Consider the following 72089-nt stretch of genomic DNA (forward strand, 5'->3'; position numbering starts at 1 on the left):
GAGAGATAGAGAGCACGAGAGGGAAGAGGGTCAGAGGGAGAAGCAGACTCCCCGCTGAGCAGGGAGCCTGATGCGAGACTCGATCCCGGGACTCCTGGATCATGACCTGAGCCGAAGGCAGTCGCTTAACCAACTGAGCCACCCAGGCACCCTGACTCTGGAGTTCTTAAGACTTTGGTTAAAATCTCAAGTTTTAGTTTTAAAAATCTCATTTATTTTTTAGCTGCAGGATTTTGAGGAAGTTCCTTAGTAAGACTTTACTGATCTGTAATGGGGTTAGAGAGAACAAAGTTATGAGCAAAAAGACATAGAAATATCAACCAGTCTCCTGCACATGGTAGACAGTCAATATACTAGTTATCTTGGATAAAAAAGCCCTAGGAAAAAACTCCTTTTCCAGCCCAGAAGTTCTCAACCAATGCTGCACATCAAAATCACATGAGGAACTTCAAAAAATATTGATGCCTGGTCCCCACATAATTTAATTGGTCTGGGGTGAGGCCTGGATATGCTTTTATTTTTTATAAACTCTCCCAGTGATTTTAACATGAACGCAAAGTTGAAAACTGCTCATCTAGCTAGGGAAGGCTTTTTCATCTCTCTGAAATCAAGGTGTGTGTGTACGTGTGTACATTGTGTGTGTGTGTGTGTGTGTCTAGCACACAAAGCAAAATGTGAAAACATGAGATCTATTAAGAGAAAAACAACTGCAGGCCATAACTGACACTGAGGAGTGCTGGCAACACATTTGGCTGACTTTCTTGGAGTCTATTTTTAATGTCAAATCCACACTGGTTATATAACATTGGGGCTAAAGGTTTTATATAACAAATCCCTTTGAATCTGTAAAACCCAGGTTGTTGATTTTATAAAAATCTTTATTTCATGTCTTTAAAAATTAGTTCTATAGTGATTTCTTTTTATAAGGGGAAGCTGCAGTTTCTTTACAAGATGGCTTTTTTTTTAAAGCAGTTTATTTTAAATCTTTTTTTTTAAATCCCCCATTCATTTTGAGATTCACTCACTCCTATAAAGAACTCTTTAAGAAAATTAATATTAACAAAATTAAATTTTGTTAGTAATAACAAAATAAGGCTAACACTATGATGGTATGTGACAGTTTGGTAAATGCTTAAGAATGTATATATGGAGCAACTTATATTTTAGATTTATTTTTTAAGCTTCCTTGAGACAATTTTTAATTTAAATTTGCTAGCTGTTGCACTTTAAGCTCTCATATTACATTATCTAAGGTTTAGCCTTACTCCCTCAGATGACGTTACTGAGTTGTTAATAGAAGTCAGTTAACACTTATGTTTTTATAAAATGTAAATAACTTATCCTTCTTTACTTCAGCAATAGTTTTAGAAATCTAAACTCATTAGAAAAAAGCAGAGGATGAAAGGATATAGAAAGTATAGCATTCATATGATAAAGATACTATACATAAATGTACGGTATTATTTCCTCTGAACCAGTCACTTAAAAAGCTCTCTTTGTATTGAGTATATTATGTGAAGTGCACAATCACAGGAAAAAGATATACTGGGAATTAAGAACTGGAACAAAGTACACAACATCAAAATGGTGATTTCCATTATCATCTGTGTACTGGACAGACTATGCCAATTTTTTCTTCAACTGCGTTGCACACACAAGAAGCATTCAACCTCTTCTTATAGGAGGGTAGCAAAAGTTTTTAAAGAGGTAGTATATGAAAAGACAACTACTTTTGTAAATAACATTATCATAAAGAGAGTAGAACTAATTGAGAAGGAATATTACAGATTTCAGCTTTAAAACTAAGTTTTAAAATATTTTTTGGTCTTTCTAGATTTAATAGTAGTCTTTTTTGAATCTGTTATAAGGATCCCCAATACCGCTAGACATCATGAGGAATCTTTATTTCTACATCCAAAGGATTCTTCTGGAGTCTTAAGGTATGGAGACAAAAATCAGGGATCTTAAGCCCAATGCTGCTCTTTCTCTTGATTCTTCAGCTGGTAGAGAGGTGGTGGGAAGAAGCTTGAACAAAGATTGAATTAGATTCCGTTCTCCAACTTGAGCTATGTAAATGTCATTAGTCAGAGTTGCATAGGCACCTGCTTGTGAATGGATTATAAGGGCTTGCATGACTGACCACATTATATATATTTTCTTCTTTGCATATCTCTCTGAAGAAAAATTCTATTTTTATCAATGTGTCAATAAAGATCTTTGAAAGGAACAGACTTAGATTTCCAATTTTTCATTTTTGTTGGTGGTGGGGCCTAATGTGCTCTTTTGAGGAGCACTGAGCAGCTTCATTTGAACTGATTACCTTGGAATGAACTAAAGAGAAGCAGCAATAGTACCCTAGCAGAGTCAGACCTTACAAAATTTGCAAGAGGAAAAACCTCTCTATAAGAGGTTAGGAATGTGAGAAATGGAGCCTCTGGTTATTCTAGTTTCAAGTTTCAAGTTCATTTATATCGATATAAATACTTTAAATTCAGCAAATGATTAATGTTATTATAGTTTTAATCTGAAAAGGAAGTCTTTAAGTCTTTGCTACTGTATGAAATTATTATCTGAATAGTTCCAGTATTATTCTATAACTAGAATTCCATCTTTTTATCATTTTGAAAATTCAGTATGTATTACTTTGACAGATAAAAATCCTTGAATGATTTGGTATTCATAGATAAACCCATGTGTAGGTCTGTCTTTAACAAAGTTCCCAGGAACACCTGAGCCCAATATTAATGTACCAGGTATTAAATGACTTTACCAATTTCAATAAATGCTAACACTGATATAATCTGATGATAAATCATTAATTAGCCAGTGGATAACTGAATACCTAGAGTAGCTTAGCAATACACTATTAAGACAAGAGGAAGCACACAGGAAAGACAATGTGATAAAAATTTCTGTTTCATTCATTTATAGAAAAGACAAGTCTCAATCAATTCTGCAAGGAATTTCCAGTTTTAATCCAATCAGTTTTCCTAATCTTCCCGGTGACTGGAAACGAGTTAGGAGTGGGACACAGTGGAATGAAGATGAGGAGTTCTGTTTTTAACTATGACTGTTAAAAGCTTGGGAAAAAGATAAACTCCAAATCACCAGAGAACACTCTTTCCTTAAAATGTTTTCAAAATAAATATGAGACCAATTTCAGAACAATGTACAACCATGGATAAGTTAAAACTTTCAGGAAAAGGGACAACTGGGATAATAACTCCTAGAACACGTATAATCAAGACCCGGGAGAACTGACTTGTTTCCCACTCCCTGGTAAAAGAAAATGCAGGATGGCAGGGTCTGACATTTCACCATTTTATCTGAAACTATGAAATAGAAACAACTGTGCAAAGCACAAGATTCAAATTAAAAAAAAAACAAATGTCCAACTCTAAAAATATGCAATTGATGTTTAATAATCTGAGGATTAAGTAACAAACTCAAAAAAGATTTTTTACTTGCCTAGGCTCATTTCCTCTGAATTCTTCTATGATTTAAAAATAATCTATCACACTTATTGATTTAGAACCATTGGATTTTACTTCAGGAAAATCTAATATCTTTCAAAAAGTTATAATTTTAATGTTAGCACAAAAAAATTACTTCCTAACATTTCATTTTTAAAAAACTTTTCCGCAGCCAAAGATTCCTATTTTTGAATTACAGTACTGCAAGGCACATACAGAACTCACCTTCAAAACACACAGAAGATATACTCCCTGAAATAGAATTTAAAAATCCTTAAACAATTAGAAATACTACAAAGTTAGCAATTTTTTAGGTAAAAATGTTGTTCCTACAGGATCATGCACCTTTCTTAAAATCAGTTCAGCATATATGTATAAATAATCCTTTTTTAAAACATTTGTACTTGAAATGCGGATACAGTGGTGCTGAAGATAGCACTAAACAAAAACCTGAAAAGTACTATAGCCTAATAAATTTTATGTTATTGCCTTCATTAGAGACTGTATTATCTTCAGCATTTTAAAAGATTTGAATTTAATAATGGGGTACTATGCATGAAATAAAGGATTTTTTTCTTTCTTTTTAACCAGTATTTCTATCATTTCTAGCATCAATTCTTTTATAAAAGATGCTAAATGAATTATATTTTTTTGTTTAGTAAACGGAGGACGAGACCATTTAAATGCCTCTGCTAAATTTAATGCAGCTTAATTAGGGACTGGGTACACATTTTCCTCTGAAAATTTTTGGTCAAGCATGTCTAACCATAAAAGCAAATGGAATTTTAAGAGGTAGATTTTTTTCCCATGATGCATTTGCTAATAAATGTACTGTCAAGAAAATAAAAACAAGCACTGAGTGTGTTTTCTTTAAGTACAGGGTCTAATGAAAAGAAAAATAAAAGATAGGTATGATATTTGTTACAGTCTGACATTTTAACAGTCATAGTATTAGATGTTTTGTGACCAGTGCATTTTGGATTCTCTCAGGATCAAAATACGAGTCTGCCAACTGTATTAAATCCTCCTCCACCCCCTCCACCAGTTGGTCCACAGCTTCCTGGCGGGTCATTGTCATCAAATCCATTGGGCCGAAATGAACAGGAGGCAGATGCAGCTTGTAGGGCCCGGGCTCGAGCGTTCAACTCTTGTTCCTAAAATAAAAAAGAATTTTTATAAAATTAAAACCCTAAATGCAATGGATGAGTATATCATCTATATAAATATTTCAAAACTGATTTAATTCTTAATAAGCATCCCTCAAATCTCAGTAATTTAAAAAGTATTGACTACACTAATCCTTACCGAATCTTACTAAAGTACATAATCACAGATGGAACAAGTAATACAGAGAGCAAAATCCTGGTGTAACTCTACAGAATGACAGATCCTAAAGCCCATTCTTTTTCAATACTTCAGTTTGCAGAAGAGAAAATTGAAGTCCCACATCCTAAAATCCTACACAGGAACACTATAGTTCTTGTAAATACTCAACAACACACAGAGGAATAGATTTCCTTTCTAATACACAGAATGTAGAATTTAAAGGTTATGACAATGGGTTATCTACTCTTTATCCAGTGGGGCTATTTTGTATGTGGGTGATACAGTAAAAGGTATAAATAATGAAAGAAGGCTGAATGCTGCCTAGCCTTTCCTTAGAATACTTCTCAATAAATAAAGGTAGGATTTCAGTAACATTGCTAAGGAAAATGGTGCCTATCTCCTTACAGTTATTACTTACAGCGTTTCCTTACCAGATTATCAGAACTTTTATCAGGAACCAGTCATACTGGTATACTTGCCAGACACATATTAGGTGCTCAATAAATATTAATGAGCTCAGATTAGAACACTATTAGCTACTTAGCTTCAGAAGGAGCAAATGTAAAGAAATAATGGCGAATTCATTTGGCAAGGTGTCAAACTGCATTCTAAAACTGGTACAAACTCCTTGGAAGAAAATGTAAAATATTCTGGCACACACCCGTTTTTCTGGGAAAGGTTCTATAACTTTCAAATGACGTGCCAATTAGGTCTAAAAGCTACTCTTAATTTGTTAGGCATAATCATCCTGACGGCTTTAAAACTTTAAAAATACACTTAACAGTAATCATAAAAACTATACTTTTTCCAATTTTCAACTAAAAGCCCAGTTACTTTGCTCCAACTGACAAGGTAGTGTTATTTTATAATTTCTAGCTAAATTTTTCTAGTTAACTATTCTCCCTTCTTCACAAGGTGCCCAATTTTTTATTATGGAATAAAAAGCCAGGCTTACTTGGACATCTATTTCTCACATTATGAATACCTTATTTCTCAGTAACATACAGTGACAGTTGCGCAATTGCTAATACAAAAAAAATGATGAAGAATCACATATTTTTATAGCTGAATGTAACCTTAGATAAGAAATCCTTGTAACAGAATGGCCTAATTAACCAGTCACAGGCAGGTTTAAAACTTAATTTGCAAGATACTTCTCCAAAAACTTCTTAATATACTGTGCTGGTTCCTTTGTATAATGTTTTTTAAGATATAATCTATTTTTTAATCTGTAAAATTAAAGTAAGAATTAAAATAGAACTAAAATTTTTAGTTTTATAGATAGAAAATAAAAGCTATAGGTATGTATATAAGAAATAGACACAAAAATGAGAAACAAAATCCTCATTGCTCTAGCTCTATAACCTATTAAACTATCCAAACAAGCAATGAAAATGACTCTGTATCTAAGACTGGTTTCAGATATAGATCATGTTCCCTAATGAAATAAATAAAACTGAATATGCAAGGTAGAGTTCAAGAAGTTCTGCTACCAAAAGAGATGGCAAATTTTGTTAGAAAGGAACTCCCCCTCAGAAGCAGTGTTAAAGGACACACACAATACAAAATTAAGTCTATTGCTTCTAAGATGCATGAAAGCTACATTGTATTTCAAGACAGCTTCCCAAGAAAGGAATATTCCTTTTTGGCTTTTTATCTACTTATATAAATATATGGCTGACAGAGAAAAATGTATGATATCCTGTTTTCAGAAGACAAGCTTAATGGATTGAAGCAGGGAAAACTGCTTCTCATTTTACTTCTTTTAATACAGATGTATAATGTCAAAAATTATGATTCTCATAGTATATATAATTTATATCCCAATTTTATATCAAGTATTAAAATTAATTCTTATTTCAGTAGTGGACTATAGGCCTGGAGTTACTGTTGCTTTGGGACAAATAACTTGCAAAATATTTAGATCTCTCATTTAAGTAAATATGTTAACATTAAATTAATCCATCTTTTATTTTTCTTTAAACTACATAGATATATTATGTATACTTTTCTGTATGTATGATGAAGAAAAATATTAAGACATTAAACTATCACCTCCTCCAAAGAAACAAAGGAAAGAAACCAAACAAGAAAGGACAGAAGCTCTGTCTGTAGCTGATGTGGGACACGTGGGGACAGGTGCTGATCTTCACAGTGCAGTGCTGGTGCTACTCACACAAACTTTCTCTCTCTGGATCCTACCCAAAGCATAATTTTGGTGTCCAGACACTAAAATAATACAGACATTCCTTATGCAAGTTGGACTGAAGGGAAAGAAAGAAATGAAGAAAAAGCCCTTCCCAAAATTTACCTGAGATCCACAATCTGCACTACTGTCCTATGTGTCAGGCTATGATACACAGCAGAAAATGGTTTGGTCACATGGGATTTTTTGCCCACTTTTCAATATCACTAATCTCACCAGTACCAGAAAGAGCAAGAGTTTCTTTGTAACACATGTCAATCTAGATATGATTTTAGTAAAATTTAAAAATGGAATCCCCAAAACAGCTTTTTAAAATTATACAAGATGAATTTCTAATGTGATTATGAAGAATTAAAAAAGTAGCTACCCTGATATGTACTATGATGGTAAATTCATTTGCAGTACTACTCAAGAGCAAAGGAACTCAAAATGTTCACTCCACATCCTTACTTTTACTAAGACTTGATTAAGTTTTTGCAATTGTTTTATAAATAGGTATAAAGCTATATCTTAAAACTAAAGTTGTATTTTTTTTTTAAGATTTTATTTATTTATTTGACAGAGAGAGACACAGCAAGAGAGGGAACACGAGCAGGGGGAGTGGGAGAGGGAGAAGCAGGCTTCCCACTGAGCAGGGAGCCCGATGCAGGGCTTGATCCCAGGACCCTGGGATCACGACCTGAGCCGAAGGCAGACACTTAACTACTGAGCCACCCAGGTGCCCCTAAAGTTGTATTCTTGACATAGCAATCTATTTTAAAGCATTACTATGAAATGAGCACAAATTTTGAACTATACCTCAAAAATGTAAAAACAAAAACGAAAATAGGAACGAAAACATGTATGTATACATATATGTGTGTGTGTATATATATATATATATATATATATGCTCCATGTATTCAAAACAATATAGTCTCTTAACACAAACTTAAAATACCAGAATGATTCAGTTAAATTGTATGAGAGCCATTACAATTCAAACCTCAACATGAATCAATTACATTATTGTATTTAAAAGTCAATAATACAAAGTATAAATGTACTTAAGTTTTTAAGTAAGAGTTGAGTATTTATTATCATAATTTGCTTCAAAAAGGTAGTTTGGTAATAAGCATTGATTTAATAGCTGGTCTTAATACAGGAACATAAATATGTTATTGTAAAATTTGGCAGTTATCTTTTTTACATTAAATAACTTGCCAATCTGAGACTTCAGGCAGAATTCAGAACTACAAGCACTGAAAAACTGAATTAACAAAGTATATAATGCTTTCCTTTATAGTGACAATGGGCCTTAAAACAATAATGAAAAGAATGGCTTATCACATTCAGATATTGTAAACATTGTAAGGAGGTAAATAGTTAAGAAAGAGAAAATCATTTGGGGAAAGGCTGTAATAAAGTAGTTGTTATGGTTACAAGAGCTTTTGGCAATCCAATCACAGAAATAAAGCAGTTCCTCATCTTTTTAAAACCCATGTCTCTCTCCTTTGATAAATATACTGTTTTACCCAATCACTGATATATAATCTGCATATTTTCACAAGTCAAGATTGTACTAGGCCTTCTTATCTGTATCTTATATCACAGAAGTTTTCTATTTCAACCTAATCCTCTTGCCCTTACTCCTCTTTTCTAATCTTCAAAAATCATGATGATTAATATCTGGTGCGTATTTAATATCTAGCAAGAAGGATATGGTTGAATACATCCTGTTACCTAAATCATAAGCCTTCTGACTGGATGTAAGAATCTTTGGTGGTGAATCTGGTTTAATAAATATTGTTTCTAAATTTTTTTTTCTGAAAAATACATTATTTTTGTGTTACTCTAGAACATTGCCACACTACACTCCTTTAACAATGTATCATGTAGGGGCGCCTGGGTGGCTCAGTCGTTAAGCGTCTGCCTTCCGCTCAGGTGGTGATGCCAGGGTCCTGGGATCGAGCCCCGCATTGGGCTCCCTGCTCCGCAGGAAGCCTGCTTCTCCCTCTGCCACTCTCCCTGCTTGTGTTCCTTCTCTCACTGTGTCTCTCTCTGTCAAATAAATAAATAAAAATCTTTAAAAAAAAAACAACAATGTATCATTATTTGAGTATTTTATAGTATGGTAAATTTGAAAACTTTTGAGAAAATTTCCTTCTAAAAATCAGTACTATAGTGACCCATTTCTTAATCTGTATCTTTCAGCTTTGTGATTTTCAAACACAAAATTTTTAGAACTTACTTATGTAAACTCATAAAGTCACTTGGACTATACAGTTAATACAACTACAATTTCACTGATAATTTAGTGTTGGTTTTTATGCTATTAGCAAGTTGGCAGGTTTCAGAGAAAAATACTTGCAGCAAGATCTAGCTCATATGAAACACCTTTGTTCCATGGCTTTTATTTACTAATTGTTCTATTAGCTTCTTGGTTTTATTGCTCAGTTCCTTAAAGAATACAAATATGTGTTTTTTTTTTAAAGATTTTATTTATTTATTTGAGAGAGAGAGAATGAGAGAGAGAGAAAGCACATGAGAGGGGGGAGGGTCAGAGGGAGAAGCAGTCTCCCTGCCTAGCAGGGAGCTCGAGGCGGGACTCGATCCAGGGACTCCAGGATCATGACCTGAGCCGAAGGCAGTCGCCTAACCAACTGAGCCACCAAGGCACCCACAAATATGCTTTTTTAAATATATTCTACCTTTCAATGTCCTTTATCTTATTCACCTGAATGTTAGTAAGTGCCCTGAAAATATCTGTAAAATAGTCTAGAATGGAATAAACACCAAATTTAGCAGCTGTTTCCCCTGGTAGGTGGGACTAAAGAGAGGGAAGATACTTTCCATTTTACTAAGCTTCCTATATTTCTGTATGGAATGATTTGATAATGATCACATCTTTTGTAATTAAAAACAAGTGAGGTCTTGGGGCGCCTGGGTGGCTCAGTTGGTTAGGTGACTGCCTTCAGCTCAGGTCATGATCCTGGAGTCCCAGGATCGAGTCCCACATCGGGCTCCCTGCTCAGTAGTGAGTCTGCTTCTCCCTTTGACCCTCCCCCCCTCATGCTCTCTCATTCTCTCTCTCAAATAAATAAATAAAATCTAAAACAAAACAAAACAAAAACAAGTGAGGTCTTTTATACTACATCTAATTGCAACTTTTCATAATTAATTCATAACACTAGAAAGTAAGATAATTTATATAGGCTGAACCCATTTCATATAAACCCAGACTCAAATTTCAGAACTGCCACTCTGTAAATTCCTTCAAAATGCAGAAAGTTGGATTTCAAAATTAGGGTATTCATTTAACCATTAAACCAATTGTTTAAATATTTTCCACAAATGATGAAGTTTTTATTTCCAACTTACCTGTAAATATAGTTTATTGTCTTTTGTTATAGCATCCATAAGTTCTTTCTGTAGAGGAGGGTCTCCATTTACCCAGAGTCCACTGGTTGAACTGTTACCACTTAAACTGTTGGTGCTATTCTGTTTTTTATATAAAAGCACATAAGCTGTGTCCTTTGGAAACCTACTCGTAATTTTCTGGACTGACTGAAATGAAGTAAATGTCACTCTGCTGTCATTAAATAAAAACCATTCTTTTGACATTTCCTTATTTTCTAAATCCTGTTCAATAACTGCACCGGGACTATTTCTCCCCAGTAAATGACTCTGGGAGGATGCTAACGCCAGAGTTTCAGACTGATGGCACATCTGGTATGAGGACTCTGTACCTGTGATGTTTCTGGCATAAGAATAGTAATGCCCACTTTCAGAGGATATACCAGAGTGAACGACAACGGAACTTAATAGATATGGCACCAATCTGGAGCAGCAAGTTTCTTCAGTTCCAGAAGGCTTTAATTTTTTAGCTAGGTTCTCACTAATATCAGTGAAGTCAACATCTATAGACCAGCTTTCTGACAATGAAGAGAAAGAAGTAGTTCTTTTAACTGGCAACTCCAAAACCAGTGGCAGTGACACGTTGTCTAAAATTTTTCTTCTCACGTGATACTTTTGATCATATGAAAATCTCAGGAGAGTAAGAATAAGGTACTCAGGCTCCTCCGTGATTTGCATAGTTTTCTCTGCATTCTGCAAAGAGGCACAGTTTTCACAATAATACTGGTTGTCGCCAGTAAGAATCTCTGGAGCCAAAAAATAATTTAGTAAGTCAGTTACTGAAGGTGTGCTTCCACCTCCTGGTTTCTGAGGTACATCTTTGTTAACAAGAATCCTGCTAGATTCACTGGGGACACAGGTGTTTTCAGTACAGCAAAACTCATCAGAAGGACTGCCTAACATTCTTTCATTCATAGCTAAGTCACAAACAAATGCACCTTTTGCTGGATTATAAACTCCTGGTTCTTCTGAAGGACCGGGTTCATCGGCTTGCATTAGACCACCATCTTGTGTATTGGGTGATGATGCTGGATCTTGAAAGGACAAGTTTTCAATAGAAGAGGAAGGACAAAAGGCCAGTGAAAGATCGGTAAAGGCTTCCACTTTTTGTGAGGTACTCCTGCAGTTCAGACAACATATGTGAGTTCGTAGTTTTCCTCCAAACATTTTTTCTATTAAAGTCTTCTCACCATCACTTGTGCAAGGGCTCTCTGTTAGTACAGCTGCCTTACTGGCTACTTCCTGCAAAGAAGTTTCATTGCACCCCAGACTTTCAGAAGGCTTGTGTGAGGACTGAACTTTCAAGATCTTTTCTTCTTCATGTAGCCTGCAGGAGAGTATATATACCATTATATCACTACTTCACTTAAGTTTCAATGTCACTGCTATTTAAAAATACTGGTGGCTTATATAAACAGCCAAATTATTTTTATCAAATATAAGACTTAATTTTAAAAAATCCAGTTTTTCCTCTTTTAAAATAAGAGGAATATCGAACAATTTGAGAATGTAAATTAGAAGTGAGGGGCTATCACGACTCTATAGACTCATTCCTTCTTCATACTGCTATTTTATAGCACTTATTACATGATACTAAGTGATTATCTTATGTCTGCTAATTATCTTATATATCTTTTTATTTTCTCATAGAAAGCCTGGTACAAAGACATCTCATAGAAAGACTGGTACAAAGAAGCTACTCGACATGTCCTTAGCTGATTGCACATGTTAAGTTCAACTAACTTTACTAGTCATCCATGTAAAAGAAGGGAGGCAACGATCTGGAGAAGATACAGGTTTTATTAATTAAGTGGTAAGGACACAGTAAAATATACCAAACTCATCTAATTATGCACTGATCTAAAGGAGCAACTATTAAATTTTTTGGTCTCTGGACCCCGTTATACTCTTTAACAGTAACTGAGGAGGGGGCGGAGCAAGACAGCGGAGGAGTAGGAGACCTGGATTTAGTCTGGTGTCAGGAATTCAGAGGGATAGGGATCAAACCATTCTGAACACCTATGAACTCAACAGGAGATCGAAGAAAAGAATAGCAACAACTCTGAACAGAAAAGCGACCACTTTCTGGAAGGTAAGACCTGCGGAGAAGTGAATCCAAGGCGATATTCGGGAGGATAGACGGCGGGGGAGGGGGCCTCTGTCCGCCGCTTCTGGCAAGTGATAGAGCCGCAGAGCACAAAATCAGAACTTGAGAAGTCTGCTCCGCTGAGGGACGTCGCTCCAATGGCTAAGCGGGGGCTGGAACCCTCACGGGACAGTGTGGTCTCAGGACCCTCGGGGTCACAGAAAGACTGGGGGTACCTGAGTGAGGCAGAGCTCCCAGGTATCGGAGCGGGGAAGCCGGCTACAGAGACAGAGCCGAGGCACGGGCTCTCAGCTCCAGGTTGCCATAAACTGTGATCTGTGGCACAGTCGGGCCACTGCTCCTCCAGCAGGGACCCAACAAGCGGCAGATCCGGGAGACTCCCCTTCCTCCCCTGGGAGGAGCGGCGCGGGAGCGCACCGCAGGGATCTGCTGGGTTTGGGAACTCTACACCGAGTCCGGTGCCAGAGATAGAAATGCTCGGTCACAGGCCGGGTGAGCGTGGAGTGCGGCTGCAGAAAGGGAGACGGGAGCGATTGACTGCTTTTCTCTGGGGGCGCACTGAGGAGCGGGGCCCCGACTTCTCGGCTCCTCCCCGGCGGAGATTAGGAGACCGCCATTTTCACTCTAGTCCTCCAAAGCTGTACTGAAGGCTTGCAGGGAACAAAAGCTCCCGAGAGCAAACCCAAGCAGATTACTTAGCCGGACTGACAAGGGTGGGGCAATTCCACCTCCGGCAAAAACATGTGGGAACCACGGCAACAGGACCCTCCCCCAGAAGATCAGCAAGAACAGCCAGCCAAGACCAAGTTTACCCATCAATGAGAACTGCAGAACTCCAGCACTAGGGAATACTGCACATAGAATTCATGGCTTTTTTACCATGATTCTTTAGTCTTTCAAAGTTAATTTTTTAACTGTTTTTTTTTAATTTTTCTTTTTCCCTTTTTCAACCAACATCTTATCAATCCCTTTTTAAAAAAAACATTTTTATTTTTCATTTTCAGAGTCATATTCTATCCCTTCATAGTAGTTACCCTTATTTTTGGCATATATATATAAGTTGTTCTCTCTTTAAAATTTTGAGATACAGTTTCTTCTAACAGATCAAAATATACCCTAAATCTCTAGTGTATGGCTTTGTTCTAGTCTCCTGCCTGATCACATTCTCTCCCCCCTTTTTTTTCTTTCTTTCTTTTATTTTAATCCTCTTCTTTCTTTTTTCAAATAACTTACCTTATCGGTTCCTTTTATAAAATTTTTTATAATTTTCATCTTTACAGTCATATTCCATCCCTTCATCGTATCAACCCTTATTTTGTACATATATAAGTCTTTCTTTCTTTAAAATTTTGGGAGGCACTTTCTTCTAACAGACCAAAATATACCCAAAATCTAGTGTGTGGCACTGATCTATGCACCAGCCTGATCATTCTTGATCATATTCTGTTTTCTTTGTTTTGTTTTGTTCTGTTTTTGTTTGTTTTTATCTTTTTCTTTTTTTTTTCTCTCTTTCTTTTTCTTTCTTTCCCTTTCTTTTCCCCTGGTTTCAGGTCTTTTCTGATTTGTTTAGAGTATATTTTCTGGGGACGTTGTTACCCTGTTAGCATTTTGTTCTCTCATTCATCTATTCTCCTCTGGACAAAATGACAAGACAGAAAAAAATCACCTCAACAAAAAGAACAAGAGGTAGTACCGTTTGCCAGGGACTTACTCAATATGGACGTTAGTACGATGTCGGACATAGAATTCAGAATCATGATTTTAAATATACTAGCTGGGCTTGAAAAAAGCATGGAAGTTATTAGAGAAACCCTTTCTGGAGAAATAAAAGAACTAAAATCTAACCAAATCGAAATCAAAAAGGCTATTAATGAGGTGCAATAAAAAATGGGGGCACTAACTGCTAGGACAAATGAGGCAGAAGAGAGAATCAGCGATATAGAAGACCAAATGATGGACAATAAAGAAGCTGAGAAAAAGAGAAACAACTACTGGATCACGAGGGCAGAATTCGAGAGATAAGCAATACGATAAGACGAAACAACATTAGAATAATTGGGATCCCAGAAGAAGAAGAAAGAGAGAGAGGGGCAGAAGGTATCTTGCAGCAAATTATAGCAGAGAACTTCCCTAATTTGGGGAAGGAAACAGGCATCAAAATCCAGGAGGCACAGAGAACCCCTCTCAAAATCAATAAAAATAGGTCAACACCCTGACATCTAATAGTAAAACTTATGAGTCTCAGAGACAGAGAAAAATCCTGCAAGCAGCTCGGGAGAAGAGATCTGTAACCTATAATGGTAGAAACATTAGACTGGCAACAGACCTATCCACAGAGACCTGGCAGGCCAGAAAGGACTGGCATGATATATTCAGGGCACTAAACGAGAAAAATATGCAGCCAAGAATACTATATCCAGCTAGGCTGTCATTGAAAATAGGAGAGATAAAAAGCTTCCAGGACAAACAAAAACTAAAGGAATTTGCAAACACGAAACCAGCCGTACAAGAAATATTGAAAGGGGTCCTCTAAGCAAAGAGAGAGCCTAAAAGCAGCATAGATCAGAAAGGAACATAGACAATATACAGTAACAGTCACCTTACAGGCAATACAATGGCACTAAATTCATACCTTTCAATAGTTACCCTAAATGTAAATGGCCTAATGCCCCAATCAAAAGACACAGGCTATCAGATTGGATTAAAAAACAAGACCCATCGATATGCTGTCTGCAAGAGACTCATTTTAGACCCGAAGATACCCCCAGATTGAAAGTGAGGGGGTGGAAAACCATTTACCATGCTAATGGACACCAAAAGAAAGCTGGGGTGGCAATCCTTATATCAGACAAATTAGATTTTAAACCAAAGAGTGTAATAAGAGATAAGGAAGGACACTATATCCTACTTAAAGGGTCGATCCAACAAGAAGATCTAACAATTGTAAATATCTATGCCCCTAACATGGGAGCAGCCAATTATATAAGGCAATTAATAACAAAAACAAAGAAACACACTGACAACAATACAATAATAGTGGGGGACTTTAACACCCCCCTGACTGAAATGGACAGATCATCTAAGCAAAAAATCAACAAAGAAATAAAGACTTTAAATGACACACTGGACCAAATGGACTTCACAGACATATTCAGAACATTCCATCCCACAGCAACAGAATACACATTCTTCTCTAGTGCCCATGGAACATTCTCCAGAATAGATCACATACTAGGTCACAAATCAGGTCTCAACCGGTACCAAAAGACTGGGATTATTCCCTGCATATTTTCAGACCACAGTGCTTTGAAACTAGAACTCAATCACAAGAGGAAAGTTGGAAAGAACTCAAATCCATGGAGGCTAAAGAGCATCCTACTAAAGAATAAATGGGTCAACCAGGAAATTAAAGAAGAATTAAAAAAATTCATGGAAACCAATGAAAATGAAAACACAACTGTTCAAAATCTTTGGGATACAGCAAAGGCAGTCCTGAGAGGAAAGTCTATAGCAATACAAGCCTTTCTCAAGAAACAAGAAAGGTCTCAAATACACAACCTAACCCTACACCTAAAGGAGCTGGAGAAAGAACAGCAAATAAAGCCTAAACCCAGCAAGAGAAAAGAAATAATAAAGATCAGAGCAGAAATCAATGAACTAGAAACCAAAAGAACAGTAGAACAGATCAACGAAACTAGGAGCTGGTTCTTTGAAAGAATGAACAAGATTGATAAACCCCTGTCCAGACTGATCAAAAAGAAAAGAGAAATGACCCAAATCAACAAAATCATGAATGAAAGAGGAGAGATCACAAGCAACACCAAAGAAATACAAACAATTATAAGAACGTATTATGAGCAATTCTATGCCAGCAAATTAGACAATCTGGAAGAAATGGATGCATTCCTAGAGATGTATCAACTACCAAAACTGAACCAGGAAGAAATAGAAAACCTGAACAGACCTATAAACACTAAGGAAATTGAAGCAGTCATCAAAAATCTCCCAACAAACAAAAGCCCAGGGCGAGATGGCTTCCCAGGGGAATTCTACCAAACTTTTAAAGAAGAATTAATACCTATTCTCCTGAAACTGTTCCAAAAAATAGAAATGGAAGGAAAACTTCCAAACTCGTTTTATGAGGCCACCATTACCTTGATCCCAAAACCAGACAAAGACCCCATCAAAAAGGAGAATTACAGACCAATATCCTTGATGAACACGGATGCAAAAATACTCACCAAAATACTAGCCAACAGGATCTAACAGTACATTAAAAGGATTATTCACCAAGACCAAGTGGGATTTATCCCTGGGCTGCAAGGTTGGTTCAACATCCACAAATCAATCAACGTGATACAATACATTAACAAAAGAAAGACCAAGAATCATATGATCCTTTCAATAGATGCAGAAAAAGCATTTGACAAAGTACAGCATCTTTCTTGATCAAAACTCTTCGCAGTATTGGGATAAAGGGTACATACCTCAATATCATAAAAGCCATCTATGAAAAATCTACAGAGAATATCATTCTCAATGGGGAAAATTTTCCCCCTAAGGTCAGGAACGCGTCAGGGATGTCCACTATCACCACTGTATTCAACACAGTATTAGAAGTCCTAGCCACAGCAATCAGACAACAAAAAGAAATCAAAGGCATCCAAATCGGCAAAGAAGAAGTCAAACTCTGTTTACAGATGATATGATACTGTATGTGGAAAACCCAAAAGACTCCACCCCAAAACTGCTAGAACTCACACAGAAATTCAGTAAAGTGGCAGGATATAAAATCAATGCACAGAAATCAGTGGCATTCCTATACACCAACAACAAGACAGAAGAGAGACAAATCAAGGAGTCTATCCCATTTAAAACTGCACACAAAACCATAAGATACCTAGGAATAAATCTAACCAAAGAGGCAAAGGATCTGTACTCAGAAAACTGTAAACTACTCATGAAAGAAACTGAGGAAGACACAAAGAAATGGAAAAACGTTCCATGCTCATGGATTGGAAGAACAAATATTGTGAAGATGTCAATGCTACCTAGAGCAATCTACACATTCAATGCAACCCCCATCAAAATACCATCCCCTTTTTTAAAGAAATGGAACAAATAATCCTAACATTTGTATGGAACCAGAAAAGACCCCGAATAGCCAGAGGAATGTTCAAAAGGAAAGCAAAGCTGGCGGCATCAGAATTCCAGACTTCCAGCTCTATTACAAAGCTGTCATCATCAAGACGGTATGGTACTGGCACAAAAACAGACACACAGAGCAATGGAACAGAATCGAGAGCCCAGAAATGGACCCTCAACTCTATGGTCAACTCATCTTTGACAAAGCAGGAAAGAATGTCCAATGGCAAAAAGACAGTCTCTTCCACAAATGGTGTTGGGAAAATTGGACAGCCACATGCAGAAGAATGAAACTGGACCATTTCCTTACACCACACACAAAAATAGACTCCAAATGGCTGAAAGACCTAAACGTGAGACAGGAGTCCATCAAAATCCTAAAAGAGAACACAGGCAGCAACCTCTTTGATCTCAGCTGCAGCAACTTCTTTCTAGAAACATCGCCAAATGCAAGGGAAGGAAGGGCAAAAATCAACTATTGGGATTTCATCAAGATAAAAAGCTTTTGCACAGCAAAAGAAAGACTCTACAAAACCAAAAGACACCAACCGAATGGGAGAAGATATTTGCAAATGACATATCGATAAAGGGCTAGTATCCAAAATCTATAAAGAACTTATCAAACTCAACACCCAAAGAACAAATAATCCAATCAAGAAATGGGCAGAAGATATGAATAGACATTTTTCCAAAGAAGACATACAATTGGCCAACAGACACATGAAAAAGTGCTCAACATCGCTTGGTATCAGGGAAATCCAAATCAAAACCTCAATGAGATACCACCTCACACCCGTCAGAATGGCTAAAATTAACAAGTCAGGGAACGACAGATGTTGGCGGGGATGTGGAGAAAGGGGAACCCTCCTACACTGTTGGTGGGAATGCAAGCTGGTGCAACCACTTTGGAAAACAGTATGGAGGTTCCTCAAAAAGTTGAAAATAGAGTTGCCATACGATCCAACAATTGCACTGCTGGGTATTTACCCCAAAGATACAAATGTAGGGATCCGAAGCGGTATGTATACCCCAATGTTTATAACTGCAATGTCCACAATAGCCAAACTGTGGAAAGAGCCAAGATGTCCATTGACAGATGAATGGACAAAGAAGATGTGGTATATATATATACAATGGAATATTATGCAGCCATCAAAAGGAATGAGATCTTGCCATTTGCAACAACGTGGATGGAACTGGAGGTTGTTATGCTGAGTGAAATAAGTCAATTGGAGAAAGACATGAGGAATTCTTAATCTCAGGAAACAAACTGAGGGTTGCTGGAGTGGGGGTGGGGTGGGAGGGATGGGGTGGCTGGGTGATAGACATTGGGGAGGGTATGTGCTATGGTGAGTGCTGTGAATTGTGCAAGACTGTTGAATCACAGATCTGTGCCTCTGAAACAAACAATGCAATATATGTTAAGAAAAAAAAAAGAAGAAGATATCAGGAGGAGAAGAATGAAGGGGGGGAAATCGGAGGGGGAGACGAACCATGAGAGATGATGGACTCTGAAAAAGAAACTGAGGGTTCTAGAGGGGAGGGGGGTGGGGGGATGGGTTAGCCTGGTGATGGGTATTGAGGAGGGCACGTTCTGCGTGGAGCACTGGGTGTTGTGCACATACAATGAATCATGGAACACTACATCAAAAACTAATGATGTAATGTATGGTGATTAACATAACAAAAAAATTTAAAGGAAAAAGAATAGAAAACAAAACAAATAGTATAGAGCAGCTCTGAGACTAAAATCTTTGAGAACTGCTGCAATAAACACATAAATTCGATCCTCAGGGCCTGGGCTGCAAATTTGGATCCAATGAAAAATCTGTCAGAAAAAAAAATTGTGATCAAAAAGAATGGAGTGCCTTGTGAAAACAAAAAGAAAAATCGCTCTCATGACGAAGAAACCAGCTAATAAAAAAGACCAGGAAAAGCAAAAGTTCCCTGACGAAAAATAATTCAAGGAACCTGTGAAGCTCCTAGGACTCTAGGTTCTGCCTTCATCTTTGTTTACAGAGTTTGGACCATTACGCATCTACTCAGACAATAACTGGGAGTTTAATGCTTTAAGAAGAGAGTAGATTTAATGCATGATCAAAGGCAGCAAATTGTGTAAGTTATAACTTACAGCAAACTGTCTTCATCTATCTCATGGCCTTTAACTTCTACATAACTTCTTTGAGATCTAGCTTCTTGAAAGAATGAGCTGTGGTTGGTGTTCCACTTCTTTCCCATTTCTTGTCCCTTCACAGTCTGGCTTCCACCCCAACCTAAAACCTTAAGCTTTTAAAGTTGGCAAATGAACTCTACCAATAAAAGATAACTTCTTTCTCAAAAAAAAAAAAAAAAAAGTAACTGAGGAAAATTGAGGAACCCAACAGCTTTCATTCATGTGGTTAGATCCACCCATATTTACTGTATTCAAAAACTGAGAATAAAATAATACATTTGAAAACAATAATAAACCCACTATGTGTTAATATTAATAATATTCATTATGAAAAAGTTATATTTTCTAAAACCAAAAAATTTAGTGAGAAGAATGGCATTGTTTTACATTTTGCAAATATTTCAAGTATCTGGCTTAACAGAAGACAGCTGGATCCTCATAGCTGTTCTCCATTCAATCTATTGTGATATGTTGTTCTGGATGAAGCATATGAAGAAAATCTGGCTTTGATTACATATACACATATAGTTAGAAAAGGGAAGACCCCCGAAAATGTTTTTGGAACTCCTAGGGGGTCTTTGTACCACACTCTGAGAACAGCTGGTCCAAAGTAAGAAAATAAAAAAAAAAGACACCAAATTAAAAACAAAGAACACTTAAATATATACAGTAAATGCAAGGTACTTTAAAGATTAACATTTGAAATATGTTTTTAAAGGCAAAAACAATATGCCACAGTGTTATGAAAGAAAACAATTCAAATCATAACTTTCAAAATACTTTTTACCTGTCTAGCAGAAACCTGAGGTATTCAGAACAGTCTTGCTGTGATCTGGGGGTAAACCATGGAGGTCTAGAAGCCTCAAAGAATACCCGAGGTGCATATGCTTCTCTCTTGATATCAGTAGAGAAAATACAAGGAAGTGATTCTCACACCATGAATCAAATAACTGAAATCTTCATTTACAGTGTTTAGTAAAGATTAATTAAAATTACATTGCACTTAACCCTACTACAGAGTGCCAGAAATGGGGACAGATAAAATTAGAAATAAATTTAGGTAATCTTCAGTCATAACTTCTCATTCTGTAGGTAAGAATTAACATCTAGAGAAACATGTGACTTGCCCGAGGTTAGACAGCTGAAGTAGTGCCAGAGGGAGTCCACATTAGAACCTAGGTCTCTCGAACACTTAATATAATGCTACTGGCATTATCTCTCTATGACAGTCATATGATTGCATCCGTAATATTTTGGAAATTATAAGAAAAAGACAAACTGAAGAATATATATTTTAGATAAAATGATAAGGGGGAGTACTGTATAGGGCCATGCCTATCTACTTTAGGCATGGTACACATTTCATAAATGCACAGAATGTAAGTATATTGTTTAGGGTCCTTGCTGATTTTTTTTTTTGGTGTGGAGGACGCTTAGTGAAGTGGTTGCTCACTGACTTTGAAGCAATCTTGGTTCAAATCCTAGATTTTGCAACAACAAAAAGGAACTGAAAAGGCATCTGAAAAGATGTGATTATAACTTGAAAACTTAGAATTCTCCTGACATTTTGAATATTTTTGGTATATAACAGAGTCCTCAGTTAAGAAAAATATCAAAATAGGGGTGTTGATAGCATTCTGAAGGAAGGAACTTTAACATACCAGTTGAGCATGAGCTCTAGAGTCATTTGGTTCATACCCCAATTTGCCACTTGTTTGCATGACCCTGAAAAGCAGGTAATGTAAACCCAGTTTCTTCATCTGTAAAATGGGGATACTACCTTATTAGTTCATAGATTGTTTTTGAGGATTAAGAAATAATACATGTAAACTACTTAGGATAGAAGCTAGGCAAATTTAAATGCTCAGGAAGTGTTAGCTTTCTCAATTATAAGAAAAGCCTTTTCAATTACATAGGGAAATCTATCTACCTAAAACAATCCTTGTTGGCTTGCTATCAGACAAGGTCTCTACTGTGACATAACTTTCATTAGGTTCTCTTGTGAATTCCTTTCTTCTTTCCTTGGGAGCATGGAACCCTCCTATAGTTTTTTTCTAACAGTTCTGATTCAGTAAGGTAATATAGTATATATAATGTATTTATATCTACATATACACACATAGATACATATACATTTTATACAGTGTATGGTAAATATAGATTAGTGATAAAGCAAGTACAGAAATCAATTTACTAGGAAAATAATGTTTGGCAGTTGGAGGGAAAAGATTTCATCTCCCTTGGTCCTGAGATATTAAATTTAGTTTGTAAACATATTTTCCTCAGAAAGAGAATGATTATCTCTTTTTAATTTATCTTCAGAAAGAGAAAATTATATCTTTGAGTATATTACTACTTATAGGCTATCACTCATATGTTAATTTTTTCCATTTAAGAAGTTATACTTGAGCTATTTCACAGCTTATAGATAGAAACAAGGCATTCTTATCAACTCAATCCCATTAAAGCTATCTTCTCTTCTGACTCTCCCACCTACTCCTTTAGAACTCTGTAAAAGTAAGACAATCAGAGTAAAACCAGAAAATAGTAATATACATTATTTATAAGTGATATTTATATTATTCATATGTACTACTCAAAACTTAAGAGTTCCTTGAGCATAAGAATTCCCTTCCCCTTTGAATGTTTATCAGACTCCATATTGTATCTCTCAATAAATGTCTCTTAAATGAATATTTACTATATATGACTTTCTTGCCAGCAGCACAAATTCATTTTCTTGGATTAATTTGTGGACATAAAAGATCATCATAAAATTTTAAGCCTTAGAACTTAACAGATGAAGTTGTTTATCTATTAAGTTCTAGAGCTTAAAATTTTGGTCACAATGAGAATGAGAGGGCACATATATAAGAAATAGGAGAAAAAAGAAGCCAATGTGCCACAAGATTATTTTATTATTATTGTGAAAAATCTATCAATTTACTATCTATAAGCTATTAAAGATGCACTTATTTATCGGGGGAGAAAATCAGCTTTTATCTATAATAGTTAGAACAAAGGGTCAGCATAATATTCATCTATAAGAATGGAAAACGGGGAAGAAATAAAAACTTAGAGCATATCCTGATTTTAGGCAGGATCTCTTTAAGCATATCTAAATGGATTTGTTGTGCTGCGTCAAATATGTATTATTTAAAAAAGATTCACCAAGTTTGGTATAATGTGAAGTTTAAAGAATATTATCGATGAACTTAACATATACATACTACACACACCTACACTCACCTGTGTATGAGCCAAAAAGGCAAAGAGATGCTGTAATTTTTTCATTAATGAATTGCACCCATTTAGATTTAAAGATAATACTTGTCTCCTGAAACTGAAAGAGAATAAAACAGTGAGTCTTGTATACATGTACATACATACACACAAGCATTTTTTAAAAGCTAAAAGGAAGTTAGTTCAAGAACTTATCTTCAAAGCAAAATGTCACTCACCTGATGGCCCTTTACCTAGCAGAGTTACTACTTACAACGTAGTGAAGAAGGAAGGGAAGAATGATGATAAACAAAACAGTTACTATGGGACCAGGTAATGGCCTATGTGCTGTCACATATTATTCCTATTTTCTGGATTAGCAAACAGAAATGGATTAAGCTATTAATTAATGACTTAAATAAGCAACTTTTAAATTCTTTCACACACCTGCATGAAATAAAAAATATATTGTCAACAAAACATACTATAATGCTAGAGTGATTTAAAGACTATGGTACAAGTACAGGATGGGAAAAGGATAAATTATTCAAACAAGAGAATAGGAACAATTCAGTATCCACTTGGAAAAATATGGAATTAAATAAAATTTTACATTATTACAAATGCCACACAGGAGTAATGAGATAATGTAAAATAGAAAACTACTGAAGTATTTAAAATAAAAAAGAGGGGGGAAATGTCGAGGGGGGAAGCCTTCCTACAATTCAGACACTACAAATGAGAAATAGCAGATTTCACTACATAAAATAAAAAATTACAAATGAAACACTCTACAAATTTGAATCACACTAACAGGAAGAGAGCATGTAATGAAGGATTATCATCCAGAGTATATAAAATCAGTATGAAAAAGAAAAAAACTCAATAGAAAGGTGCACAAAAGAAAGAACAGGTTATTTAGAAAACAAACACAAATGAACAAAGAAAAACATAGACAGAAAACTGTAATGGTCAGCAATATTGCAAATTAAAGCAAAAAGATGTTTTTCCCCCAATTAGAAAAAATTTTCAAGACTGCTAAAGGTATGGGGTCACAGGTACAATTATATATTAGTACACAAGTTCAAATGCTACAGTCTTTCTGGAGAGCAATTTGGCATACCCCTTTCAAAGGAAAACCTCTACATCCGCATAGGGGCAGAGATGTTAATTATGAGCAAAATAACCTAATGTTCATCAACAGGTGTATGGTTAAATAAAATATAGTACATCTATTTATTCAGAATGACAGTTCTGTCACTACCCTATCATGGGAATACTTCCAACATGAATCATTAAAAGATAAAAGCAAGTGCTGGAAAAAAACATATAAATAAGACTATAAATATTTTTTTAAAACAATGTATTTTTTCTTGTTCTAGATAAAATCTTATAACTGTCAAAAAAATGATCTGAAACAAGGCACGCAAAACTGTTAACAAATTACTTTTGTGAATGGGGATGTCTGATTAAAAAAATTTTTTATGTCTGATTTTTATGTCGTATATTTCTAAATTTGTTTTTTTAAACCACAAAGAATTCACATATTACCAAAGAAATAAAATATGCTCTGTGCGTTTTCTTAGATAGGATCGTTGGCTTATTCAATAAGATGACTCTTTGAATTGCTGTTGCTGGATAAAATTGCTTTGGGTCTCTCCTTTCACTATCATCTGGCTGGACTAGATGACATCTGGTGGTGACATACAGATCTGAATTTAGTTTCATGCTTAGTATCACTTGTGTCTAAGTGTACACATTTTTAAAAAAAAATTAAAAATCTCAAATACAAATAAAAAAAAAATAAAACACCGTGCCAAACAAAAAACACCTTAGTGTTGAGAGTATATTCTGGGTCCAGAAAATAAAATAAACCTAACTCTTCATCTTTTAGTTTATGATTCTTCTAGGTAGGCATAAAAACTTACAAAGGCATGGAACTCAATTTGTAAAGACCTTTGGTCAAGTTCCATAAATACTCTACTGGCAATGAAGAGAAAAATCCAACCATGTTGTTGTCCTTAGGAAAAGTTTATCATTATTTTGTACTTTTACAGACAGCAATCACATAGCTAACAACTTCTGATTTTATATTTGCTTGGCTGCAAAAGAAAATGAATTTGAAAGTAAATCTGTAAGAGGACAAAGGAACATATGTTTATAAATTTGTTCAGTGTCTATGACTTGTGGAGGGAAACAGAGCTTAAGCTTCTTTCACAGTAACAAAGAAGTTATCAATCTGATAAACAGCAAAATACCTACAAGCAGAAAAAACTGTAACTCCCTTAAAAGATATATAGGTTAAAAAAAAATACACTGTCTTATAGGATAATAATAAATTAGTATTTGAGGACACTTAAACTCTTTGGAATAAGCCCACTTAATCCTTCTGTTAAACTAATAAATATCCAGCCAGAATAATTCAAGAGTCTCAATGCAATATATAATATAAACATAAAGTAGAATTTATGTAAGTTAACATTTTAATAGTTCCTGAGCACTGAAAGCAATTTCATTTCTAAATAAGGCAATTATATACAAATATTAATATTTCTGCCATTTATAAGAAATAATGTGAAGACAATCCCACCATCTTACATTTCATCAGTATGCATCAATTTCTACAGTTAACAAAAAAGGTTCAATTTTAAACTTACTCTGTAGCCATAAACAATGCTTGTATAACACTGTTCATATAACATGTATTTCCTAGATTAATAAGACCAGTTTTCCCAGTTTCAGATTTTCCAGAAAGTCTAGACAAGCAAGAGGCCAAAGAATTGGATTGAGAAGTCCAGGCACTTTGATTGAGAATCAATTTAATCTTCTCTTCACTGGGCTTAGGAAAATCCTGTAGATCATCAAGAACAGAAATAGCTTAAAAAATTTAAACTATTTTTGTTATTAAATTAATTAACACCATAAAGATTCTTCCACTGACATTTAACTTTTCTTTTCTTCCATTTGGTTTTGAAATCACCCCTAATACTTGACCAGTCATCAGAAAAAGTTACATTATATTACATGGAAAAAATAAATTATCTCCTAAAATTAGTAAGTACATCCTAAAAGTCGAGTTTATCAAGTTAAGAAATATTCAAGAACGAGGAATTCAAGTCACACTTGAACTATTTATGTTTCCAATGTGCCAGGAAAATGTTTCAGAATAAAACTTTGAGGTCATAGAGTATACTGCAGTGCTACTCAAAGGGACTAGAATGAGGACTTAAATTAGCACACAACTGAATAACCTAGATAATTTGCTTTCAAATTCTCTGGTGAAAGTAAGAAAATCTCCTTTTCATTCACTACTACTATTTACTCAATATTAACCCTTAGAAATAAAAGCTCAAAGTAATCAGGGGATGAAAAATGGAAGCACCTAAGCACAATGACCTCTGACTTCGAAAAATAAAACTCAGTCTCATGTTTAACAATATAGAAAATTATTAAAAGATAGAGATTCTTTTATCTGCTCTATGATATTTGAGATACAATTTTATTTTATAATTTATTTTAAAGATTTTATTTATTTATTTGAGAGAGAGAGAGAGAGCAGGCAAAAGCAGGGGGAACGGCAGAGGGAGAGGGAGAAGCAGGCTCCCCAGTGAGCAGGGAGCCTGACGCAGGGCTCGATCCCTGGACTCTGGGATCATGACCTGAACCAAAGGCAGAAGCTTAACGGACTGAACCACCCAGGTGCCCTGAGATATAATTTTAAATCTAAGTGATTTCAAGCATGAATAGAGCAATGGAGAATAATGAAAGTTGGTAACATCATTAAGTCCTTTTTTTGACTGCTACTACTGGTACTTAGACCTCAGAAAATATTTTCTGAAGGAATTTTAATCTCTTAATTTTCTTGATGTTGGCAGCTAATAGAAAAGTGTTGCTCTTGGACTAGGAGTGAGAACCTTGCTTCTTCTGAGCCTATTTCAGTTATCAGAGTTCTCAACATGTAAAGCACTGAAAAACGGCAATTAACAGGAAGAGGTTTCATCTATCTTCACAGAGAGACACCGTAGAAAGAGATTAACATACTATTTCATCTATCTTCACAGAGAGACAGAGATTAACCGTAGAAAGAGATTAACATACTATTTCATCTATCTTCACAGAGAGACACCGTAGAAGGAGATTAACATTACTATTAAGTCCATGATAAAATGCTCCTATACATAAAAACATTTATTTCTGGAGGGTCAAATGTCACACTACTGGAATACATTAATTGCTCAACAGTCTTGTTTTGGGTTCAACCAAAATCAGTTTGATTTAGCTAGCTACATAGTAAAAAGAATAAGCTTTGTATTCATTTCAGATACAGAAGAGGTAATAAAGATAATAAGACTTATCTTGTATTTCAGATCTCAAAAAGGAACACTATTAATAGAATTGATTTCTAATAACTTCTGATTAGGTCTGCCTGAGGCAAATTTTCCAATTCTTTTGCGACACCCTGATTATGCAGTAAATTTAAGAGTGAAGTATGTATATTGTGACCCATTCTTTAAGACAAACAGAATCAGTGCTTTTTAGGTCTACTATCTATACAAAGTTGAAAAACAGGGTAAGTTCACAAAGAACTCAAGTAAAGATTCTATAAAATATGGATCTTCATGAACAGTCCATAGCAAAAATGGAATGGAAACAAAGTCAAATATTTTATTGAATTGCCTTTTCTTGATTCTAAGATGTTTTTAAATATTTTAACACTACTATAGGAGCCTGGGTGGCTCAGTCTGTTAAGCGTCTGCTCAGGTCATGATCCAGGAGTCCCGGGATCAAGCTCCATGTTGGGCTTCCTGCTTAGTGGGGAGTCTGCTGCTCCTTCTCTCTCTCTCTCTCTCTCTAAGATAAATAAATATCTTTAAAGAAAATATTTTAACAATTCTGACATTGTATGTATTCACTTAATGTGGCATTTCTTTTTAAATAAATTTCCCCAACAGCTGTTATAAATTTAAAGATACTGCCTTATAATTGATGGCATTGTAGAACTGAAGAAATATGGTTATTTAGATTAATTATAATAAGAAAGAGATTACTCCCTAAATATTAATGAACCCTGATTCCAATTACATTTTTCAAATAAAAAGCATATTACCATAGAATAGTAAATTAAATAGTTATAGAAATCTTCCACTACATTAATCTATCACATTATGGTCTGCAGCTGTGCAAATATTGGTACAACTACCATCATACCTTTATTGCTTCCAAAATAGGTTCGTAGAGATCTGGAAATCCAGAATAATGATACATCATACAGTGTATCAGTTCTGTTAACTGCACTAAGAAAGCTGTACTGGAAGGCAGACCATCACTTTTGAAGGAGTGAACCAAATTAACTATGTAAGGAATAATCTGAAGAGAAAAAAGACAAACGTTCCTCTATTTATACAAATGGCAACAAATTCCCTAGCCTACAAATGGAATGCAAATGTTACATGATCAGCAAGTACTTTTCTGTACGTTCAGTCACAGTCTTTTTCTAAAAAAGTTATGAAGTTAAAATTTCTAGAATATCAAGGTAAATTGAGTTTCAAAGTCACATATAATTTTAATTCCATATAAGACCCCTCTCCTTACCCTTATACTCCATCTAAAACACAAACTAAGGTACAAAATAGAAGCCTTAGTCACCTCTGCCATTCTGAAAAATGTTAGGATTATTTTATATTTACCAGATTGTTCAGTAGGAACAAACTTTTAAAATATAAACCTAAAATTAGCTTAAGAGCTCCATCTAGTGTGAATTTTAGATTTTTCACTTGAAAGAATTAAACACTGTACATTGCACATTAAAGTCTACTTCAAGAAAGTCACTAAAATTACAGCTCAGGCTCTTCTTTTAGGTAAGTATAGGGAAGATGTCTTATGTTAGCATGGTTATCCTTATTAAAGCCTCCAATTCTCCACCTCCAAAAGGAGATGGTTCTAAAAATAAATGGGATCAGAAATTTCTATTATTTTTAAGAAACTGGAGTTAAAAATAAAAGGGACATTTAAAATGCTCATTGTTCAAAAACATGTAGAAAACTTAGTATTGATAATAAACATAACAGTGTCCTTTCATTATAAAATTAGACTAAAGTCAATACAGAGTCATCACATATTCAAGAGGTTATTAACAAGATAAACTTGGTTTTGCAGAAATGGCTCATTCCATTAGTGCAGTGGTATCGAATTAATTATTAATCACAATCTAATAATACACATTTACACTTCATATGTAAAAGACGTCTAATAATATTATGTTTTATTTGTAGAACGTTTTTTTGGTTGCTAACTTGTGATAAAAGTGAAGTTACGGCTTATTGTCTTATCACCAAATGGCAATGAACAACAATTATAGTAGCATCATAATCGACTCCCTTTCCTTCCTCCTAAAAGGAACAACCATATTCTTAAATTAACAGTGCTATTCTCATTTTGCTCTGATTTTATGCTTGAGGACTTAAAATCACATTTTAACTTTTGCACTACCTTCTTTGATCTTACTTCCATCAAAGGTATTAATTTGACCATGAAACCATCAGTTCCTAATAAGTTCACTCTACTACTCTCATCTCTCATTTCTAAACAAAGCTGAATTATAGTTCTGCTCCATAAAGCCATATCTAGCAGATACTCTTGCTAACGTAGCAGAAATCCAAAGTTATTTTGTTTCCTCACAGGTGAAATGAGAGAGAGAAATGAAAGAGAAGAGAAAATGATTATTTAATTTACAATTCCAAATCTTCCAAAAGCCTTCCTAGTGTAGATCTGGTCTTTGCAATCAGGTAATATAGTTGTCTATTATTATATCCTATATGGTCAGAATTATCACTGACATAGAAATGAGACTAAGTTCTTCACAGGCATATAAATATATGTCCAAGCAGGCTATTACCTTCTAACTGCTTGAAAGTTGATTTTTTTTGAGTGAGCAAATCTAAATATTTGTGGACATTTACTGTAATACTCACTAAACTTAAGTTACTATTTGACAAAATGTGTATAACTTATTAGAAACTTGGATGTTTTCCTTTTGTTTAAAATAAATTTCTTTCCACTTATAAGAAGCATATAAAAAGCAATTTGGTCTATAATAACATATATTATAACATCAATCTTGGTTTGCTCTAAAATGCTATGAGTAACGATGTTGGTGATTCCAGGTTATTGCTCATATTTAACAACTTCTAAACCTGTGTCCTTCACTGAGTTAGAGTTATAGTTGACTTAACTACTACATGACACATCACTAGATGCCCAAGTTCACCTTAGTTGAGTAGCCAGTCAGGCTATGCACAGTATGTAGGCAATAATTAGATCTTAGTTTTTAGAATTTACTGAGCCAGATGACAATTTTCAATTCCAGATCTAACTAATCCTTAAATAAACGGTTTCATATCAATATTGCAATAAGCCAAATATTTCAGAGTCAACCATTTTTATTTTAACTATGTTTTTCAGAAAAAGAAGCAATACAACATATGGAGATATCCTCCATCTTTTAAAAAACTGGGAGCCAAGAAAAAGATTTAGAGTATGGCATAAACGGCTCATCAGAGAGATTAAGAAATGTCCTCAGTGTGAGAGCAATAAACATTAGAATGGATGAGTAAGTTATATTAAGAATCTCCTTCTCAGAAAATCTGAAAATAAACCTTTTCTCAAATGGTCCACACATGATTGTGCCTGAAGACAGACACAAATGATTGATGTTCTATATCTTGTTAGACTTAGCTAGTACACATGCTATCTTAGCTCGAGTTTTGAGTTTTGTTTATGTAACAGATATAAGGTTATTGGTTGATGGTCAAGATCATCAATTATGCAATTAACTGTAGAAATTCTCAGAAAAACCTATTCTAAGTGACAACGTATAATATAACTACTTGTTGATAAGGATTACTTTCTACAAAGACTGCAGATTTTCCTTCAGTAGTAGGGCACTAAGCAGCCTAAGTATGTATATGGTTCTTTGAGGCTAGTTCTACTTCTAGCTAATAATCAACAACTGGAATTCGCACTTCTTCATCAGTCTCCCTTGAATTTGCTTGTACTGGGTCAGCATTCCTAAGGTATTTACCTTGTGGGTGTACTAATAATGAGAGTTTAGTCCTGTAAAACCGGGGATCAGACCCTAGGAGAAGCAAATAACCACATAAAGCACTGCTTTCCTGTGATGCGCTAGATAGATAAATGGACAGGTTCTCAAAATAACATTTTGTCATTTCCACATGTAATGACTGATAATCAAAGAAATGAAGTCAAATCAAATCAGATCAAAACCAGTGATGTAGCTCATTAAAAGTGGTAGGGTTCTGGATATATTTTAAAGGTAGAGTTAATAGCATTTGTACACTATGGGTTGGAAGAGAATGAAGTCTTAATTCTGGGGCAATAAAACAACACCTGAGGTTTTCACATTTCTGAAATTCTAAAGCATTTTTCTTCTACACTGTTCTACGTGCAACAGACAACCATCAGTGACACTGACACGTGACATCTCTCATGTAGAGCAATATTCAACTGCTGATAGTGGTTGCAAGTGCAGCAGTTTTGGTGAGACTCAAAACATTCTGAAAATATATTCTTTGGAGGGAAATCCCACAACCTCAATTTTCTAAGAAATCATAAAGCTACAAGAAAATAGATTCAGGACTAACCTACAATCTTTTTCACTATATACAAATGTGACTCCATATTAAACTAAATTTTAACGCAAAGTTCTTCAGAGCAGAAAGCTTGTGTCCTAACTTACCAGATGGAATGCCTCTGGAGAATGCTGAAAACTGAGCAGCATGTGAGAAAGAACTGCAAGAGCACCAGGTCTCACAAGAGGAAACCAAAGTCGATTAAAAACCTTCAAAAAAGATAAGACATCCACCTTATGAGTTTGTAGGGAAATCATTAACCCAATCAGTGGTTATTATCCTTGGACCAAAAATATTTATGTGACTATTCCCCTTCCTGGAAAGTTCTACCATAACATGTCACTTTGGGAGAGAAAGTTGGGAAATAACAACATGACAGAGATCAAGGGAATACAGTGGCCTAAACAACTCTTAAAACCCCTTGATCAAATACAAATCTGTCAAGCCTTACCCACAAAGTGACTGTTCCTTGGCCCACGCTTCATTTGATTTCATTCAACCAACACTGATTCAGTACCTACTATGGCTTGGCATTGTTCTAGGCACTGAGGATATAACAGTGGATTAAAAAAAATTTCTAATTTGATAGGGCTTACTGTCTCCAGGGTGGGTAGACAATAAAAAGTAACATGGAGATAAGTACTATGAAAATAGGGTATGAAGAACGGGGACTGCTGAGTAGCAAAGGGGTCTGTTATTTTATTAGGGTATTAAAAAAATGTGTCATTTAAAAGGTGACATCTGACTATAAAAAATTGAAGGAAATGAAAGTAAGCCTGCAGATACCTGGGAGAAGAGCATAATAAGCAAGGCAAAGGCCAAGCACTACAAAGGCCCTGAGGTCTCCAGCCTGGTGTACTAGAGACAGAGCAAAGAGAGCAGTGTAAGCAAAGTACAGAGACTGAGGCAATAATAGTGGGAGACTCGAGGAGAGAAGCAGCAGTGGGCAAGATCTTGTAGGTCTTGTGTGACACCTATAGGAGCCCAAGGGCAGGAGCAGGGAGACTACTGCAATCTGTACAGCTAGGGATGATGAGGGCTTTGGACCAAGGTGGTATTGATGAAGCTGGTTAAAAGTGGTAGGATTCCGGACATTTTAAAGGTGGAGTTGATAGGATTTGTAGGATAAGGGTTGAGACAGAATGAAAAGAAAGAATGATAGCTTTCAGGTTTTGTCCTGAGTGGAGTCGCTATTAAGATGGGAAAGACCAGGTCTGGGAGGGAAAAATCAGAAATTAGATCATGGATAAGTTGAATTTGAGATTCAAGTATAGACACTTGGATACATGACTATGGAGTTCATGGGAAAATAATGAACAAGAAATATATACCTGGCAGTCATTAACTTAGAAACATTATTTAAAACCATGGGACACATATGCTGTGAGAATGGACTGAGAAGAAAATGGCTCAAAAATGAAACTCCAAAGCACTCTAAAGTTAGAAAGATCCATTATGGGAGACTGAGGTGCCAGTAAACTAGGACAAAAGCCAAGAGAACTAGGACAAAAACAAAGTGAGGCAAGTGTTTCAAGAGGGAGTGATCAAATGCTGTGTCAAATGCTGCTGATAGGTCAAATGAGAGGAGGCCTGAGAAATAACTCCTGAGGTTAGCAGTACTGGAAAGCACTGGTGTCAAAGATAGTCTTGGTAGACGAATGGTGGTAAAAGCTTGATTAGTTGGGTTTAAGAGATAATGGGAGGAATAGGTTTTCATATTAGACACTTGAAAACAGCAAAATTATTCTGATTACCTATACTTAAATACCATTCTTAATTTCTATTTTAAAATTATGATTCAAAACCAAACCAAAAACAAGAACATATTCAATATTAGATGCTTTATAGGGGACTACCCAAAGATTAAAAGATTGAGACCATTCATTCTAAGAGATTTATATACTCCCACTTACCAGTTCTATTTTCAGTAAAGTAACATCTATCAAAATAGTAAACTTCTGGACAGCTGCCAGTCCTTTTAGGAGTGCAATCACCCATGTATCCACATGCTGAGCCAATGGCCAGGAAAGCCAGTCAATCATTCTGAAGATTCAAAAACAAAACTATCAGTCTTGAAAATATTTTCAATGTCTTTTAGTTGGGAATAACAAGAGTTACAGTAGATAACCCCTTCCTTTGTGACTCAAAATTTACTGAGCTTGCTTGTGAAAAGCACTGTTCAAGATGCAGAAATGAGTATAAAGGTGCTTGTACTCAAGGAGTTTCCAATCTTGTAAGCTGACAGTTTCTTACATATTTCAATAAAAAGAATTTCTGATAAAGCGTCATTTCACATACATGCAGTTTTAAGTTGATTCTACACAGTGCTATCTAGAATTTATTAGGCAAATTTACTCAAAGAAGAACAGTTCAAATGTAGCTATTGGGCTAAGATACATGGAAACAAAATTTCTCCTTTCTGGTGATTGCAGTCCAAATATGAAATGCACTGTTAAAAATGACTATTTTGAATTGTGAAACAGGTCTTTTCATCCCTTTCATTATCCTACTATACCAAGACAAGAAAGGAAGCTTTACATAAATAAAAGGGCACTGAATGTGTAAATACACCAAATGGCCTCATACTGAATTAGTGAGTGTTCTTCTTGAATATCAACTCAGTTTAATGGAAATAAAGACAAAGTAATATGGGATGTGATGGAGACTGTCCTTAATGTTAAATATCAATCACAATGAAGAGTGGTACAATCCTTTTGGAAAGCATTTGGGTCAAATGTTCATAGTATTTGATCCAATAATCCAATTTTGGGGATTACACAATAAGAAATAGTCATGGGGAAAAAAAAAGGTTTTTAAAATCAGAGTGATCTGGTTTCAAAATCTCAACTTACCATTTATTAGTTGGGGGGCCCTAATACCTATGTAAGTTATTTAAACTCTGTGTCTCAGTTTCCTTAACTGTAGATTATAGATAAACATGTTTATTTTACAGGGTTGATTTGAAGACTACATGAGTTAATATATGACACTGGAAATACTCATTGTGAATGCCTCTCTTCTACCAAATATCAACATATGTGGCAATAAATAAATAATTGAACAAAATGTCAAACATAAATACTAAGTACAAAAGCACATGCCCAAAAGAGCAACTAACATGTTAAAAAAATTGACTTCAAAATTGATAGTTATTTTCACAATAGCTATGCTATAACTATCTACATTAACACTAGAGTGCTATCTTTTTTTAAAGTTTTTGCTCTTAAGATTAAAATGTTCCATCAGATGGAACCAGAGTGGCCCAAAGTCCAAATGCTTATGTTAACTACAAGTTATCTGTATGTTCCTTATGTTGCCTACACATATTTTATTTCCTTTTGTTTTTCTGGCCATCTTCTGCAAATAATGATGGTTACAAAGCATTAAAATAGCCTCTGACAGCTGTTCCACAAATTCTAACTGTTGTTAAGTTGATTTTCATAAAAGTTTGTAGCCACTCTACATACAGGAAGTAGAGAGACACTTGCATTTGTGTATAAAGAGTAAGTTCACTGTAGCACTGTATTTAGGATATGGAAAAATGCTAACAATCTAAATGTGCATCAATAAGGGAATGGCAAAATATACTATGGAACATCATGCAGAGTTTTAAAGAATGAGATGGATCTATATGAATCTATCCGTGAGGATCTAACATGGAAAGATCTGAGATTTTGTTCAATTAAAGAAGAAAAAAAGTGCCAATAAGTCTTTTAAAAACTGTTCTTGTTTAAAAAAATCATGTTAGGACACATTTTATATTTTTTTAGTACAAATATGCACACAAAAAAAGATGTGGTTCAAAGAGAAGAAATATATGTGAGCACATCTCCTTGGCTCTGTGGACTCTGCCCCATGGGGAATGGTACCTACAGAGCAGAAGGAAACTGGGCTCTCCAGAACACGGGGCCCTGGGCCAGAACTCCCTTAGCTCAGGTCTAAGAGCAGAGTAGAAAATTCCACTTGGCCATGGTTCTTCATTATACCTAATCACCCAATCAGCTTTTTCCTCTCCTCCGTATTTCTAGCTGACCATCTCCTGACCATCCTAAAGAAACTTCAAGTCAGAAGTAACATGAATTAGAAGCCATTCACTCAACAAATATTTGAGTGCCAATTATATAACAGTTACTCTGTTAAGTGCTGAAAACATAATAGTTACAATTTCTGCTTTCAAATTGGTAAGAAAAGTTAGAAAATTTGTCAACAGTTACACAATTAATAAACAGAAGCACTAGTGTTTGAACTAAGCTCTGCTAGTGTATAAATGCAATGCTTTCAGCTACACTTTAATTATATTCCAGTTCTGCTTCAATTTGATTGGACTTGCATATATATACCCAAATCCTTTCAGGCACAGGCATTGTAGGATGAGTTATTTTTATGGTTAACTACACTAATCTTGTCCACCATGTATTGGTTACTACATGAATTTTAAGGACACTTAACCCTGATATACTGAGTTAATTTCTTACTAAAGAACATTTAACTATAGTTGTAATTTATGTACTTTGAAATCTTCTTTCCGGGCGCCTGGGTGGCTCAGTTGGTTAAGCAACTGCCTTTGGCTCAGGTCATGATCCTGGAGTCCTGGGATCGAGTCCCGCATCGGGCTCCCTGCTCGGCGGGGAGTCTGCTTCTCCCTCTGACCCAACCCCCTCTCATGCTCTCTCTCTCTCTCTCATTCTCTCAAATAAATAAATAAAATTAAAAAAAAAATCTTCTTTCCTCCATTAGACCATGAGCTTAAGAGCAGTGATCTTCTTCTTATTGTTTTTTTTTAATCTTTAATCTGTGGATCCCCAGTACTTAGCATAGTGCTTGGCCCTGAGAAGGAGTTCAAATTTGTTTAATAAATGAAACCATTCAAGTTGCAAAAAAATGCAACTTGAAAATCTTAACATTAAAATTGGCAATATTATAAAAGACAAAAGAATAGATTTATTCTTAATTTGTACAGAATAAAATCAATTTTCACTTTTAGATGGCACCTTCATGGCTAGATCCAGCCTCAGTTTACCTTGTTCCACTGTTTTAAAAATTGGGAAATTTCACATAAAAAACTGGATTACAGGCTTCTTTTGAAAAATCAGATCAGCAACACTGAATTCAAATTTCTTTGAATTTTGAAACTGGAGTTGAGGATCAGCATTCTCTTTTAGAAGGTGCTTGTGTATCCCATTCCTTATTATTTCAGTTAGATCTGGCCAATTTCATACTTTAATGTTATTTATCTGTTCCTGGTATGGTATTTGCATTTCTTTGGTTTACAGAAAATAACAGTTCAAGTATGGTAAGTACTATGTGTGGGGAAATATAGACTATGGGGAAATAGAAGGTGGGAGTATGATAAAAATAAACACTGCTATCCTGTTCAGTTACATATGCAATATAAGAATAATTACTCCAGACAGACTATGGGTTAAACAGGATCATGCAGAATAAATTAGAAATGCAATACAAAAACTGGATCACAACTTCCCATAGAAACAAATAGGTAAAAATTAATTACCAAATATATTTTAAAAACAAAACAAATTCAGAAGCTGGATACCATGGCTGTTTTGAAAAGGTTGAAAAATTAAGATGAAGATTGCTAAATACCAAGAATTGGAATTTGCACTTGATTTAATAAGGGGTGGAAGTCACTGCAGTTTGCTGATCAGAAGGGAAAATTGAATAGATCAGGATGACTTAGAGTAGTAAGTGTAAGTCATGCTGGCAAAAAGACCAACTAGAAGACTCTGCTGCAATGACTTATGGCATGTAATGAAAAATGTTAGATATTATTACCTAGGCAATGAAGGTGACAAACTGATTTCTAATTTCACTTTCAGCTATGAAATATGTAATTCTCTGAATCTTTCTATTTTGTTTAAGGACAACATAATTTATGATATATTCATCTCAAAGAGAAAGAAATTTTAGTGCTGTTGAGGTCATGCTGATAAAGGAGTGTTACTGCTAAATAGGACATAGAAGGAATTTCATTATGGAGAGATGGGTGGGATATGAGTCTTTTTTTCAAACAATTTTTATTTTTTTTATTAGAGAGAGAGAGAGCACAAGTAGGGGGAGCAGCAGGGGCAGAGGGAGAAGCAGGCTCCCTGCCGAGCAGGGAGCCCGATGTGGGGCTCAATCCCAGGACCCTGAGATCATGACCTGAGCAAAGGCAGATGCTTAACGGATGGAGCCACCCAGGTGCCCTTTTTTTTTTTTTTTTTTAAGTAGGCTCCATGCCCAGCGTGGAGCCCAATGTGGGGCTTGAACTCACAACCCTGAGATGAAAACCTAAGCTGAGATCAAGAGTCAGAGGCTCAAGTGACTAAGCCACCCAGGTGCCCTGTAAGAGTGTTTCTTAAAATTAAAAGTAAATGAACAATGAGAACTTTACATAAAGACTTGGAAATTAACCACATATAGAAGAGAATTGAAAAAGTGGTAAGAATAAAGGGAAAAGGAAAAATAAAAAGAACAGACAATATGAAGAAAATCCTAACAGCATGGCGTCACAGGATTTCTAGAATTTTAACTATGAATACAAAGATACCAAGAAGATGAAAACAAAAATACAGACCACTAAATATGGCAAGGAGATAACCATAAATTGAAAGTAGTAGAGATAGAGGCCAAACAGCAGGAACAATATTTATATAGATCTGTGGAACTTTGAGAGAATGAGCAACAAGAAACTGAACGTAATAGTTACAGCTAAATTGATTCAGTTAAATTTAAGACCACAAGGAAAAAAGAAGGAAAGCTAGAAGAGAAGGGTCTTTTCAAACACTACATAAAAAGGGGGAAAAGGTGGAAAAAATCCAAGTCCCCAAAGTTTGTGTTACAGATAGTAAAATTTATACATGTAGCTTTCAGAAAATCCAACATAAATACTTAAGTTTATATGTCATGACTGCAATTTTATAACAGGTACACAGAAACCATTTTGTTCCAAATCGTTGTATTTTATTTAGATGTGCCACATACATACACACACATGTGCGTGTATACTGTAGAAAAAAATTACAAAAAAACCCAGGCAGATGTGAAACAAAAATAGGTAGAGAGGAAAAGCTCAATTAGAAAAATAGAGTCATTGAAATAAAGAAACTCAATAGCTGGAACAAGCTCTACAAATGAGTACCTTTGAAGAAAAAATTAGTGAGTTGTAAGACAGTATTGATGTTCTTCCCCTTAGATCTCCACAGGCTTTGCTCCCTCATTTCCTTTATGTCTTTACTTCATCTTCATGTTCTCATTGAGGCCTTCCTAACCCATCTTATTTAAAATTGCAAACCACTCCCTCATACTTTATGTCCTTCCTATCTACTTTTTTTCCAAAACACTCATCACTATTCAAATACTAAATTATAATTTTAATGATCATATTTAATAAAATCTAAAACAAAATCAATTTTAGGTTGTATAATTAGTTTATGTACCACTAAGGAAGGAAAAGTCATGCCAATTAAACTAGAATATCAAGTGACTATGTATTTCCACATTTTGACATCTCTGAAATCAAGATACATCTTATATGTTACTAATTTACTGTCTTCCTCTCCATCTAGAAAGCAAGTTCGTGAATACAGATTTTTTTTTATCCATTTGTTCAAGGTTTTGAAGCACTGCCTAGCACTCATGGTAAGTAAGTGTCCAGTAAATACGGTTTGAATAAATGAACGAATGAATTAATAAAAGCATGAAAATGCTGAGGCTAAATATTAAGTTTACACCTAGAAATATAAGAATAAACTGAAAGACATCAAGAAGAAAGAGACATAAACAGTACCAGAAAAAGCCTAACTACTCACAAAGGAATGACAATTGGACTGACAGCAGACTCCATATCAGCAACCATAAATGCCAGAAGACAATGCAGTATTATTTTCAAAATGCAGAGAAAATGACTAGCAAATTAGAATTCTGCATCTTACCAAATCATCTATTTAAGAATAAGGAAGCAAAAACATATTTTAAACAGACAAAGATAGAGTGTATTATCCAGAGATTCTGATTGAAAAGAGAAAGTAAAAGTATGTACTTAGCTTAAAAAAAACAAAAATTAAAAAACCCAGGGAGAAGAAACAGGTTGCAGGAAACCATAATGAGTAAGGAAATTAGTAAAACATATTGATAATCCAACCAACTCCTTACTGTACAGTAAGTGTATACACGTGTATATTTTTGGAATTAAAAAAAGCTGAACTGAAAATGGACTTCGAATTACCAGGAGGCCTGTCAAACCTATATAGTAAGGTAAATAATTCATTCCAATTAGTTTGGAGAATATGTATTTCATTCTATGATTTCAGTTTTAAACATCTAAGTTTTTGATTACCCACAAAATACAACAAAATATCTCCTTCTCCCAAATCTACACCACCGTCTACAGTGTCATGAAGAAGTACCTGCAAAGAGCTTGGGTCATACTTGCATCTTTTACATTTGGATCCGTAGTTAGGCTCCTGATGAGAACTGTAATCATCTGAAGAGGAATATGCTGCACAAGGCTTGCCAGTGCTACAGAAGGTTCAAATGATGTATCTATTTTTTTAATTAAAAAGAAAAAGGAATATGGCAAGAAGGTTCAAGTGAAGTATTTAGAGAGAAACAACAATTTACAAAAAAAATGTACTTGTGGCAAAGGTGTTACTCTGGAAGCAGTTGTTAGGCTCTACCTCATGGGTAGAACTCTAACATACAAGGAATGTTAAATTACAGAAATGAGAGATGAAGGGTGAGTAGCAATGATTGCTCATTATAGAGAGAACTACTGCAATATAAAAACTACTGTTCACTACACCATATTTAGTTCATAAGTTACCTTATTTTCCTGCATTATTAATATTAAGTCACTGTTGTGTTAAAATATTCATCTGTAAGTCAGCAGTCAGAGAAGAATTCAAGGTATCATTTAAATGCCCACTTTAGATCTTCAAAGTAACTTATAACTATTAATTACAGTAGTCATTACATTGTTCTAAGGAAGATTTTTAAAAAATCTCTTAAAAAAGTAAAAATTAAGGTGAATTTTGAGGGGACTTTGCTTAAACTATATAATAATTAAGCAAATTCAAGGTAAGCACCTTTACTACCACTGTTGAAATCAAGCTGTGGGGAATTCTAAAAGTCCTAGCAACACAGGCAATACAAGAAAAATTACAATTAAAAAATTAAAACAATTCAGATACTGCAAATATATAGTTGGTAATTCTTTCCTAAACACATTTAATTCATCAGAAGACACGGAGTTTGTTAAAACTCTGTTCTTATTTCTGGTTCCCAAGATAAAAGACACCTCCTTCACAAGCTCAATTTCAAACAATAGAAAAGGAGAATGGTTGTGCCAAGTAGAGAGGAAGCGGACACAATTTTGGGTCTATTCTTTCACAATTTACAGAGCTGAAAGCTCCAAGTCCAAACAAGGAATGTAAATGCAAGGTAAAATTCTGGGTGAGAAAGTATTTTCTTGCCAATTATCACTTGATTCCTTGCCACTTTCTAAGGATGTAGTTCATGGGCTATACACTGAGCACAAAAACACCTATTTAAGTCCTCATACTCTTTCCTTTCCCTCATTCTCCTGTACCCTCTCTACCTGTAAACTATTGTAGAAAAAAATGTCAATATTCAAAAACTACATAGTTAACTGTGATAATCCAGTAATAAAACCACCCAGCCCATGAATAAAAAAGTGGGAAAATTAAAAAACAGGGGAGAAAATTATAATGACAAAATGACAGAGTCACAGTACAATAATAATATGGTAAACATTATTATGCTATCATTAGTCACTAATGAATAGAAGCTTTATTTAGTAGCTATCATCCTCAAAGCATTCCATAACTTCAGCAGAGGCTGGGTAATTAAGCAACTTATTTAGTGCCAAAGGTCTTAGACCTCAAAGTTTTCAACATTTAGAATAGGAACACTACTTTTTTTTTTTTTTCCAAAGGTACAAAGCGACAGCCTAAATACATAAGTGGATGGGAATTAAACTTTGGATGAGGGTATTAAGACTTGTTCTCCATTAAGGATGTTTTCAGGGCAGAGAAGCAAATATGATGAGTGTCCAATAGACACACTGAATTTCCAAGAGAGATTTTTCTGGAATATAATGACACTTACCTGTGGAAGAAATGCTTGCAAAAACTTCTTGCAGGGAAGGCAGGAGTGTGGAGGGCTCGGCCTTCCAGATGTTCTGCAGCAAGTTACTCACTTTTGTCACCTGAGAGACATATTCCCGCAGCTCCTTCTCCTGGGTGGACACGCACTGGAAATGGCCTATCGTTCGAACAAGCTGTTGACAGAAGGTGATCGACAATTTCCCCTTGGGGATGCACTGCACGAAGTCGGTCAGGAGGTCGCTCAATCGGGCACAGAGCTGCGGCTCCGGCCTCTCACACACCATGCGTAACACCTCCACTTGCAGCAGGCTGAAGAGGTCCAGCACCGATGGGCAGCTCATGATCAGCTTCAGGCCGTTGTGAATGTAGTCCAGAATGGCTACGTCCTTCCTGTCCAGCGAGTGGTAGCCCTGCTGAAGGAGGCCCAACACGAATGTCTTGTTGAAGAAGGACTCGAACTCTGGCCGGTGGTATCGCGCATAGGCCTCCAGCACTTGGTGCCCCACCTGCCGCTGAAAGGGGTCTTGGCCCTCCAGGATGAGCCGGGTGGTCAGGTCAAACATGGCTTCACACTGCGCCTCGTCTAGCCAATGTTCTGCCGATTCCACCACCTTCCTCACAATCACCCGCTTCAGGGGCAGGGGGTGCGAAGAACTCACCAGGCCCTCCAGGATCTTGTCCATTGTCGCCAAACTGCAAGGCCAGGGCCAGGGGGTTAGGAGCGGGGGGCGACAGTCCCGACGTGGGGCAGGAGAGTCCCGCGGCAAAGGTGAACTTGGAGAGCAGCAGCAGCAGCAGCGGCACCGACCACCGCCACCGCAGTCTCAGCAGCCACATTTATCGGGCAGAGGGGCCCATCCAAGCCCGGGCGGGAGGTGGCAAGCCTGGGGAGCGTCGGAACCGGCACCGCCCGCGGCGGGCCTAGGGAGCCAAAGGCTCGCACTCCGCCGCCGCCCCGGGCCCGCGCTCCCTCTCAGCATCAGCGCGAAGGGGACGGCGAGGACCCCCGGCGGCGGCGGTCACTCAAGGCCCGTGGCTGCCAGCCAGTACGTGGAGGAAGCGCGCCTTAGTGTCCCGAGGCAGGTGTGGACGTCCGGGCTCAGCAGGTCGTTAAGATGAAACCAGCCCTGGCTTGAGTCAGAAGCCGCTGTCACTGAAAGTGCCGGGTCAGCCCCGGAGAAGATAAGGAGGTGAACCCCCTTGACCCGGATTCAGAAGTTCCCGCAAACAGGAAGTGAAGGACGGAGGTCCCTCCGGAAAGACCCGCCCTCCGGCCCTCCGGCCCTCCGGCCCTCCAACTCTCTTAACCACCTCGCCCCCTCTCCCCCTTCTCCTCCCCAGCTCGCGGCCACCCTCCAGGCTATGCTCTGGCCCCCTCCCCGCCCCGCCTCGCCCCTCTCCACTGCTGCTGCGCAGGTGCGGCCGCTTCCAGTCGAGTCGCGCGGTGACGCTCGCGTCATTGGGGAGCGTGTGTCGAGTCACAGGCGGTTTTCTGGGAGGCGCGGCCGGGAGTGGACGCTGAGGAAGTGGCCACGACTTTAGTATTCCCACGTTCCGACCTCTGTAGGTTCTGTGCAGGTCAGGTTACTCGTGAAAGCCTGAGGAAATGCTGTTTATGTAAAATTTTGTGAATGAGAAAGTTTTGGAAACGAGAGAAAAACATTCGGGGAGAAAGTAAGGAAGAGAACTCAAAACTGTGATTGAGGAGAAATGATTTAGGTTTTGGCTCGTTCATTGAGAAATGAGCTAGGACACCTAAATGTGAGTGCCTTCTCCTATGTTGTGGTTATTAAAATAAGAACTGTACTGGCAGCTGCGTGCTTCTAGTGAGGGTCAGTATTGGTAGAGATTTGTTTTATCCAGCCTCTAAGTATCTTTTTAGTGAGCTTTTGGGGCATGCTGAAAAACTAAAAGCTGCCCAACAAATGGTGGAAGAGTAAGGAAAAGGTGGCAGGTGAGAAAGAATGACAGGTAGATATTTGCCTATGTCATCTTAAAGTGTACTTTGAAAAATAGAAAACCAGGTGAAAATTGCACAGTGTTTAGTTCCTCATTTTGTGGCACTTCATGCACTAGAGTAAATGGTGGTTTGCAGATACTGGTTTATAAATTGAAGGCTTGTGGCAACCCTGTGTTAAGCAAGTCTATTGGCGCTGTTTTTCAAACTGCATTTGCTAACTTTGTGGCTCTGTCACATTTTGGTTATTGTAATATTTTAAGCTTTTTAATCATTACTTGTTACGGTAATCTGTGAGCAGTGATTATGATTCACTGGAAGCTCGGATGATGGTTAGCATCTTTTAGCAATACAGTATTTTTAAATTAAGGTATGTATTTTTTTAGTCATAAAGCTCTTGCACACTTAATAGACAATATTGTGTAAACGTAGCTTTTATATGACCTGGGAAACCCCAGAATTCATTTGACTCTTGTGATATTCACTTCATACTACAGTGGTCTGGAACTGAACCTGCAGTATCTCTGAGGTTTGCCTGTATGCGTGCCTGCTGACAGTGAAGACGATTTACAGTAAACAGCTGCAGTCATCATGCTTTGTACTTCTTTCAAGTTAAATTCCAAAGATTTACAATAAGAATATAGGCTTTAATCAGAGGCCTTTAAATTGGAAAAAATTGGGTAATTATAGCCCCGTTCAGGTTTGGGTAATATAGTTGTGAAATTAGGCATAAATGGCCTCCAATAATGCCAAAACTTAAAAGAAATGGTTTAATATAGAATAGAAATAGAATAGATAGAAATATTTTCCAATAGAAAAAGGAACAAAATTGTACATTTTTTACTTTGCTAAATATTGTTTTGCTTTTACCAATTTACAAAATGATTATACCAATATATTTAACATGTCAATTAGGGTAATCTTAAGAATAGCAGTTTAGATGAGAAAGGAGCCGAGTAGAGGAAACTTGAGACTGAGTTTGCAGGAAGAAATTGAAGATAAAAGAGAACTAAGGCAACCGATCAGTCTAAAAGACAATCATGCTAGAGCACAGGAATAGCTTTGGAACTTTTCCTTTTCAACTAGAGGGTAAAACTACAGAGAAAAGTTGGAATTTACTGGAAATGGTGCCATATTGGAAGACAAAAATAATGTAGAAAGTAAAACATTAAGAGGAATGGATGGCAGGACTGTGGATTTGTGGAGTAGCAGAGATTTGGAATTAGCCTTAGTGGAGTGTTTGCTAAGGGAGCCACTTGAAGATGATTGAAGATTGCTGAATAACGGGAGTGAAGTAATTACTCCAAAATAGGCAGGAAAAAAATACTGGTTAGTTAAAAACTTAACAAATCATTAATAACCTTTCTTTCTGTTAATATTCTGTCTTGAGAAATTGAATGTTGTAAAATAAGGTGTCTGAGAGAACATAGTGCAAGTTGTTCTCAGTCTGCATAATACGGATAACGTAGTTTCATACTGTCAGGCTTCCAAAAGCCCATGACTCAGTATTTTTAAAGTACTTCTTGAATGATAGATGCATGAAATAGCATATTTAGTGGGTTTTTGTGCTAAAATAGTCAAAGCATGTTTTTCTGTTTTGCCATTGGTTAAAAAAAGGAATGTACACAATATGCTCTTCTGTTGTTATAAGATTTCAGTTAAAAGTGGCTGGCTTTACATAATTGATTTTATCCCACAACTAAAAGTTACATACAGTACCATGTTCTTGTTCAATATCTTAAAATATTTTCCAAAAGTCTATGGAAAGATTTTGTTGAAGGGTGTTATGCCACTAATCATTGAATTAATAGGTGCTATTGCTACAGGCTTTAAAATTTTGTATAAAAATTTGCTCTAAGGCCCCAGTTATGAATTAAATGGTTTTATAACTATCTTAGATCTGGAAGTAGGAGCTAAGTGATGGGGGTGAATGAGAAAAAGCTCAGGATGGGGAATTATCATTTATTAAACACCCTCTATTTGCCTGGAACTCAATATAGTATACTTTATTCTTAGTTCTCAGAACAGACTTTGGAAGTAGACATTAGTGGCTACATTTTACAGATAAGGTTATGAAAGCACGAGAGATTAAATAAATAGCTATTAGGTGAAAAATGTATCTGTGTTTATATGTTTGTAATAGGCAAAGAAGAAAGACATTTTCAAAGGCAGTGGCTAGAGTTGGCCAACTGCAACAGCACTACTATGAGGTTATCTTTACCCAGGATATTTATATTTCCCTATAGAATCAAAAGCAAACTCATTGTGTAGACTAGAAAGAGCTGTGATTAATAAATCATTTTGTGAATAGTTGCTAATAATCACTTCATGCAGTTTATGTTCATATACATTTTTTAAATTTTAAAAAGATGGAAAAATATGGTATGGTGGGATAATATTTTTTATGATTGAAGTAATGCACACCACACTTACCTAACAACTTAGTTTTAAAACCTTCAGTGCTTCCCATCTTATTTAGAATAAAATTCAAGTGCCTACCATTAACTGCAAGACTTTACCTGAAGCAGCTCTTGAGGCTTTTCCTACCACTCTCCTCCTTACTATGTGAGCCACAGTGGCCTTCTTATGGTTCTTCCTTAGGTCAAACTCTTCCAGGTCTCTGGGCTTTTGTACTTATTGAAACTTTCTTCTCTGGCTACTATAATTTAAGTCTGCTCAGAAGTCATCTCCTCATAGGGTCAGTTCTAGATTATCTACCACTCTATTATGTTATTCTGTGTATTTCTTTATAGTACTTAGGCATCATGTGAAATTAACTTGTTAATTAATTGCAGTCCTTTTTTTTCCTCTGGAATCTTAAGCTCCATGAGGTCAAGAAACCCTAATTTTCTTAGTAACCTCCATATCTAGTAGTTAGAACAGTATCTGGCACAAAGTAAACAATCTAATAATTTATTGAACAAATGAACTTTTTATTATTTTTAACAAAATGAAGGAATTAGTTTTGAAATTCCTAGAAATCAACAAAATAAATTCTAGAAAAGTGAGTTCAGCATGGTCTCAGGATACAAGATAATAGACAAAAATCAATTATACTTTTATATACTAGCAATGAACACATGGAAACCAAAACAAAAAATGTAATACTATTTACAATCATAACAAAACAACTTAGGTATAAATCTTATAAAACATGGGCAGGACTTGTACTGAAATTGACAAAACACTCATGAAAGAAATCAAAGAAAATATAAATATATGAAGATACATACTGGGTTCATGGATTGGGAAACTCATAGTAAAGATGTTAATTATTACCAAACTGACATACAGGTTTAACATAATTCCTTTTATAATCCCAGCAAGATTTTTTTTTTTGTAGATACAAGAGTATTTTAAAATTTATATGGAAAGGCAAACTGGAATAATAACAATTTTGGAAAAGAAGAATTAAGTGGGAGGAATCACTCTACCCAAATTTAACACTTATTATATATTACAATAATCAACACAATGTGATACTGGCAGAAGGATAGACACATAGATCAATTAAACAGGTTAGACTACCCAGAAATAGACACACACAAATATGCTCAACTGAATTTTGGCAGAGATGCAAAAGCCATTCAGTGGAGGAGAAAGGATAGCCTTTTCAGCAAATGGTGCTGGAGCAACTGGATATTTATAGGCAAAGAAAAAACCTTGACTTAAGCATTACACCTTATATAAAAATTAATTCAAAATGCATCATAGATTTAAATGTAAAACATAAAATCATAACACTTTTAGAAGAAGACATAGAAAAAAATACTTGGGACCTAGGGCTTGATAAGAGTACTTTGACATAATACTTAAAAGCAAATTAATACATTGGACTTCATCAAAATTAAAAACTTTTCCCCAGCGAAAGACCCTGTTAAGAGAATGAAAAAACAAGCTACAGACTGGGAGAAGGTATTTGTAAACCAGGTATCTGACAAAGACATATCTAGAATAAAGAACTCTCAGAATTCAACAGTGAAAGGCTTTTGTGTATCCAGTGACACTATCAAGAGAGTGAAAAGACTAAACATGGTATGGGAGAAAATATTTGCAAAGCTTTCATCTGATAAGTGAATAATATCCAGAATATATACAGAACTACAACTCAACAATAACAAAACAATTCAAAAATGGGCAAAGGAGGGGTGCCTGGGTGGCTCAGTCAGTTAAGCATCTGCCTTTGGCTCAGGTCATGATCCCAAGGGTCCTGGGATTCAGCCCTGTGTGTTCTGTGTCAGGGCTCCCTGCTCAGCAAGGAGTCTGCTTCTCCTTCACCCTCTACCCACCGGGCTTGTGCTCTCACTAGCTCTCAAATTTAAAAAAAAAAAAAAATGGGCAAAGGACGTGAATAGATATGTCTGCAAAGAAGATATTACGGATATACAAATGGCCAATAAGCACATGAGAAGATGCTTAACATCAATAGCCAGTAGGGAGATGCAAATCAAAGCCACAATGAGATACCACTTTATACCCATTAGGATGGGTATTATTTAAAAAGGGGGGATAATCAGAGTTGGTGAGGATGTGTAGAAGTTGTGCATTGCTAATGAGAATGTAATATGGTGTAGCTGCTGTGGGAAACGATGATTCCTCAGGTTAAACATAGAATTACCATGTGATCCAGTCCAGCAATTCCACTTGGAGTTATATGCCCAAAAGAATTGAAAGCAGGGACTCAAATGGATACTTGAACACCGGTGTTTGTAGCAGCATTATTCACAATATCCAAAAGGTGGAAAGAACCTAAATATTCATTAATAGATGAGTGGATAAACAAGGTATATCTACACAATATTATTCAGCCTTAAAAGGGAGTGAAATACTACAACACGGATCGACCTTGAAAACATTATGCTAAATGAAATAAACCAGACACAAAAGAACAAAAATTAAATGATTCCACTTACGTGAGGTACCTAGAAAAGTCAAATTCAGAGACAGTTGAATAGAAGTTACCAGAGTTTAGGGGAAAGAGGAATTTGGGAGTTACTGCTTAATGGGTACAGAATTTCTGTTTGGGAGGACAAAAGTGTTTGGAATTGGATAGTGGTGATGATTTCACAACATGTACTTAATATTGAACTGTACACTTAAAAATGGTTAAAATGATAAGTTTTATATATGTTTCACCACAGTAAAAAGGTTTTAGAAAATGGGCAGTAGCTGGTAATGGGTATTAAAGAGGGCACATTCTGCGTGGAGCATTGGGTGTTATGCACAAACAATGAATCATGGAACACTACATCAAAAACTAATGATGTAATGTATGGTGATTAACATAACAATAAAAATTATTAAAAAAATGGGCAGTAAAAAAATTAAGCAATCCAATTGAAAAGCAAGAAAACATGCAGACATTGCACTGAAGAGTATACACAGATGGGAAATAAGCACAGGAAAAGATGTTCAACATCAGTAGTCACTAGGGAAATACAAATTAAGACCATGAGGTATCATTACACACCTCTTAGAACAGCTAGAGTGAAAAATAGTGACTATACTAATGTTGGCAAGGATGCAGAGAAACTGGATCTCTCATACATGCTGGTAGGAATGCAAAATCATTCAGCTACTCTGGAAAATTATTTGGCAGTTTTTTAGAAATTAAGTATGCAACTACCATATGACTGAGTCATCAAACTGGGTTTTTATTCCAGAGAAATGAGAACTATGTTCATAGAAAAACATATACACAAATGTTCAGAGCAGCTTTATTTCTAATAGGCAATAACTAGAAACAACCAAAATGTTTGTCAGTAGGTGAATGACTAATCAAATTGTGGTACATCCATACCATGGAATACTAATAAAAGTAGAAAGGAACAAACTCTTGATAGACATACCACTTGGATGGGTCTTAAGGACATTATGTTAAGTGAAAAAAGCCGATTTCAAAAGTTATATAATGTGATTCCATTAAAAAAATTTTTTTAAAGATTTTATTTATTTATTTGACAGAGACAGACACAGTGAAAGAGGGAACACAGGCAGGGGGAGTGGGAGAGGGAGAAGCAGGCTTCCTGCCTGAGCAGGGAGCCTGATAGGGGGCTCGATCCCAGGACCCTGCTGTGATAAATGTGATTCCATTTATATAACATTCTCAAAATGAAAACAAAATTTAGAGGTGAAGAATGGATTAGTGGTTGCTAGAAGTTAGGGATGGTAGGGTTGGGGAAGAGGAGGGTGGGTATGAATATAAAGGGATAGCTTGAGGGTGATTTTCGTGGTGGTGAAATAGTTTTGTAGTGTATTAGTGTGGGTTCTCCAGAGAAACAGAACGAATAGAAACAGAACTCTATTGAGATTTATTATAAGGAATTTTCTCACACAGTTATGGAAACAGAAGTACTAGGATCTAAAGTTGATAAGCTAGAGTTCCAGGAGAGTCAATGCTATAGTTCTAGTCTAAATCTGAAGGCAGGCAGAGAAAATGAATTTTCTCTTACTCTGCCTTTTTCTTCTATTCAGGCCTTTACTGGATTGGATGAGGCTCACCCACACTGGGTAGAGCAATTTGCTTTACACAGTCTAGTGAATCAGATGTTAATAGCATTCAGAAATGTCTTTACAGACACACCAGAGAATACTATTTGACCAAATATATGGGCAATCTGTGGCTCCGTCAAGGTGATACAAAATTAACTACACAGGTCTATCCTTTGTCCATTTGGCACCCACACACATCTCCTTAAACCATATTTAATCTCCAAATAAAGACAATGACAAGATCATAATTTTACCAAATATCCTGAAATACGGTTTCCCTGCTTCCCCAGAAGAGAAGATAAAGTTTTGAATGATGTTCTCTCTTCTTTATATCTTAATAACTTTATAACTTAAATACCAAATGATGTAAAATTAACAATACTTGCATACTAGATGTTCCATCTTATGTTACTTAAGGGAATAAGAGGAAAGAGAAAATATTTGCTGCATATATTAATATATATACTAAGCAAATACTTTTGTTATACATACCATGCAAGTATATTACATACACAAACATATAACAAAATGAGGAAAAAATACTTAGGATTTTTATGGTCCTTATTTCTGTAACTGGTCATGTTATAAATATGTTATAAATAGCTGGTATTTATAAGAACCTTTTTCTCACTATCTTTATTCCTTTTGCCTTCAGCAAGCACTTTAGCTGGTTGTGGTTTTTTGCTTGGTAGAGTGACTCAAACCTTTATTCCCGAAGAGTCTTGGTGCATTTGTAGTCCTGTTTTGATTGGATTCTTATAGACTGACTTCAATCACTTAGGGCATGTAGTGAGAGATGCCTTAAAGTATCTCTTATATTCTGGACAGAGTACATTCCTTATCTCTAGGGTAGACTAGCAGTCTGATTTGTCACTGATGGCCAGGATCAATCACCATACCCAGCAGAGCAACCCTTTTTTTTGCCTGTTGATTCATAGGTATGAGTTGTCCAATGTGGCCTAGTGGCATTCTTAACTCTTAGTTCATTGGAATCATTGTTGTGTTTCCTTGTGGAAGCATTCCTCTGTTTGGATCCAAGACTTCTAAACTAGCAGAGCATAAGATCTCAGTAAGAGGGAACAAAAATTTTGCTAGTAGGTCACCAGGGGTAATGAATGATGCCACTCCTACTTCTACCCCTTGATTTTGGGACCTGTGAATCCTGGTTGTGAGAGAAATAGCATCATATATCAGATGTTGATTCAGAGAATACACAACCTTCTGGAGAACTTTGCTTTGGCCCTGCAAGTTGTCACCTAGTTGGCACTGTAACTGAGTCTTCAAAAGGCTGTTCCACTGTTCTGTCAAGCCAGCTGCTTCAGGATGGGGGGTGGGGAACAAAATAAGACCAATGAATTCCATGAGTATGGGCCCATTGCTACACTTTGTTTGCTGTGAAATGAGTTCCTTGATCAGAAATAATGCTATGTAGAATACTATGATGGTGGGTAAAGTTTCTTTAAGTTCATGGTGGTAGTTTAGGCAGAAGCATTTTATGCAGAGAAGGAAAACCCATATCCAGAGAAAATGTCCGTTCCCAGTAAGAACAAAATACTGCCCCTTCCATGATGGAAGCAGTCTAATGTAATCATTCTGCCACCTGGTAGCTGGCTACCACCTCAGGGAATGGTGTCATATCAGGGATTAATATTGTCTTTTCTACTGACAGATTGGACACAGCAGTGGCCATAGCTAGGTCAGTCTTGGTAAGCGCAAATCTGTGTTGCTGAGCTCATGTTAACCTCCATCCTTGTCATCATGGCCACTTTGTTCATGAGCCCATTGGTGATGCCAGGAGTGGCTGGGAAAAAAGTGATTGGCTACAGTCTATGAATCAGTATGTAATAATATGTCTGGCCATTTCTCCTTCCAAGAAAAGTGAACAGTCAGGTGCACTGCTCAAAGTTCTGTCCACTGGGAGGGTTTCCCTTCACCACTGTCCTTCAGGGATGTCCCAGAAAAAGGGAATGTAGTGCTCCAGCTGTCCATTTTTGGGTGATGTCTGCATATTGTCCAAAATCATCGGTAAACCAGTCCAGAATCTTCCTCTGTCAACTGATTGTAGGGAGCTCCCCATGAGGCCATAGGTGCAGGCTAGGAGAGAGAAGATAGTGTGGCAGGAGTGAGGACCAGGGGCATTTGGGCCACTTTTACAGGTAACTTGTGCCCTCAGGGCCTACTTGAGCCTAATCACATATATGCCATTTTCACTTGATAATAGGGTCCTACTTTGCCTGCCACATTTGTGCCTTGGTGGGTCAGATAACACCCAGTTAGTTCATGATGAGCAACCCTGGTCACATGTTATCTTGGTGGCTCATGATTGTACATTCAATTTCTACTAAGGCCCAGTTGCAGGCCAGGAGCTGTTTTTCAGAGTGAATGTCTACAGAAGATGGCAGAATTTTGCTTTAGAATCCTAGGGGCCTTTGACTGATGAATGGATAAAGAAGATGTGGTATATATATATATATATATATATATATATATATATCTCCACAATGGAATATTATGCAGCCATCAAAAGGAATGAGATCTTGCCATTTGCAACAACATGGATGGAACTGGAGGGTGTTATGCTGAGTGAAATAAGTCCATCAGAGAAAGACATGTATCATATGACCTCACAGATATGAGGAATTCTTAATCTCAGGAAACAAACTGAGGGTAGCTGGAGTGGGGGTGGGTGGGAGGGATGGGGTGGCTGGGTGATAGACATTGGGGAGGGTATGTGCTATGGTGAACGCTGTGAATTGTGCAAGACTGTTGAATCACAGATCTGTATCTCTGAAACAATGCAATATATGTTAAGAAAAAAGAAGGTAGCAGGAGGGGAAGAATGAATGTGGGGAAATCGAAGGGGGAGATGAACCATGAGACTATGGACTCTGAGAAACAAACTGAGGATTCTAGAGGGGAGGGGGCTGGGAGGATGGGTTAGCCTGGTGATGGGTATTAAAGAGGGCACGTTCTGCATGGAGCACTGGGTGTTATGCACAAACAATGAATCATGGAACACTACATCAAAAACTAATGCTGTATGGTGATTAACATAACAATAAAAAATTTAAAAAAAATCCTAGGGTCTTGTGTTGTTCACTTCTAGGGACTTGCCAAAGGCTCCAAATAGCATCTCTATCTGCCACTGACACTTCAAGCTTTCAAGCTCATTGGATATGGTGGATCATATGGCGCAAGTAGCAGAGCTGCTTGCACAGCCACCTAGACTTTTTGCAGAGCCTTCTGTTCTAGACCCCAGTCAAAACTAGCAGTTTTTCAGGTCACTCAGTAAATAGGGTGGACTAAAATGCCCAAATGAAGAATATGTTGCCTCCCAAAACCAAAGAGGCCCACCAGGGGTTCTGTCTCTTTTTTGTTTGCCCAAGGGGCCAGATGCAACAACTCATCCTTTACCTTAGAAGGGATATTTAAACATGCCCCATACCACTGGATCCTTAGAACTCACTGAGGTAGAAGTGAATATTTGGCATATTTATTTCTCACTCTCTGACATGCAAATGTCTTACCAATAAGTCCATTTTGCTCACTAGGTCCAATCAGCATAATGTCATCATTGTAATAGACCAGTGTGGTATCTTGTGGAAGGGGAAGGTGATCAAGATACCTGTGAACTGCATTATGACCTCTAAGTTAGGGCTGGAGAGTTAATAGTCTCCCAAGGTAGGAAAGTGAAAATGTATTACTGGCCTTGCTAATGGAAGCAAACTACTTTTGGTGATCTTTAATAACAGGTATGGAGAAAAAAAAAACAAAAACATTTGCCAGATCAAAAGCTGCGTACCAGAGACCAGGGATGAGTTAATTTGCTCAAGCAATGAAACCACATCTAGTAGAGCAATAGCAATTGGAGTCTCCACCTGGTTAAGCTTATGATAATCTGTTGTTCTCTAAGATCATCTGTCTTCTGCATGGGTTAAATAAGTGAGTTGAATGGAGATGTGGTGGGAATCACACTCCTGTAACTTTCAAATCCTTGGTTGTGGCACTGATTCTGTAGTCTTTTCAGGAATATGATACTGCTTTTGGTTTACTGTTTTCCCAGGTAGAAGGCAGTTCTAATGGATTTCATTTGGCCTTTTCCACCCTAATAGCCCTCACTTCACAGGCCAGGGAACCAATGTGAGGATTCTGCTAGTTGTTGAGTATATATATTCCAATTATGAATTCTAGAACTGGATAAATAACCACAGAATGGGCTAGGAGACTCATTGGGCCCAATGTGAGACAGACTTGAGATAAAATTCCATTAATCACTTGACCTTCATAAACTCCTGCTCTGGTAGATCATAATGATGTTTTGGATCTCCTGGAATTAGTGTCACTTCTAAGTCAGTGTCCAGTAGTCTCTGAAAACTGATTATTTATTTTTCCCACAATGCAGTTAACCGTGGCAAAAGCCTGTAAATCACTTTGAGGAAGGTTCAGAGAAAGATTAACAGTATAAATTTTTGCCAGTGTGCTGGGGTTCTTCCTCAAGGGTACCCAGCCTCCCGTTCTTTCAAGGGGTTTTGGGTCTGTAAACTGGCTCAACTAGTTGAGGGACCATGACTATTTTTATGACTCAAGTTAGACTTTTGTTTACCTGACCTAGAATCTTCCTGTTTATAGATCAAGTAAGAATTTAGTAGGCTTCCTATCTATTTCTCTATTTCACTTCCAGGAACACTATGATTGACTAGCCAATGCCATATGTCTACACAAATCAGACTATTCAGATTGCTGCTTTGACTCTGCTATCCATTATGGTAACCACACCTTGACTTTGGCAGTTAAGGGCTGCCACTTGACTCCTGCTACATTGGGATCCAATTACTCTCATTGCATTTAGGTTTTCTAATTTGGTGACTACAGTGCACATTGTAAGGTTTGGCCTATAGAGAAGAGCAATCACTGAACATTTCAAAGATGTTGGGGCTCCCCTTTCAAATTTATTTCTCACAGTAGTAAAAAATATGTTCTATGGACTCTCTCAGTATGGGCAACTAGATACTAAATGACAAGTCCACTTTAACATTTCAATCTCCCTAAGCCTTTGAATCTCTTCTTCTGCATTAAAGCGAGGCAGGTTTGGCATTTCTTTCTTTCTTTCTTTTTTTAAGATTTTATTTATTCATTTGTCTCTGTCAGAGAGACAGCAAAAGAGGGAACACAGGCAGGGAGAGTGGGAGAAGGAGAAGCAGGCATCCCACTGAGCACGGAGCCTGATGAGGGGCTTGATCCCAGGACTTCAGGATCATGACCTGAGCCAAAGGCAGATGCTTAACAACTGAGCCACCCAGGCACCCCAGGTTTGGCATTTCTAATTTGCTCACCGTGGGGTAATTGAGATTGCTAAAGTAATTAGTGTGGTTAGAAGAGAAAGCATTCTAAGCTGTATACTCCAACATTAAGACTAGAAGGAAAAGACTAGAAGGAAACAACAAAAGAGAATCTGAAGAACCTACAGCATATAGAAGGAAAACCAAGAGAATATGGTATCCTGGAAACCATGTGAAGAAAACAATTAGCTGCATCACGTATTGCTAAATGGTCTAATATGATGAGGATTGAGACCTGACTACTGGATTTAATAACATTAAGATGAATGGTTGGATGGAGTGGTGAGTATTAAAGCTTGATAGTAGACTCAAGAGAAAATGGGAAAGAAAGTGGTGACAGCAATTTTTAACAACTCTTTCAAGGAGATTTGCCAAAGAGAAGGGAAAAAAATGGGGTGGTAGCTATAAAGTGAAGCAAGATCAAGCAAAAGTTTTAAGAAAAGAGAAAAAGCATGCTTGTTAGCAAATGGAAAAAAAATCTAGGAAAGAGGGAAAATTATTGGTATTGGAGAAAGAAGGAAGAATTGCCAAGACAATTCCCTGGACTAGATGGGAAAAGACGTAGTATACAAATGGAGGGGTTTCTCTTTGCTAGGATCATGAACAAGTTCACTCAGTTATAAGACAGCAGTTGCAGGTAGGTAGGTACTTGAACAATCTTATCTTTCTCTACCCTATTCCTTGAAGATTTTAGTTCCTAACTCCCCAACATTTTTTCAGGCCCTATTCCCGTCATAATTTTCAGTTGACTTCAGTGTCTACATAGATGATCCACCCAATACATTGTAATTCAGTGCCTTGACCTCCTCTCTTCCAATGATTTTATCCTCCATCTTACTCTAGTTATTTACTCACATGACCATACCTCTACCTTTGTCATCCCTAACAACTACAGCTTCTCAATCATCTCAATTTGAGGCATCCCACTTTCTGACCACTATCTCCTATCTTTCTAGCTTAATAACCTATATTTGCAGCATTCCAACAAGTCTTTGACCCCATGAGAAGCTACAATTCATTGATTCTAAAATCTTTTCATTGTCTCTCACCCCCTCATACCTTAACTTCTATTCTTATCCACCTTAAATTGCATGATCAATCATAATCACTTCCTTGCATATACCCTTAACTCTCCTTCCCTTCTCTTGTCTCCTTGTACTTGAGGCAGATTTAGCTATAAAGCACTTTCATGTGAAGAGCAATCCAGAGTGTTTATTTGAAGTATCCCTTCTGACTCTAAGTGGTGGCAAACAAAGAACCAGAGGATTGGGAACAAAGCAGGGCAAGTTATCTTTCTGTTTTTTTAATATGTTACATATTTTTTTCACTTTCAGTTATAGATTAGTGAAAAAAAAATTACTGTTTTTCAAAACAGGCTGAAATGGATTGACTCTACTCTCTCTTTTATGGTGTGGCCCTGGGTAAGTTACATGCTTGCACCTCAGTCAGCTTCCTCATCTGTAAAATGATAGTACCTCCTTATTCCCAGGAATGTTCTATGTATTAAATAATCCAGTGTACATAAAGTGTTTGACACATAGTAGCACACAACAAATATTTCTTTTCCCTCTTTTATTAGTTGGTGGTTTGGCTGAGAAAAAACAGCAATGTAGGATTTTACTGAACTATATCCTTTGGCACTCAGACCAGGCCCCCCTCCCTCCCTTCCTTCCTTCCTTCCATCCTTCCTTCCACCCTTCCTTCCCCCGACTATCTGAAAAGTAAAGGTTGTGGTTTGGGTTGTCATTTGTTTTTATGAGGAAGGTCACTAGGGGGTGAGGTTAAGGGAGGATACAGACTTTCTCAGCTATCCATGTCTGGATCTTGGATTGGTTTAGAAAGCTCAGAAAACTGGGGGGTTGTAAGTTTTTGGGAAGAAATCGTTTAGTAAAAGCATTGAGGAAAACAGCTGATGGATTGTTAAATGCATTTATTATTCATGACTCTATAATATAGGTGCAAGTGCTAATTACAGAGTTTCTGTATTACAAAGGAGCCCATGAAAAGAGAGGAGTTGGATCGGTGGGCAGGCTAGAGTTTTTTTGTTTGTTTGCTTTGGTTGCTTATTTGTTTGTTTGAGATAAAAGGATAGCGAGGCACTTTTTTCTAAGCTTGTAGTAAGAACTTTGAACATAATCTATGAGTATATTCTTCCAAAGCCAAAGAAAGCCTGTCCCTTTTTAATGTCTCTTCTAGAGTAAAGTCAGTGCAACTGTATTTATCTAACCAGAACATTTTTCTGTCTAATGTATCTCATAGTTCCGTGTTTTGATTCTGGTCAAATCATCTGGAAGTGATGAATCACAGGATAAATTAACCAATTTAGCTTACAACAGTTGCAGTTATTCAAATGATTCACTTGTTCTATTCCAAACTTTTTGATTCTTACCACTGATATGTACCACAGTAGCTTTAACTCTCTATAGATTATTGTATGGTTAATAACTGGTCTTCCTTACAGAAAAGAAAGAAATTTCAACTAATCAGTAGTCATAGCTGCTGGTAATATCTAATTTATTTAAAATTTTATTAGTTGGATTCAAATGCTGGGTCAACCCCGTAATTCAACTCTCTTACTCTCTGATTGCTGAAATATTATTAAGTCAGGAAACTGGACTAATCGATTACATTTCTAGTTCATGTTATCCCCTCATGAAATAGGTGTGCTCATTGCTGTTAAACAAGTTTTATGTTCATCTCTAAATATTTCATATTCCCCCAGTACCCAAGTACACTCCCCCTGCTTTTCTTTGATAATATCCTTCTTTCTTTATTGGAAAGATTAAGGACTATCACATCAATTCTATTAATTTCCCTCTTCATTGGAAAAAAGTTTTTGAATTTTTATATTTTTCCCATCTTCCTTCTCATCTCAGAAAAGAAAACGTCCTCTTTTTGTTAATTCTGGTGCTTGTGTCTTCCATCTCTTCTCAGCTTTTAGTGATAACTTTGCTTCATCGATTATATCCTTGTATCATCAGTCTCTTTCCATTCTCCTCACTCTCTCTCTAAGTACATGTTCCTTTCTTTAATCTTGTTATCATCTTATCTAGTTACCCTTTAGGAGCTCATGGTGTTTTAACAACACTTTATAAAGTAACATATGCCTTACACTGTCTAAATTGCATGAAAAAGAATGTGCACTTGACTCTTGTAGCTCAGGAGTTATGCTTTAGTGAGCCTCAGTGAGAATTACCAGTGAAACTAGCCTTAACTATATAATTCACTTTGGCACATGCACTTTTAAATTATTGAACAATGTTTCTGTTAGTTATTTATGTGATTAGAAGTATATCCTCATTTTAGTAATTTAACAACAAAATTATTTTCCTCTGTTCATATTTTACTCAGAAGTGATCTGTTAGACAAAGATTGATATCATTTACCAAGAAAAAAGACATATCATTATTCTTGCAGGAAGAACCCCCTCTTGGGTACTTTTGTATCTCTCTGGGTTTATGATTTTCTACCCTGAAAATCACAGTCATTATTTCAGTGACTACTTCATAGTTATACAACTACTAAGATACTTTGCTGTCCTGGGAACTAATCAAGGCCAACCCTATCCTAGAAATGAGAGTGATATATCCTTTTGAAAACCAGTTTAAGAACACCTCAGATGGCTTATATCACTTAATACCACCATGCCATAATGAAATAGCCAAACAACTACATTTTCATCACCTGGCAAAAATATATCTCTCATGAGATTATTTAATAGACCTGTTACGATTGAAATACACCACTGACACAATCAAAGCATTATTACCAAGGGCCATCTGTTGATATATGAGAATAGCATCTTATATAGAACCAGACAACAAAATTACCTTCATACCTATTTTCCTGTAGGTACACACATAATTGTGTACTTTCAAAATTAGAGAAATAAATGCACAAAAGATACATAGTAATAACGTCCAAATGAAATACATGAATGTTAGATTTTAATGTAATTTATATTATGGTCAGAAGCACTTTTTTGTGAGAAAAATTAATAAAATTATTAAATGTTAAAAACACATTATGGAGGATTCTCAGAAGATGGTAGAGTAGGAAGCACCAGGAAGCTGTCTCCTCATTGAGATAACAGTTACACTGGCAGAATCTGTCTTGCTGCAACTTTTTCACAACCCTGGAATCTGTTGAAGTCTTGCAAATTCCAGGGGATACCTTGGATGGCAAATTGCAGTTAATTTTGGTCAATTTCAGTAGTAACTACCAACTCCCCACTACCAGCCACTGTGGCAGGTAGCTGTGCACATGCTCCTGGAGCAGTTTGCACATAGCTTGCAGGAACCAAACTGGGTGAAAATAGACCCTGTCCTCCAAATCTCAAGGTCTGATCACAGAGATGCAGGTGTCCTCCTCCCACTGGTGCAATCCCCCCTCCCCCAGGCTGAAGTGACTTCCAGAGGATTTTAAAGTGCCAACACCTTTTTCCTCTCCCCTTAATTTTTTTCTTTCCCTCGCTTTTGGGAGCCAGGACATTAGAAAACAACTTCACATGTGGGAAAATTAGAATGTGGCTATACATGCTCAGAGAAGGTCTCAGAAAAGACCTGGATGATCTTAATTGTACACCTGCAACTGATTCTTGGCACAGAGATAGCCTACAACAGCAACAATGACCACCACCACAACCACCACAAACAACAAAAACAATAACAAAAAATAGTAAACCCTCAGGGAAGAGGAGAATCTGATTTCCAGTTACCACATTATTAGATACAAATACCTACTTTTCAACAAAAAAATCACAAGGCATACAAAGAAACAGGAAAGTATGGCTCAGTCAAAGGAAAAAAATCAACAGAAACTGGCCTTGAAAATATCTAATGGCAGATCTACTACACAATGATTTTTTTTTTTAAAGTATGCTCCACACCCAGTGGGGAGCCCAACACAGGGCTTGAACTCACAACCCTGAGATCAAGACCTGAGCTGAGATCAAGAGTTGGACACTCAACTGACTAAGCCACCCAGGTGCTCCATACTATACAATGATTTTTTAAAGACTATCTTAAAGATGCTCAAAGAACTAAAGGAAGATGTGGAGAGAGTCAAGAAAATAGGTATTAAGGAGGGCACTTGTGATGAGCATTGGGTGCTGTATGTAAGTGATGAATCACTAAATTCTATGCCTGAAATTAATGTTACAATGTATGTTAACTAAATGGAATTTAAATAAAAACTTTAGAAAAGAAATATATTATGCAGATAAGAAAAGAGTAGAGCTTTAATGTTGTCACCATAACAACAAAATGTTAATTATGTGAGGTGAAGGATGTATTGACTAATATTGTGTTAAGTATTTCACAGTATATACGTGTATCAAACTATCACATTGTATACCTTAAACTTACACAATGTTATATGTCAATTATATCTTAATAAAGCTGGGAAAAATGAAGAATTAAGTAATTATTATTAGTAATTATTTTTTTAGTAGTAATTATTTTATATACAAATGATAATCGAAAATAGAGATTGAGAGAATGGATAAAACAGTTCAGTTAAACATAAGAATAGATAAATAAGGGTCACCTGGGTGGCTCAGTCAACTGAGCGTCCAACTCTTGATTTCAGCTCAGGTCATGATGTCAAGGTTGTGAGATCAAGTCCCACATTGGGCTCCATGCTGGGTGTGGAGCCTGCTTAAGATTCTCCCTCTCCCTCTAACCCTCCCCCACATGCTCATGCTCTCTCTATAAAAACAAAACAAGACAAAAAAACCTAAACATTGTGGTAATCATTTTGCAATAAATACATATATTAAATCATTATTTTGTACACCTTACACTAACACAGTATGTCAATTATATCCCAATAAAACTGGAAAAAATAAGGGAGAAATAGACAATTCTACAATAACATTTGAAAGACTTCAATATACTCTCAATAATGGATAGAACAAACAGAAGTAAGGAAACAGAAGAATGCAATGCACTAAGTAGATCAAACAGACATATACAGATCACTCCACCCAACAATAGCATACATATTCTTCTCAAGTGTAAATGGGACATTTTCCAAGATAGGCCATATGTTAGGTGACCTATTAAGTCTCAGTAATTTAGAAAAGATAGATGTTATATAAGTATCTTCTCTTACCATAAGTGGATGAGATTAAAAAGAAATGATCAAGCCATGAAAAGGCGTGGAGGAAACTTAAATGCATGTTGCTAAGTGAAAGAAGCCAATCTGAAAAAGCTACCTATTTTATGATCTCAACTATATTACATTCTGGAAAAGACAAAACTAAGGAGAGAGTAAAATGGTCAATATATGCCAGAGGTTAGGGGGAGGAAAGAGATGAAAAGGCAGAGCATAAGGGATTTTTTTTTAAGATTTTATTTATTTGTCAGAGAGAGAGAGAGCACAAGCAGGGGGAGTGGCAGACAGAGGGAGAAGCAGCTCCCCACTGAGCAAAGAGCCTGATGTGGAACTCCATCCCAGCAACCTGGGGTCATGATGTGAGCCAAGGGCAGATGATTAACCAACTGAGCCACCCAGGTGTCCCAAGCATAGGGATTTTTACGGCAGTGAAACTATTCTGTGTGATATTGTAATGATGGGTACATAACATTATACATTTGTTAAACCCATAGAATGTACAACAGAGAGTAAACCCAATGTAAACTATGGGCTTTGGTTAATGATAAAGTATTAATATTTGTTTGTCAGTTGTAATAAATGTACCACATGAGCACACGTTGTTAATAATAAAATTGGGGGTTTGGGGTATATGAAAATTTAAAACTTTCTGGGGAATTTTGATGTAAACCCAAAACAGCTCTAAAAAATAAAATACATTAAAAATCACATTATGAAAGATGCTATTTATCTCATTTATCTATTCTGGGCTCTGGAATCTTTATTACAGAGTGAAGCAGGGTTTGTTCTGTGATTTGATTTTACCGTGCTTGCAAGCTAATAAGTTAGGCTGGTACTGCTTCATCAATGCATGAGCATCAGTATATTTGCATCAATTCCCCTTGGCCCTCATTCACATGAGGGTGGAACAGAGGGCTTAGTTGGGAGCCTGTACATGTAGTTGGTTGTATTATAAGAAAAGAAAACCAAATGTGGGAATCCCCTGCTTTTATAGCAAGCAATAAGCAAGCCTGCTCTTTGGGATGAGGGCATTACCCTATCTCTCAAGATTGCTCACTGTAAATACAACTTGAGAAATGGCCTAGGCGAAGAGTGGTTAGGGCTTTGCATTCTTGGCACACTCTGTAAGAATGTGCAGGATGCCAACTACCCACGGTGGATCACCTCTCCCAGTAGGTCCTTTTAGTTATGGTATTTCTTTCTAACAATGTTTAAGGAAAGAAATGCTTCACATTAGGATTTTTAAAAACAATAAATATACATTTTCATGTGCAATTGACCTATGTATACTTATATGAAATTAAGTATAAATTCTGAGGTCAATTTCTATGTCTTTTTAATAAGCATTCTTCTCTGTTGTGGTCCAATCTAGATTTATTTTCTTCCCAGTCTTCCTAAACTTCCTTTGGAAGTTTCCATGCAAATCTTCCATGGAATAGTGGCATTTATTTTTTTTTTTTGTATCAAAGCCTTTATTATTTGCAAAAATTTCTTCTCCTATGCATCTGCAGTTCCTAGACCTTACTTTAAATATGGTCTTTTCCTAATATGACTGTTGTACCCCTTGTGTTCTTTGCCATGCCCTGTTTTCTGCAATGACAAAGGCTCTGGTCTACTCCCTTTGGTAGGAAAAATTCCTTCTTGTTTGATACCTAGACTGAAAACAGGACCACAATGGACAGAATGGCTATCATAATGCTTCCTTGGTAACATTATTAAATAATCTCCTTCCAGTTACCTGCATCAGTTCCAGGAAAACTGTTGTTTAATCATTTTATTCTCAGTATTATGTGGGTTGATAAAAATGCATAGAAATAGGATTCAATATCCAATCTACAGTGTTTTATAAAAAATGAATGTCCCTAATGAATAAAATAAGACAAAATTGAGTGCCTATAGTTTATAACTATCATTTATAATAAAGGTTATGGAGTGCCTATGTCATGTCTAAATATAATTTCAAATCAAATCAATACTCTTTTATCCTCCAAAATAATATTTTAGTCATATATTTTGATCTAATTAATGCTATTAACAAAGTTGATAGAGTTCACTTACCTCTCTTTCTTTGCTTATCCCTACTGTTGTATATGAGAAAGCAACAAGGAAATGAAATAGCTTGTATAATCTGTGAATACAGAGAGGAAAAATAAACTCATTAAACCTCTTCTTAATTTTCTTAAAACTCCAGTTTTATTGTTTCAGAATTGACCAGCCCATGTATCTTTTTGGGGTACCACGGGGGTAGGGGGAGATTATGCTCAGTGGGATATCAAAGGCTCATTACATTTTGAGAAATGGAGTAAAAATAATAGTTTTCTCTCTTATTTTTGAAAAATTTCTCCTGATGTTAGAAACTCCCTAGATGGAAGTCACAGTTATTTAGAAACTGCATTGGCATCTTAAGGCCATTTTGGTGCAAATTAATATATATATACTTTCATCATACTAAAACAGCACCTAGACAGACATTCCAAAGGGGTTTCAGAGACATGATTGTATAACAAGGCAGTGTTATTTGGAATTAGGAACAAGAGCTCAACTGAGGAGTTAGAGTGTCTGAGTTTAAAACTAGTATTAGAATTTACTAGCTATCTGACCTTAGGAAAATGAATTAATCTTGAGGCTTCAGACCTCTCATATGATGGTAATAGAGAATTTAGAGCTTTTTGGATGATAAATGAGATAATCCGTGGAAGGTACTTAGTTCAAGTGGCTGTCACATAATATTCACATAATGATAGCTTCTTAATATTCCTTAGGATTATAATAATAGAATAATAACAATACTTAATGAGTATTTTCTATGAACTTGACACTACATTTTCACAAGCATTGACTCATTTAATCCTCACCACAGTTCTCTGAGATAGTGATCTTAACACAAAGGGTTGCATTATCAAATCAGACACTTCAGTATTAGAGATCTTACTCTGCATCGAGCTTTACTAATATTAATTACAAATAATCTTAAAGCACAGGCTTAGCAGGGAGAGGTCTGGGACCACGAACACAGATCCCCATGTCCTTTCTTGCTGCACCAGGATTCACTCTGGCACGAATGAACATATGAAGTCTCTAAATAAGTAACGCAAGTTTCTGCATTATTTACACAAAAGGTAGCTTTTTCAATAACGACACATTTCCATTTCATGCTTAGTTATTGGTACCTGACCCCTAAATCCCTAGATTCTAGATTCATCTACTGTAAGCAATCAAAACAAATCAGGTACACCCTGCTAAAGGCTTTCCATAGATAAGGACTGTATTAGTCCGCTAGAACTGCCATAACAAAACACTGCAACCTGGGTGGCTTAAACAACAGAAATTTATTTTCTCAGAGTTAGGGTCTAAAAGTCCAGGATCAAAGTGCCATCAGGATTTGTTTCTAATGAGGTCTCTCTTCCTGGCTTGTAGGTAGTAGCCGTCTCACTGTGTCCTCACATGGTCATTCCTTGTGCAATATGGAGAGATGCAGAGGCCTCTGGTGTCTCCTGTTCTTATAAGGATACCAGGCCTATTGGATTAAGGCCCACCCTTACGACCTGATTTAATCTTTATTGTCTTTTTATAGCCCCTGTCTTCAAATATAGTCATATTAGAGATTAGGCTTTAACCTGGACACAATTCAGCCCAAAACAAGGACTTTCTCATTAGCATCATTTGGTAAAATGATGACTTGGCATAATTAATGTATTTGCCAGTTTTGTCATTAGCGTGTTCATAAGGAGATTTAACTTGGTCAACTTTCTTTTTTTCTGGGGACCTCCCTGTAGTAAAGGGAGAGAATGGATTGTAGGAATATTGCTAGCTAGTTTCTTCCCAGGCAAGCACTAGTACTATTCCTATTTTAAGGTTGAAGAAATTGAGGGACAATGAGTTTAAGTTAGTTGCATAAAGTCAACCAGCCAGTAAATGAGGGAGCCTGGGTCATAAAGATTGTGGTTTGCTGAATATCTACATACATGAGGCACTAAATTTCATAAAAACCCTGAAATTCACATTTCTTTCTTTTTCTTTTTTTACATTTAATTTCTTAACTTAAGATTTGAAAGAAGATATTCTTACAGATACATAAAATATACACATGTATAGCAATACATTGAATGAGAATATTATACAAACCTAGTCTAATTTTTTCTTTTTTTAATTTAATTTAATTTTATTATGTTATGTTAGTCACCATACAATACATCATTAGTTTTTGATGTAGTGATCTACAATTCACTGTTTTCGTATAACACCCAGTGCTCCATGCAGTACGTGCTCTCCTTAATACCCATCACCAGACTAACCCATCCCCCCACCCCCTCCCCTCTAGAACCCTCGGTTTGTTTCTCAGATTCCATCGTCTCTGATGGTTCGTCTCTCCCTCCAATTCCCCCCCTTCATTTTTCCCTTCCTTCTCCTAATGTCTTCCACGCTATTCCTTATGTTCCACAAATAAGTGAAACCATATGATAATTGACTTTCTCTGCTTGGCTTATTTCACTTAGCATAATCTCCTCCAGTCCCATCCATGTTGATGTAAAAGTTGGGTATTCATCCTTTCTGATGGCTGAGTAATATTCCATTGTATATATGGACCATATCTACTTTATCCATTCATCTGTTGAAGGGCATCTTGGCTCTTTCCACAGTTTGGCTATTGCAGACATTGCTGCTATGAACATTGGGGTGCATATGGCCCTTCTTTTCACTACATCTGTGTCTTTGGGGTAAATACCCTGTAGTGCAATTGATGGGTCATAGTGTAGCTCTATTTTTAATTTTTTGAGGAACCTCCACACTTTTCCAAAGTGGCTATACCAACTTGCATTCCCACCAACAGTGTAAGAGGGTTCCCCTTTCTCCACTGCCTCTCCAATATTTGTTGTTTCTTGCTTTGTCAATTTTTGCCATTCTAACTGGTGTAAGGTGGTATCTCAATGTGGTTTTGATTTGAATTTCCCTGATGGCTAATGATGATGAGCATTTTTTCATGTGTCTGTTAGCCATTTGTATGTCTTCTATGGAGAAGTGTCTGTTCATGTCTTCTGACCATTTTTCAACTTGATTATTTGATTTTTGGGTGTTGAGTTTGAGAAGTTCTTTATAGATCTTAGATACCAGTCCTTTATTTGTAGTGTCATTTGCAAATATCTTCTCTCATTCTGTGGGTTGCCTCTTTGTTTTGTTGACTGTTTCCTTTGCTGTGCAGAAACTCTTTATCTTGATGAAGTCCCAAAAGTTCATTTTTGCTTTTGTTTCACTAGCCTTTGGAGATGTATCTTGAAAGAAGTTGCTGTGGCCAATATTGAAGAGGTTACTGTCTATGTTCTCCTCTAGGATTTTGATGGATTCCTGTCTCATATTGAGGTCTTTCTTCCATTTTGAGTTTATCTTTGTGTATGGTGTTAGAGAATGGTTGAGTTTCATTCTTCTGTATATAGCTGTCCAATTTTCCCAGCACCATTTATTGAGGAGACTGTCTTTTTTCCATTGCATATTTTTTCCTGCTTTGTCAAAGATTATTTGGCCATATAGTTGAAGGTCCATATCTGGGCTCTCTATTCTGTTCCATTGGTCTGTATGTCTGTTTTTGTGCCACTACCATGCTATCTTGGTGATCACTGCTTTGTAATATAGCTTGAAATCGGGCAACATGATGCCCCCAGCTTCGTTTTTCTTTTTCAACATTTCCGTGGTGATTCGAGGTCTTTTTTGATTCCATACAAATTTTAGGATTGTTTGTTCCAGCACTTTGAAAAATGTCATTGGGACTTTGATCGGGATGGCATTGAAGGTATAGATTGCTCTGGGTAGCATAGACGTTTTAAAAATGTGTATTCTTCCGATCCATGAGCATGGAATGTTTTTCCATCTTTTTGTGTCTTCTTCAATTTCTTTCATGAGTGTTCTGTAGTTCCTAGAGTATAAATCCTTTACCTCTTTGGTTAGGTTTATTCCGAGGTATCTTACGGTTTTTGGTGCTATTGTAAATGGAATCGATTCTCTAATTTCTTTCTATAGTTGCATTATTATTGTATAAGAAAGCAACTGATTTCTGTGCATTGATTTTGTATCCTGCCACATTACTGAATTGCTGTATGAGTTCTAGTAATTTGGGGGTGGAGTCTTTTGGATTTTCCACATAAAGTATCATGTCATCTGCGAAGAGAGAGAGTTTGACTTCTTCTTTGCCAATTTGAATACCTTTTATTTCTTTTTGTTGTCTGGTTGCTGTTGCCAGGACTTCTACTACTATGTTGAACAATAGTGGCAAGAGTGGGCATCCTTGACGTGTTCCTGATCTTAAGGGAAAGGCTCTCAGCTTTTCCCCATTGAGGATGATATTCACTGTAGGTTTTTCATACATGGATTTTATGAACTTGAAGAATCTTCCCTCTATCCCTATACCCTGAAGAGTTTTAATTAGGAAAGGCTGCTGTATTTTGTCAAATGCTTTTTCTGCATCAATTGAGAGGACCATATGGTTCTTCTCTCTCCTCTTATTAATGTGTCCTATCACATTGATTGATTTGCGAATGTTGAACCACCCTTGCATCCCAGGGATAAATCCCACTTGGTCATGGTGGATGATCCTTTTAATGTATTATTGGATCCTATTAGCTAGGATTTTGTTGAGAATTTTGGAATCCATACTCATCAGGGATGTCGGTCTGAAATTCTCCTTTTTGATGGGGCCTTTGCCTGGTTTGGGGATTAAGGTAATGCTGGCCTCATAGAATGAGTCTGGAAGATTTCCTTCTATTTTTTGAAACAGGTTCAGGAGAATAGGCATTATTTCTTCTTTGAATGTTTGGTAGAATTCCTCAGGGAATCCATCAGCTCCTGGACTCTTGTTTTTTGGGAGGTTTTTGATCACTGCTTCAATCTCGTTACTGGTTATTGGCCTATTCAGGTTGTCAATTTCTTCCTGTTTCAGTCTTGGCAGTTTATAGGTTTCCAGGAAGGCATTCATTTCTTCCAGGTTGCTTAATTTATTGGCATATAGTTGTTGAAAATAATTTCTAATAATTGTTTCTATTTCCTTGGTGTTAGTCGTGATATCTCCCCTTTCATTCATAATTTTATTAATTTGGGTCCTTTCTCTTTTCTTTGGATAAGTCTGGCCAGTGGTTTATCGATCTTATTAATTTTTTCAAAGAACCAGCTTCTAGTTTTGTTGATCTGATCTACTGTGTTTCTGGTTTCTAATTCATTGATCTCTGCTCTAATCTTAATTATTTCTCTTCTAATGCATGGCTTCGTCATCACTTATTGCTTTTTCTCTAGTTCTTTAAGGTGTAAAGTTAGTTGGTGAATTCAGGATTTTTCTATTTTTTTTTTTTTTGAGTGAGTCTTAGATAGCTATGTATTTCCCCCTTAGGATCACCTTTTCAGTATCCCATAAATTTTGGACTGATGTGTTTTCGTTCTCATTGGTTTCCATGAATTGTTTAAGTTCTTCTTTGATTTCCTGGTTGACCCAAACATTCTTGAGCAGAGTGGTCTTTAGCGTCCAAGTATTTGAATTTCTTCCAAATTTTTTCTTGTGATTGAGTTCCAGTTTTAAAGCATTATGGTCTGAGAATATGCAGAGAATAATCTCAATCTTTTGGTACTGGTTGAGATCTGATTTGTGACCCAGTATGTGGTCTATTCTGGAGAAACTTCCATGTGTGCTTGAGAAGAATGAGTATTCTGTTGTTTTAGGGTGGAATGTTCTGTATATATCTATGAGGTCCATCTGGTCCAGTGTATCAATCAAAGCTCTTGTTTCTTTGTTGATTTTCTGCTTAGATGATGTGTCTATTGCTGAGAGTGGAGTATTGAGGTCTCCTACAATTAACGTATTGTTATCAATGTGACTATTTTGGCTAACATTTGGCTTATGTAGATGGCTGCTGCCATGTTGGGGGCATAGATATTTACAATTGTTAGATCTTCTTGTTGGATAGACCCTTTAAGAATGATATAGTGTCCTTCTGTGTCTCTAACTACAGTCTTTAGTTTAAAATCTAATTTGTCTGATATAAGAATTGCTACCCCAGCTTTCTTTGGAGGTCTGTTGGCGTGGAGGATGGATCTCCATCTCATCACTTTCAGTCTGGATGTATCTTTAGGTTCAAAATGAGTCTCTTGTAGACAGCATATGGATGGGTCCTGTCTTTTTATCCAATTTGCAACCCTGTGCCATTTTATGGGAGCATTTAGGCTGTTCACGTTGAGAGTGATTACTGAAAGATATGAATTTATTATCATCACGTTGCCTGTGAAGACCTTGTTTCTGTAGATTGTCTGTAAATTTCTGTTCTATATCACTCTTGGGGTCTTTCTCCTTTTATAGAACCCCCCTTTATATTTCTTGCAGTGCTAGCTTAGTGGTCACATATTCCTTCATTTTCTGCTGGTCTTGGAAGATCTGCATCTCTCCATCTATTCTAAATGACCACCTTGCCAGATAAAGTATTCTTGGCTACATTTTCTTCTCATTTAGTACCCTGAATATGTCTTGCCAGCCCTTTCTGGCTTGTCTCTATGGATAGGTTTGACATTATTCTCATGTTCCTCCCTCTGTATGTAAGGAATCTCTTCCCCCTAACTGCCCTTAAGATGGTTTCCTTGGTTCTAAGATTTGCGAATTTTACTATTACATGCTGGGGCGTTGGCCTGTTTTCCTTGATCTTGGGAGGGGTCTTCTCTGCCTTAGGATATGAATGATTGTTTCATTCCCCAGATTAGGGAAGTTCTCAGCTACTATTTGCTCAAATATATCTTCTAGTCCTTTCTCTTTCTCCACCCCCTCAGGGATCCCAATAATTCTGACATTGGAACGCTTCATGGTATCACTTATTTCTCTGATTCTGTTTTCATGGATTTTGAGTTGTTTTCCCCTGGCCTCCTCTTATTCCTTCCTTTCTATTAATTGGTCTTCTAGATCACTAATTCGTTCTTCTGCCTCACTTACTCTAGCTGTTAGATTATCTAGATTAGACTGGATCTCATTGATAGCATTTTTAAGTTCTGCCAGTTTAGCTTTCATTTCTGCCCTTAGAGACTCTATGTTGCCATTAATCGCTTTCTCCATTCTAGCTATTGTCTTTGCAATTGCTACCCTGAATTCCATTTCCGACATCTTGGTTATATCTGTATCCATTTGTAAATTTGTGGCAGAAGTCACAGTCTCTGAGTCTTTCCTATTTTCGGGGTTCCTCCTTCTAGTCGTTCTGTTGAGGGGTGGTTGAGGGAATGTACAGAGTCCAAATCATTGATCACAACCCAAGTAAGATGTACCTGTTTTATAGGGACCTTAGGGTTGTCGGCCTCTTGTTCTCCCAGGCTGTCTTCTGGGGGAGGGGCCTGTCACACTGTTACTCAGGCAACCGCATTTGGGCAGAGTTGCCCTGCTCCCTGTGGCGGGGGATGGACTCAGTGAAAACCATTTTGGGGGGGCTTTTTTTCTCTGGCGGCTTTCCCTGGAGGCTTTCCGCATCTATTCCAGGAGTCAGAGAAGAAGAGATCATTTCCAACCCCCTGCCTCAGAACAGAGAGATCTCAGTCTGTTCTTCAGTGAGCTCTCCAGGCCACACTATCTCCATTTCTGTCTGTGCTGCTATAAACTGCAGTGTCCTGGGTTGTGCGCCCCTCAGCAGGGCTCCCAGTCCTCGCCTACAGGTCTGGGCATGGGGGCATGTCTCTGCCCTTTGTGCTTCTAAAACCACCAGCCACCCCCTGTTTGCATGGGTGGCCCCACCGCTCCAGGTTTCAGTCCGGGGGGGCTGCCCTAAAGTCCTTTCCCCACTGCTACTGCTCTGCGAGTCTGTGCCCTGTCCCCAGCTTGGGAGGCTATCACTCACCGTTGGTGTAGGATCCCCACAGCTCTCTCCCCCTTCCATTTATCTTCAGATATGTGCCCACGGAATCTTGGCTCCCTGCTTACCTTGAAACCAACAGCCTGTGATGTTCTGTTTGTACAGATCCAGATATATCTTCTTACATCTCTTCTTACATCTCAGGCTGATTCCATGGGTGTTCAGAGTGGTCTGGTAGATATCCAGCTCAATTCTGGGGACTGGTTGGAATAGGGTCCCCTACTCCTCTGTTATCTTTTCCTCCCCTCCTAATTTTTTTCTTTCTCAGGAATGGCAACCTCAATCTGCTTCGGCAAACCAGAAATCTAGAAGTTGTCCATGGAATTTTTCTCTTTTTCATCCCATATCCACTATTCCATAATGAATTCTGTTGTTTCTACATTGTAAAAACCTCTGTAAGTGATTTACTTAACTCCACTTTTTCTATACCCCCTAGTCTAAGTACTATCTCCACTCTCCTGAACTACTGCAATAATACATTTTGAAGTGAGAAAACAGCCTATG

General features: G+C 36.7%; 1 protein-coding gene across 1 annotated transcript; it reads right to left on the reverse strand.

The window, feature by feature from the left end:
• Positions 1–2900: 2900 nt before the first annotated feature.
• Positions 2901–43108, reverse strand: USP38 (ubiquitin specific peptidase 38). Its single transcript, XM_028102288.2, has 10 exons — positions 41825–43108; positions 40105–40240; positions 33610–33739; positions 31804–31905; positions 28257–28415; positions 25706–25899; positions 23076–23169; positions 20614–20720; positions 10366–11728; positions 2901–4627 (listed from the first exon to the last, which is right to left on the reverse strand). Exons 1-10 carry the CDS (start codon positions 42504–42506, stop codon positions 4466–4468), a joined length of 3129 nt encoding a protein of 1042 aa, XP_027958089.1. The 5' UTR covers positions 42507–43108; the 3' UTR covers positions 2901–4465.
• Positions 43109–72089: the final 28981 nt, after the last annotated feature.

Source organism: Eumetopias jubatus, unplaced genomic scaffold, assembly GCF_037043125.1.
Source record: "Eumetopias jubatus isolate StellerSeaLion01/CBP00866 unplaced genomic scaffold, mEumJub1_p1.0 scaffold_2, whole genome shotgun sequence".
Classification (NCBI taxonomy): domain Eukaryota; kingdom Metazoa; phylum Chordata; class Mammalia; order Carnivora; family Otariidae; genus Eumetopias; species Eumetopias jubatus.

Bases quoted from the DNA above. Each gene is read 5' to 3' on its own strand.
- USP38 (XM_028102288.2), bottom strand. From the start codon at position 42,506: ATGGACAAGATCCTGGAGGGCCTGGTGAGTTCTTCGCACCCCCTGCCC. The intron at 25,900-28,256 runs GTATGATGGTAG...GATGATCTACAG, and splicing joins CTATTTTGGAAGCAATAAAG to GATTTTCCTAAGCCCAGTGA. The intron at 20,721-23,075 runs GTGAGTGTAGGT...ACTGATATCAAG, and splicing joins CCTTTTTGGCTCATACACAG to AGAGAAGCATATGCACCTCG.